Source organism: Polypterus senegalus, chromosome 1 (genome assembly GCF_016835505.1).
Source record: "Polypterus senegalus isolate Bchr_013 chromosome 1, ASM1683550v1, whole genome shotgun sequence".
Lineage (NCBI taxonomy): Eukaryota > Metazoa > Chordata > Cladistia > Polypteriformes > Polypteridae > Polypterus > Polypterus senegalus.
Genome location: NC_053154.1, coordinates 265869369 through 265941457, shown reverse-complemented (window position 1 = coordinate 265941457; position 72089 = coordinate 265869369). Strand labels below are relative to the sequence as shown.

General features: G+C 40.0%; 2 protein-coding genes across 2 annotated transcripts; one reads left to right on the top strand and one right to left on the bottom strand.

The window, feature by feature from the left end:
* Nucleotides 1-17955: 17955 nt before the first annotated feature.
* On the top strand, nt 17956-33253 carry vdac2 (voltage-dependent anion channel 2). Its single transcript, XM_039773323.1, has 9 exons — nt 17956-18085; nt 24876-24947; nt 25146-25195; nt 26602-26754; nt 26831-26883; nt 27172-27399; nt 27530-27680; nt 27857-27914; nt 32368-33253. The coding sequence occupies exons 2-9, from the start codon at nt 24881-24883 to the stop codon at nt 32457-32459; spliced, it is 852 nt and encodes a 283-aa protein (XP_039629257.1). The 5' UTR covers nt 17956-18085; nt 24876-24880; the 3' UTR covers nt 32460-33253.
* Nucleotides 33254-54600: 21347 nt separating this feature from the next.
* LOC120514471 (neurofilament medium polypeptide-like) lies at nt 54601-66717 on the bottom strand. The gene is made up of 3 exons (XM_039734904.1): nt 65755-66717; nt 63460-63584; nt 54601-57440 (listed from the first exon to the last, which is right to left on the bottom strand). The coding sequence occupies exons 1-3, from the start codon at nt 66715-66717 to the stop codon at nt 54839-54841; spliced, it is 3690 nt and encodes a 1229-aa protein (XP_039590838.1). The 3' UTR covers nt 54601-54838.
* Between the last annotated feature and the right edge of the window lie 5372 nt (nt 66718-72089).

The following is a 72089-nucleotide window of genomic DNA, read 5'->3' as shown; positions in this document are numbered from 1 at the left end:
TATTTTATTATAATTTGGGACAGCAAACAATGTTAAAGTGTTGGTATATGTGACCTCAGAAAAAGGAGTTTATACAGTACATAGCACATTTCATATGTACATGCTGATTGCTAATTCACTGAACAAAACAGGACCTGATCTTTCATCCATCCATTAATTATCCAACCCGCTATATCCTAACTACAGGGTCACAGGGGTCTGCAGGAGCCAATCTCAGCCAACACAGGGCGCAAGGCAGGAAACAAACCCCAGGCAGGGCGCCAGCCCACCGCAGGGCCTGATCTTTCATTTACATGTAAAATAGGGGTATAAAATCTGTGGGCTATCATTATTCATTTTACATTGATATTATGTTCAAAAAATAACTCATTGGATCTACCAAATAAAATGACAACTATTTCCATTAGTGCTAATATATAAAAAATGGGGACATCTAAAATTCTCATCTTTTGTTATTACAGCAAGTTTATTAAAAAACAAGGCATTGAATCTACTTAATAAAGGTGTTACTATTTCCATTTAATCAAAATAATTTGCCCTAACATAAACCAAATTTGTAGATCTAATTTCCAACTTTTTTTGTGCATTAGACAATCATAAAGTAAAAACTCACCCAGTCGCATCATTATTAGGTTATTTTATTTTTTTGTGGTCCAGTCTTTATCCAAAGAGCGATACTGCCGAATCTGTAATACCGTAGTTAACCTGAACAGGCCAAATTATCAAAGACACACAAGCCTAAAGCCACTTTCAGAACTCTACAAATATGTAAAAAGTCTTGATCTTTGACTGACAGTGCACTCATGAGTTGAGATCCCCAAAACTTTTTGCAATATCTTTACAAGAAAGGTGGTCCCTTATGCACATGGAGTTATACAAATTAGTCATTTATGTTAAGAAAAATAAATGAACATTCTGAAAAATATCCTCCCAAAAATTGCACTCTGTCCAATCCTCTTTTACCACTTGGAAAGTGTTTATATAAAAAAAAAAGTTACCTGATTGGGGGAACATGTTCCTTCAATGACATTACTGTGTGACATTGGAATGCAAATGATGATTACATGGCTATGAAATTTGTATGAACATACATACAGTGGTGTGAAAAACTATTTGCCCCCTTCCTGATTTCTTATTCTTTTGCATGTTTGTCACACAAAATGTTTCTGATCATCAAACACATTTAACCATTAGTCAAATATAACACAAGTAAACACAAAATGCAGTTTTTAAATGATGGTTTTTATTATTTAGGGAGAAACAAAATCCAAACCTACATGGCCCTGTGTGACAAAGTAATTGCCCCCTTGTTAAAAAATCACCTAACTGTGGTGTATCACACCTGAGTTCAATTTCCGTAGCCACCCCCAGGCCTGATTACTGCCACACCTGTTTTAATCAAGAAATCACTTAAATAGGAGCTGCCTGACACAGAGAAGTAGACCAAAAGCACCTCAAAAAGATGATTTGAGTTTAAACGGAAAGCCATTGTAAATGAGGAGTAGTGAGCTCAAAACAGATTAATCTGGTCAAAAGTAGTCCAACCACTGAGGGATAAAAGCAAGGCAAAATACTTAAGTGTCTGATCTAGATAGTTTCAAACTCTGGAAATCTATTGAGGGAAATACGGTAAAGTTTTGACTGTTACTAAAATGTAGGATTGAAAAGTCAACTTATGTGCCAAGTAAAACTTCAAGGCAGGCCAGAGTGGAAGATTTTTTTTTTTTTTTATATAATAATCTTAAGTTTATTTCTCATAAAACCACTTCCCAACCGTTAAGAGTGAGTACCTAATTACCAGCCAGCTTTTCAAGTTCAGAGTTATGGGAAGCTGGTGCCAGTCACAGGCTGAGGAGGAATGGGAATAAGGCAGGAAAGGATAGGAGCTCTCAGGGCCCACAGATGTGCACATCTGCATGCAGTCATATTGGACCAAATTAGTGCTGCCAGCTAATGTAACGAGCAGATGTTTGGGATTTGGGAGAAAAGATTCAGGCTGGGATTCCAACCAAGGGGTCTGGAGCTGTGCTAAAGCAGCACTAACTGCTGCACCACCGTGCCGCCTTCAGGTATGCACATACCTTCTGAGTTAGTGCGCAGAGGTTTTAGTCATCTGTAATAAGTAATGGTGTTATTTCAGAGCTTGATTAGTGTCTGTATTTTGGACTGCACTTGAGTGTTGTTAGACTGGCTTGCCATACAGTCAGCTTCCACTGTGATGTGCTGCTGGAAAGGGCTCAGTATAAGCAGTGATCAGGACCAGAAAAGTTACAGCACTGTTTGTTTATCCTATGATTTCTAAAAAAAGTGACCTCAAGTCTCATTTTCATGTGGCACTGACATGGAGGAAGAAATAAACCAGAGCTGGGTGAGTCTAACATGTTCCTTCTAGTTTAACTGTGAAACAAAGCTGGTTACAAAAGTGGTTAAAGCAAATGGGGAGCACTCATTTAATTTAATTTATTTCAATGCACAGCAGTGAAGGTAGGACTGGATTTCAGTGGATAGCCCAGCCTGCCATAGCCCATACTGCTGCCGGCCTGTCTGGGTTTTTACGTCTTGATAATCATGACTTTGGACAAGTGCACACAGATCAGAATTTACTTTTTCATTTTAGTATACCTGGTGTTAGATACATTTGTTTAAAGCACACTACCACTATTGCATTCTGTTGCTTCACATTTTGAAATGAATGTAATTGACTACCCAGTAAGCAAGGACTCGACAAACTGACACTAGAAACGCCCAGCAAAATATCCTTAATCCACAAGCAAAAGACTCCCAAAAGAAAGGCAGTGCCTGATCTAAAATCTAAAGAAAGGGAGTTTAACGTGAAGAGTCCCCAAAATTAGATTGGACTCTGGAGCAATGGAAGAAGGTCATGTGGTCTGATGAGTCCAGATTTAGAAGAGAGCCAGATGAAGTGATGCACCCATCATGCCTAGTGCCTACTGTACAAGCCTGTGGGGGCACTGCTATGATCTGGGGTTGCTGCAGTTGGTCAGGTCTAGGTTCAGCAACAGTATGTGCTCCAAGAATGAGGTCAGCTGACTACCTGAATATACTGAATGACCAGGTTATTCCATCAATGGATTTTTTCTCCCCTGACGGCACGGCATATTCCAAGATGACAATGCCAGGATTCATCGGGTTCAAATTGTGAAAGAGTGGTCCAGGGAGCATGAGACATCATTTTCACACATGGATTGGCCACCACAGAGTCCAGACCTTAACCCCATTGAGAATCTTTGGGATGTGCTGGAGAAGGCTTTGCGCAACTGTCAGACTCTACCATCATCAATGCAAGATCTTGGTGAAAAATTAATGCAACACTGGATGGAACTAAATCTTGTGACATTGCAGAAGCTTATCAAAACAATGCCACAGCAAATGCGTGCCATAATCAAAGCTAAAGGCGGTCCAACAAAATATTAGAGTGTGTGACCTTTTTTTTTTGGCCAGGCAGTGTATATGAATCATTAGAGGCCTTCAAGGTGGAAGGAGTTGGGAGTTCTGGTGCAACGAATTCAATTTGAATTGTAGTCCTCCTCCAATCATCACATTTATTGTTAAATTATATTAACTTTGTTAAACTGCATGGGTGAATTGCTCTTCTAATTGTTGAACCATCTCAGACCTACACAAGCACGAGGCATATTATCTTCCTGATGGTGTTTTCACTCACTTTCCTTTATCTTTTAATTTTTACTTTTAAGGTCTCTCATACATTGTGTTGATGTCATGTAAAGTGCAGTGCTAAGTCAGTGAATTAGCTGTTACTGGGCTGGGCACCTGACCAGTGAATGAGGTGTTCTTCATTTCCATTTCTGTTCATGAGACGTTTTTACTGGAAGTGGTTTACATATTTACTGTAACAATAGTTTAGTAAAAAATACTTGTGTTTGGGGTATTATTATTACACGACTGGATTACTTGACATGTGCAGTAACATGAGATTTTTGATATTGTTTGCTGTGGTGTAGCATCAGTCACCATGGATGCTGTAGCCACCAGGAGGTGCACCAGCTCCCTAAACACCTGACACAATAGACACCAGGCACAAGTCTTTACGACACACACACACACATTTCGTTTAGCTTTCCTGTTGTTTCCCACCTCCACAGCCCGGTCCCAGTACCAAGGACAGTCAATAATAGAAGCACTCAGCAGTGCCTTCTCTTTTCTCTTGTCCTGCGTCCACTCCTCCTCTGGCAAGTTCATATTTTCATGATATAGTTGAAAATTCTTTCAAGCTACACACTCGGGGTCACCACAGCCCCTAAGACATGTGAATGTGTGCTGCTGATTATAAAAGAAAACAAAAGTAAAGGCTGGATGGATATGCCAGAAACAATGTCCACGTAAGGAATTAAATTTGGGGGAAAAAAAATAAAATCCTGAGACTGTGGAAAATGAGAAATATAATTATGGTAAAATTGTGTTCATTGTGTGAAAATATTAAGTAAGTGATATGTGGAAATTAAAGCGTGTGTGGGACTTGAAAGAAATACAGTGATGAGAGATGAAACCTGGTGGTCGTAGCATTCCAGGCTGTTGATGGATTTTAGAATCATGGTGGTCAATGCAGCTTTAAACAGAGAAGGAAAGATGGTAGACCTGGTGGGGTGTTAATTGGCTAAGCTACATGACCCACCCAAACATGAGACAATTGCTTTAACAGCAGAAAACTACGATAGTATGGTTAAAATGTTTATTTGGGAAAAGACAAACGGAAATACAAGCTAATGAAAGAGCAGATCTGCACATCCTGCTATTCAAGTAAATGTTCAGATAAAAAGGCGGCAGAAGTCACTGGGGATAAAACGAGATGAAGAATGATGAAAAAGAACAGAGATGGGATGGCGGTGTCCACACAATACACATGAAGCCACAATGTATCTCGAGAAAAAGAGTGCACGAGAAGAATCCGTGGGGCATTTGTTTTGAGATTGTGAGGTAACCAAAGAAACGCTGAGGAACATAGAAGAGAATTGGGGACTTGTGAGTAAAAGGAGAAAAAGAGATGTTGTATGGAGTTGACAGAACAGACAAAGAAAGAGGAGAAAAGAAAAGAAAAAGAATGGAAAATTATTCATGAGGCGAAAGTCCTCAGGGCCCAAAAACAAGTAAATTTATTTTAGGAAAGAAAATGTATGTGTGGTAGTTGAGATTATATAATTAAAGTAAGATAAAGAGTGGAAGTAGGAAAATGGACCCAAACTGATAAACTGGAGGAAGAGGAGGAGGAGGAGTAGTGCAAAAAGTAAAGAAATAAGCCAAAGCTATGACAAGGGAAGGGATAAGACAAATGGCTGGAAAGGTATGCAGAAACGAGACTGGAGTATGTGCAAAGTCTGTTCAACAAACTAACAGGAGTAAAATGAAAAGAAATAAAAGGAGAGGAAGTCCTGGCTTTTGGACAAAAAAAAAAAAAGCTTGATATATCTGTTAAGACATTGTGACTTCTACCATCACTGCAACCCAAGTCAAGCTGGATGTCTTCATTAGTCTTATTATCCTGAGTTAGCAGTCGCCTGCTCAGTTTACTTACCGTAATGGTGGAGGTTTGTTGAGTTGACATCTATCCACCGTGTAAATTTACATGTCAAGTATCTGTCCATGGCTAGCAGAGAGGAAGACTCCGATTCAAATCGGAGCTCCTGGAGAGCACTTCCTGTTGGGTTTCTGGTCTTTGTAACATCTCCCTTTCTTTTCTTCTGGTCCTTCTTTACCCCCTTTGAAGTTGCATGACAAGAACAGGCAGCTTTTATTCCTGTTTTCTAAATGTCCCCGGCTGGCTTGACTCCCAGAAATGTTGTTTCCCTTCTGGCACTCAAGATCTCTGGTGTCTTTTTCAAAGAGAGCACGACGGGCTGTGAGGGATCTGGCATTATCAGCCTCTTTGTGGAATTCTTTGTTTTGCTAAAGGAAGTGGAGGGAACTGTCATAGGTGAGATCACCAAAGCAAGTCCACTAGAGCTAAACCAAAGGGGTCACAGGTGAGTGTTTTGGAAGAGTCCAGAGAGATCACATGTCTGTCTACTTCTTTAATAGTCTTGATGAAGATGTGTGACCCCCAAATGATTCTGCTTGCCCCTTCACCTTCTGTTGCTGCCACCAGTGGCCTCTAAAAAGGATCTCTGCAACTTTTAGAACTCCGCAGTGATGTGTTTACATGTTACTGTGTAAAAGGCAATGCTACCAGTGTCTATACGCACCTAACTGAACATCTATCACAGCGTTTCCCACTGTACAGTAGTCCGAGTTTTTCTCTTACCTGTGCTTGTTTATCATGACGCTGGAGAGAGATGACATGCTGGCCAGACATGCAGGTAAGAATTTCAATATACTTTGTAATACTAGGGTGTTGTACCATGTTAGCCATTATGAATGTAGAGAATTCAATATACTCTGTACAAATGGCCACATTTCTAAATTATATACAGTATGCAGAGTGAGTATGTGTGTATTTACTGTATAAAGTATACTGTGTGTGTATACATACTGTATATACAATAGATGCCTCTATTGGTATACATACAATGTGATAACATACGTAAATGAAATGTTTTTGTTTTACTTTTCAACATATGTAGACATATTAGATTTCATCTTTATTTCAGCCTTGTCTTTGAGTAAAGGTAATGTAATAGAAAAAAAAAACAAATAAAACTTGACCCTGTCATAATCTATTCAATGGAGAATGAACAGATAATCCATTTCTGCAAGTGGAAAAAGTCCACCCTTGGCTCCAATAGCTGGTGCTGCCCCCTCAAGCTGGGGTCTCCTATAACTGTCTAGTAGTCTCTGACGTCAACTGAGAGGAAGTTTTCCCCACTTGTCCATGCAGAATTCTCTCAGTTTGTGGGATATTTGAAGGGGGTCTTGTGCTCACAGCCCATTCTAAATTCCCCCCACAGCAACTCAATGGCATTCAGATTTGGGCTTTGATTTGGCCATTCTAGAACCTTCCATTGCTTTCCTTTCAGCTATACCTTAATGGATTTACTGCTATGTTTAGGGCCATTGCCATGTTGCAAGGTCCACTTTTGACTGAGCTTCAAAATTCTGACAGATGTTATCACATTTACCTCAAGCCCTCTGTGATAAAATGAAGAATACAGAGTGGATTCTATGATGGTGAGCTGCCCAGGCTCTGACCATAACATTTCCACCACTATACATTACACTTGGTATCATGTCTGCTGGTTGAATGCCATCTTTGGTTTTCACCAAACATGTCTTCTGTTACTGTGGCCAGATAATTCTGTCTTTACTTTATCTGTCCAGAGCACATTGTCTCAGATGTCCTGGCTTTGCCTAGGTGTCCATGTGCAAACTTTAGTCTTGCCCTGCTGTTCTTTCTGGACAGAAAAGGTTTCCTCCTGATGCACCTCCTATGTAGATCTAAGTAGTGTGGCCTCTTTCTGATGGTACAGTCATAGACTTTGACATCAACAATGACAAGAGTTACCCGTAGGTCGTGTAATGAAATCCTGGGGTTCTTCGAGACTTCTTTCAGCAGCTTGAATTCTGGTCTTGCTGGGGTGTCAGGTTTTTGAAATGTTCTCTACTTGTAGATGATCTTCAGGACACTAGAACGGTTGATTTCCATTTGTCTGAAGATCTTCTTAAATTCCTTCCCACATTGTATGCATCTGAGAGCTCTTTCAGTCTAGGCAGGTTGATAACAAACATTTGAACAACAAGAGCTAACCAAACTAAAAGAGGTTTATCACTGTAAGAAAGGTACACTGTATTGTATATGGAATGCGGTAAGTCTCTTGCGTGCCCCATTATTGGGATGTGTTGGAGGCAAATGTGTGCAATGGACTGGTTATTCATGCAGTTTACATCTTCCTCTCTAAAAATCTGCTGCCATCTACCAGGATTATGGCCCCAACGGTGCTCACTGGAACCTTCAGAAGTTTAGAAATACGTCTGTAATCAATGTCATCAGTATGTTTTGCAACAATAAGGTTACGAAGGTCTTGAGAGAACTCTTTGCTTTTACCCATCATGAGACGCTTCTTTTGTGATACCTTGGTAATGAGAAACCTTTTTATAGGCCATCAAATAGGACTAAACCAGCTGATATTAATTTGCACTGATAAGGGGCAGGATTGCTTTCTAAATACTGACAGATCTCAGCTGGTTTCTTGGCTTTCTGTGCCTTTTTGCACCTCCTTTTCATCATACGAGTTCTTTTATTTTTTCCCTGTGTCATTCCACTTTATCCTCTTTAATAAAACCCCTGTGTGCGTCCAGGTGTCTGTGTGTGTGTCTTGTGGTGAGGTGCGCATGCACGGGGCCGCACGTGTGCAGTCTCTCCCTGTGCATTCCCTGTGCAGAGAGAGAGAGAGATAGAGAGAGAGACACACAGGCGCACAAGATAGAGAGAGAGAGAGAGACACACACACAGGCGCGGCGTGCATTGTTGCAATGTTACTTTTCTTGGTTGTTTATTAAATTACGGATTTGTCAAATGTTCATTTTTTTCCCTGTGCTTAAAACTCATTAAAAAAGTGTTTTTAGTGAGCGGTTTGTAGCGCTATAGCGCAAACTCTTGCAGTGTTAGTTTTCTCTGTTGTTCAATGTTTTCTCAGTGTTATTCAATGTTTTTACATTTAGTTTACTATTACGCTGTGCATTCTATGGTGTAATTAACTATATTTGTGCTTAAAAACTTAAAAAAAATATATATTTACATACAGTTCATATGGTCTGGAACGGATTAATTGTATTTACATACAATCCTGTGGGGGAAATTACCTTGGTTCACGACCAAATCGGGTTTCGACCAGAGTTTTGGAAAGAATTATGGTCGTGAACTGAGGTTCCACTGTATTACTGCGAGAGAAAATTAAAGGCACACAATACAGTGACGCATATTACAGCCACATACAAGGTCCCTTGCCATTTAATATAGACTGTTCCTACTAATGTTTATGCACTACTGTTCTAGCGCCCGTTATTGTAACGGGCTTAATGTCTAGTTATACATAACTTAATTAATGGAGTTAGTTGTTTTGGTTTCTTTGTATGTGTGGATTACTTGAGTTGTCACCAACATCTGGTGAAAATTTCATGTCAATACCCCCATTAGAAATATATTTACTGAGAAAAACATTGACGCGTTCAATACTAATTTTCTCCGCTCTATATTGCCTAATTTTAATGAAAAAATATACAGGTGACTTATGAGTAATACATAACATACATAACATCAAAAACAGAGCAAAAGAAGGATTTATTTTTTGCATTAAAATGTGGCTACACGTTAGGATTGTTGGTTTTGACTAAAGGAGTGATTTAAGGATTCTTGGGAGATACCAGCTGTTTGTGGTCAGAAATCGTCCTGCAAGAAACTGTTAGTAGGTAGGTTTACCTCTTAAGGTCTTATGAAGGGTGAAAGGATCACCTCAGTGTTTTGTTGTATGCTTAAACTGCTGCCTTGCCCTCCTGAAAGTATGAGGTTCAGTGAAGTTGTCCAGACTGCATGATGTTTTTTGCACCCCCTCAATGTACAATTCCATAAGTAATCAACCCTAATGGAGAAGCAGTACTGATTTCTGGAAATTAGATGATAGCATAGCATTTGAGGTTGTTCTAACCCAAAACCAGTGCAGAGGCACCTGGAGATGGTGAATGAACAAAGTTTGAAATAGGAAAGGACTCCGTAAATGGCTTCCCAACCCTGTAGCCAGTTGACCTTTTAGTTTGATCTGTTGCTGAACTATGAAAGGGGAGACATCTCTAAGATCATTGAAAGTATTTATGTAGGTGCCGCGGTACACTTCTGCAGTATCTGCCAGTCATAAAGTGGTGGTGCCTTCCAGGTTGACATGTGTGACAGCTTTCTTGTAAAGATCATCATCAGTATTGTCTGGCTGCCACGCTGGTACGGCCAACATGCACCACAATACAAAAAAAGGCCACCTCGATTCTCAAAGGTCAATGGCTCCACTCTGGTAAGTCTATTCAATTTTTTGTGCAGCTGATGAATGAGTCATCAAGGAATTACATTTACTTTGTTACTGTACTGGAAAAGCATGCTATTGCCACATTTCTGGTTATATCTTTAAAATCTTTTGCCACTTGAATCGCCAGCTCTCTTGTTGGGGTGAAAACCAACACCTTAGGATGTTTCCTTCTTTTTCTTTCAGAGGCATCAGACTGGAGTTTTTCAATCAGAGGAACGGGAAAGAAAAAGGTTTTCCCAGTTCCTGTGTGAGCTCAAGCAATCAGACCATTCCCATCATGCACACAGTTAAAGGTTTTGGACTGAATATCAAACAAATATGTAAAGCCTCTGGCTTTCAAAAGACTTACAGTTTCTTGAGAAATCCTAAAATTAGAAAAAGCACATTCATTTAGTTCTGGGGTTTCTTCTGTGAGGCGGCACGGTGGCACAGTGGTAGCGCTGCTGCCTCGCAGTTAGGAGACCCGGGTTCGCTTCCCGGTCCTCCCTGCGTGGAGTTTGCATGTTCTCCCCGTGTCTGTGTGGGTTTCCTCCGGGCACTCCGGTTTCCTCCCACAATCCAAAGACATGGATTGGCGATTCTAAATTGGCCCTAGTGTGTGCTGGGTGTGTTTGTGTGTGTCCTGCGGTGGGTTGGCCAGGATTGGTTCCTGCCTTGTGCCCTGTGTTGGCTGGGATTGGCTCCAGCAGACCCCCGTGACCCTGTATTCGGATTCAGCGGGTTAGAAAATGGTTGGTTACTTCTGTGTCACTGCTGCCGTTGAGGCTTGATTCTTCACTGAAATGAGAGATTAACATAGGTTTGGATGTTCTGTTACTAATAAGGTCACAAACCACATTACTATTTGTTGGTTCTTGGAGTTTTTGACTGAACCCGTTCTCTCCATTGATAGCTTTGGGGTCTCGCTTTTTCTTTTTGGGTTTTGGTGGCTCACACTCTTCTTCGTGAACTTGTTTTTCCAATTTCTTTTCATCTTTAGACATTTTCTCCATTTTTTGGTTTCTTCTGTTGGTGCTACTCTAAATTGTTAACTTCCAAAGTTTTTTTTATCAATAATATATTTAAAAGCTTGTCGGCGTAGAGGTTCTGATCCACCTCTCGAACCCTCAGGTACCACTCCAAACACCAGGTAAAAGTCCACAATTATTATTTATTATACTAATAATGTGCACCAAGCACCGCTACTCCTCTCTTCTCAATAAACACACAATCCTCCAACACCCAGACACTTAGCCAGCCTTCCTCCCAGCTCAGCTCAGTCTCAGGGCTTTCCCACAGTCCTTTTATACACCCTGACCTGGAGGTGTTCCTTCCCAATCAGTTCACAGTTCCTTATTCTTTCTGGGTCAGGGTAAACAGTCCTTTTCTTCAACCTGGGAGCACGTCATTCCTTCCTGTCACGTGACCGTGATGTACTCCCGGGTTATAGGGCACACGAGCCCCCCTACAGCAACTCACGGTGGTCCCCAAGGTATCCAGCAGGGCTGTGTATAAACACTACATAGTCCATGAGGCCCTGCTGGAACTCGGGGCATGATCCTGCTGTCGGGAGAGCTCCTCCTGGCAGCCTGGGGGTGAGGGCCGGAGTAAGAAGCTGGCAATCCTCCACAAGCTATAATAAAAGATAATAAAAGGTTAAGGGATCTCCACTAAAAACTGGCACTTCTCTTTGCGGAAGCTGAGCCATGTTTTGTTACATTACAAGCAAATCTGTTATCTCAATTTGATGTTTCATAACTTGAAACAGATCTCTGTCACTGTCAGCAGGCTCATAAAATTCAACAAGTGGAGAGGCTGGCCTAAAGGTTCTCTCCAATAGTGGTCCACAACTGAGTATACGGGTTATAACAGTCTCTATAATTATACCAAGGTCCAAAGGTCTCAGAAATCCCATTTGTTTCTAGAACAGTGCCTGCATAAGATGTCATCTTGTATCTGGAATAGCTGCTTATATCATCGGCATATACTTTCAACTTTCCACTTGCAACATTTTCCATTCCAACTGTAGCCTTTTGATGCTTAGTCTCGCTTCCTCTAATTCAATTTCATGTTTTTTCCCCTAAAACTGCTGCAAGTGCTTTGAGGAATGCGTGTTCAGCTTTAATTCTCATCTGTGCAGAACATGTGACTGACACTCTTGACATATGATCTACAACAGAACCTTGGCCGTTCTTCTTCAGAGAGCTAGCACTTGGCTTGATAAAGTCATCTTCAATCAATTCATCACGAGCTTTCGAGATCCACTGTTCGGTATTATACATAAATTTCTTAAAATGATTATATTTAAATCTGTACCTGCTGATCAGGTCCTCCTCGTTATTTTCCTCTGGCAACATATTTACAACTTCACAATTAATCGGTTCATACTCTTCTAAACGATTGCTGAACACATTTAACATTTCTGCTTTCACACTGTCCAACTTCTTCTCATCTTCTTTAAGATGTTCAGTTTCATTCATTTTGCCAGTAAGCTGAGCCGACTTTCCCTTTCTTTTGACTTTTTAATTCTGTTAATTCCGTAAAGTGTGCTTTGTTGCCCTCTTGTGGTAATCCGGAGAAACATTTACTTCTGACCACTGTCTTCTCGGCGCGTGCAACATCTAAGTACTGGTCACACAAAAGGTGTTGACATGTTACTGACGACACGTTTCTCCGGTATTTGTCTAGGCGCACATTTCAACTGAACTTCAACTGGCAAAATGTAAGTAGTTCTTGCTTATCACCCGACAACTCAGGCAACGCCTGCCTGTATGTTTCTTTTTTCTTTTTCGAAACTTGTATTTAAAGGTTTGTATTTAAAGGTCTGTACTTCAACCGCAAAAACGCCATTGTAGCTTATTAATTGACCTTCTGATTTGCTATTTACAGATAACATATAACCGTGGTTAAGGTTTGTGCTTTTTATTGCGCTGATTCCATGCAGATGTTTCTAGTCTTTCGCTTCCCGGGTCCTCCCTGCGTGGAGTTTGTATGTTCTCCCCGTGGGTGCTCCGGTTTACTCCCACAGTCCAAAGACATGCTGGTTAGGTGCATTGTCCCTAATGTGTGCTTGGTGTGTGGGTGTGTGCGCACCCTGCCTGGGGTTTGTTTCCTACCTTGTGCACCGTGTTGGCTGGGATTGGCTCCAGCAGACCCTCATGACCTTGTAGTTAGGATATAGCGGGTTGGATAATGGATGGATAGATGGATGGATGGATGGATGTTACTAGTCTACTGACTGACAACACAATTCAAAAAATCCTTTTGTATGCTTAATGCACTTGTTTTGGAAAACTGATTTTCTTTACTGGAATCGTTGCTGTCTCAACACTTTATTATCATACCTACATTTTGCGTCGTCAGTTAATATTTAGAAATGATGTTGATTATGAGCTTACCCTGTCAATTTTTTTGTGTGCATATTTTAGTTGTCACGCTTCAGTGATGTGCTCTGTTAGTGTGTGTGGTCAATAACGTTTAAATAACAGTATAAATAGTATAGCAGCCTTATTGATTTAACATTGTAATGGGTATAGTGCACATAAATATTGACTTGTTTTCAGAAGTTTAAATCTCATTCCATGGGGGAGAGTATGAGGCACTTTGCAGTTGATGAAGGACTCGGTGTATTAGACGTGGACTATATAATAAATAACAGTTTGAAACCACTGTGGCAGTTTATTTGGATTTTGCTTTCAAAATCAAAATGTTTTCATGTGTTGAAATGCAGATGACACTGGATCTTTCTGTCTTATGTGTTCTGTGTTTGCAATTCAATCATTTAATCAATAGAGTTTTGACATTTAATACAAAAATTGAGGAAGATGCACACAGGTAGATTATATCCCATGCAGAAGAGTCAATCTGAAGGAGATTAAAGACTGCAAAGTAGTAGCAGGGGAAAGTGTATTTAGACAGCATAGGATGGTGGTCTGTAGGATGACGTTGGAGATGAAGAAGAGGAAGAGAGTGAGGGCAGAGCCAAGGATGAAATGGTGGAAGTTGAAAAAGAAAGACTGCAAGATTGAGTTTAGGGAGAAGGTGAGACAGGCACTGGGTGGTAGTGAAGAGTTACCAGACAGCTGGGCAACTGCAGCAGAAGGGTGACAGCAAGAAGGGTGCTTGGTGTGACATCTGGACAGAGGAAGGAGGAAAAGGAAACCTGGTGGTGGAAAAGTGAAGTACAGGAGAGTATACAGAGGAACAGGATGGTGACGAAGAAGTGGGATAGGCAGAGAGATGCAGAAAGTAGACAAGAGTACAAGGAGATAAAGTGTAAGGTGAAGATGTGGCAAAGGCTAAAGAAAAGGTGTGTGATGAGTTGTATGAGAAGTTGGAGACTAAGGAGAGAGAAAAGGACCGGTGGGCTAGACAGAGGGACCAAGCTGGAAAAGATGTGCAACAGGTTAGGGTAATAAAGGATAAAGATGGAAATGTACTCACAAGCAAGGAGGGTGTGTTGAGAAGATGGAAAGAGTACTTTGAGAGGCTGATGAATGAAGAGAACCAGAGAGAAAAGAGGTTGAATGATGTGGAGATAGTGAATCAGGAAGTGCAACAGATTAGCATGGATGAAGTAAGGACAGCTATGAAGAGAATGAAGAATGGAAAGGCCATTCATCTAGATGACATACCTGTTGAAGCATGGAGGTGTTTAGGAGAGATGGCAGTGGAGTTTTTAACCAGATTGTTTAATGGAATCTTGGAAAGTGAGAGTATGCCTGAGGAGTGGAGAAGAAGTGTACTGTAAGTAGTAACTACAGGGGGATAAAACTGATGAGCCATAGCCAAGTTATGGGAAAGACCAGTGGAAGCTAAGAAGTGAGGTAATAATCAGTGAGCAGCAGTATGGTTTCATGCCAAGAAAGAGCACCACAGATGCAATGTTTGCTCTGGGGATGTTGACGGAGAAGTATAGAGAAGGCCAGGAGGAGTTGCATTGCATCTTTGTGGACCTTGAGAAAGCATATGACAGGGTGCCTTGAGAGGAGCTGTGGTATTGTATGAGGAAGTCGGGAGTGGCAGTGAAGTATGTAAGAATTGTACAGGAGGTGAGGTCTGCCGTAGGAGTGATGGATGCATTCAACATGGGGGTGGGATTACATCAGGGATCGACTCTGAGTCCTTTCTTATTTGCAATGGTGATGGACAGGTTGACAGAAGAGATTAGGCAAGAGTCCCCGTGGACTATGATGTTTGCTGATGACATTGTGATCTGTAGCAAGAGTAAGGAGCAGGTTGAGGAGACCCTGGAGAGGTGGAGATAAGCTCTAGAGAGGAGAGGAATGAAGGTCAGTAGGAACAAGGCAGAATACATGTGTGAATGAGAGGGAGATCAGAGGAATGGTGAGGATGCAGGGAGTAGAGTTGGAGAAGGTGGATAATTTTGAATATTTTGAATAGAGTAATGGGGATTGTGGAAGACAGGCAGCAGGAGACAGAGCTGGAGGTGGCAGAGTTAAAGATGTTAAGATTTGCATTGGGTGTGACGAGGATGGATAGGATTAGAAACAGGTACATTAGAGGGTCAGCTCAAGTTGGAAGGTTGGGAGACAAAATCAGAGAGGCGAGATGCAGAGGAGAGATGCTGCGTATATTGGGAAAATGATGTTAAAGATAGAGCTGCTGGAAAACAGGAAAGTCTAAGAGAAGGTTTATGGACGTGGTAAGAGAAAACGTGCAGGTGATGGGTGTGACAGAGCAAGATGAAGAGGACAGGAAGATATGGAAACATATGATCCGCTGTGGCGACCCCTAACGGGAGCAGCCGATAGAAGAAAAATACAAAAATTGACAGTTCTAGTTTTGCATGTAAGGTTTTCTACCAGGTTCATCTACAGTACATGAAAACATTTTTTAAACAAGATCTAAATAAAAAACATAGCTAGTTTCTGTATTACATCTTGCCTGAAGAAGGGGCCTGAGTTGCCTCTAAAGCTTGCATATTGTAATCTTTTTAGTTAGGTAATATAAGGTGTCATTTTGCTTGACTTCTCATTTAATCCCCTGGGGAAATTCATATGCATACAGCAGTAGAAAAAACAAGGATACAGACTCACAGGACAAATAATACAGCCAATCAATCAATCGGTTGGTTTACTTTTACTGAACTAAATTATTGTCTACATAGTAATCAGAGGCGTAGCTAGAGGTTTTCAGTGCCCGGGGACAACTGAAGATTTCGCGACTCCTCCTGTTTGCCAAAATGCAATGGGGAAGGGAAAGAAATTTTTAAAAAATGTATTTAAAATAATAGTATTTTGAGAAAAAAAATGTCATGTAAGTCTTCGAAAACCTCGTGTTCTTTAAAATCTAAATCCGTCATTAGTTTTTGCAAAAAAAAAAAAAGTGTTTTCCGCATTTAAAAATGATTTTAAAGGAAGTATATAGCAAATTATAATGCAAAATAATTATATATTTATAAAAACTGCATTATTTACAATTTATTCGTACGAAAATATGATGGGGAAACGTCTAGACTTTTGCAGCCATCTACTAGAATACTTTACCACAGCCCAATCAATTTTCTGTCAAACACATAAACACAAATCACTTGGCACACAGAAATGGCGTTTGCAACAACTTACAATGATACACTAATGCCTCATGTCAGTCGCGCGACCTGTTAAATAACGTCAAAAATGTTTCTGGGTGGGAGTCAAGCATGTTAGAGTAGTGGAGAAGATAAATTATTGTCTGTTGGGTATAGAGAACTAATACGTGCTTCGAAATCAGAAAGAGACAAAAAACATAGGACAAAGATATCCTCATACTGATGGAGTGATGGGCTGAGTAGGCGAATGTTTTTTATTTACTTTTTAGTGCATTTAAGAATGGAGAACATTACATTCTAAAATTTCGTAACATCAATTTGGCGCCCCCTGGATGCTGCGCCCGGGGACAGATGTCCCCCACCCCCCGAGCTACGCCACTGATAGTAATAATTCTACGTGAGCAGATGTTTTAGTACTTTTTTCACCTCTGGTATACTGTGGTAGCAGTAGAATCCAGTAAAAGCCTCTGTTATGACAGGCCTAGCATGTGTGACCTAATGGTGGCAATCAAGCCACATCATTTGCATACCTGTTCCAGCTGACATATCGTGTAGTTTTTTTTTTCAATTAGATAATTGTCTTGCTTTTGTTTTCATCCAGAAGTGTTCTTACCTAACTTGCTGTGACTCCAAAGCTGAACGGATAGGTTCGTTAAATGGATGGATACATAAATGATAATACGCCTGGGGGAGAAACTGCAAGTTTTAAAGATTATCAGAGTGACATTTCCCGCTTAATTAAACACTATACCAACTCCACCCTCGTATATTCGTTCAAGTATCCCTTTCTCAAACTTCTTACTGCATTGAATGTAACTGCGACGTCTCCTTCAAGGGTGCAGCCCCACCGTATGCTTGTTTTAGCATAAGCTACGCCTTAGGATGACACGAACCGTGCATGGTGATAAACATGAGACCTAATGTTTCAAATATCTACGACCATTGATGTTTCTCTTAAGTTATTTAATTTTACATTCCATTAGTTTTAAATGAACAAAAAACTCGTCGCCACCCATTCATGGAAACTGCCCACTCACGTCACACCCTCGAGCGTTTCCGTATTAAACCTGAACTTAAGTCTGCACACCCTTAAAGTGTGATTGGATGGATCTTTTTTGGCCGACCAATGATTTTCAAGAGCTGCGCATCTTAACGAAGAGTTGGCAACTGCGGCGTGCCGTATTCTCCCAAAAAGGCGTGAGCTAATCATAACCGAGGTAAGAAGGATCCCTTTTAGAATCCCTTCTATGAGGGAGATATATTTACAAAATTTTCTTCCCTGGAGCCTGAACGTAAATAATTTAACACGTCAGTGACATATGAAAGATGGTGTAGAAATTTTTAAATCGTTTTCTCTGTGACTCTATTATGTGATGCTGTTAGATACGAAGACAGGCGCGGCGAGGAGCTCCTGCTCGGGTCCTCCGCGCCCGGGTTATGACGGGGTGATCGCAACTGTCGTGTCTCCTTCACTTCGCCCTCCAGCCCGGGAGACGCATTGAGGTGGTGACCATCCAAGGGAAAGCCGAGAAAGTGTCGGTTTGAGCACCCTGTGACATCGAATACATAGGTAGGAAGGCAATTAAAGCTTGTTTGGAGTGAAGTTGTGTCGCAGAAATAGTGTCGCCCAAGTACAACGTAATGCAGAGGGAATAAGAAGTGTTAGACGGTTTTGTAGCGGAGGCCATGTCTACAGGCAGGGGAAACGTGCGACCGGCTTGCCTTTCCATAGATGGGCCTTTAGCTGTTAGAAGAATCCGCGGACATGACGACAAAGTTTAATATGCAATGTTAGACACAGAAGAACAAAACAGGAGAAAAAAAGTAACCGCTTTTGGTATTTCTTGGCCGAGCCCTACAAGGTGATGTTGAGAACTGTCCTTGGTAAAAGAGTGATGGATTAGCCTAACCTCGTAGTTTACTTTCACTTTGTATGTTACCGTTTGTGACGATGACATTAATGGGTTTTAAATGAGCGTTTCTTTTTCACATCCTGCCTGCTTTATTTAGATATATTTAAATACGCAGACATACGGCGCTACACTTGCATAGTAATTTGTCAGAAGTTACTAAATTCCGGTAGTATGGACAATTCCGTCCATGTGTATTTTAGTTTCTAGTTGCACGCCTTTGATCAGGTGAATATTTGTAACGGACTTTCACTCCATCGGAGTCCAAGATGGCCGTCTCCGGGATGCCAAGGTTAGCAATTCCTATTTTTCCACAGTTAATGTAAATTGTTACAAGTAATAATGCGTTATATAGCGCCTTTCCAGTTCTCCAATCGCTTCGCAGAAATTAAAAATGAATAGGATATATACGACGTTGAAAATAAGTAATATCCACATAAAACGCCAAATAAAGATACAGGATACACATAGCTTTGAATTACAATAAGAGACAATCACACTGGAATAAAAATACAAAATTCTGAACAAACAACATAACTTGTGATGTAAATTCATCTGGTCAAAAGAATTGACCTGAAAGAAGGGTTAGAATGTCCGGATAATTTCAGTTCCTTCCTGATTGAATGAGTTGTTTTTGGTTTTTTTTCCTTTAAAAGAATTAAGTGAGTAGGCTGGTCTCATTAATTTATTTGGGTTGTTCCAAAGGCTGGACTAGACGCCATTGAGCTCGCGTTACTTTTGGGCACAACTAGATTGCCAGAATTGGTGGTAGTTGAGTTTTACTGGAGTTACTACTTTGCAAATATTTGATACCTATGGTGACCTTGAATCCTACAATTTATATATAATGTGGTTTTTTTTTTTTGTCTTTGTTTTTTTCTGTACTGAAGTCTGTTGTTAAAAATTTCATTTGACAGTTTTTTGTGGAAATGGGAATCTCTGAATATGTCTAGATATCATTTTGTTAAATTTTATAAATTCAATAAGTGTACTCATGACCCGCGTCAAAAACAAAATGGAAGTTAATGGAGGCATTTCCTTTTTTATGGGAAAGAGTGTTGGTCATTAACATATACTGATACCTGTCCATGCACTCATTCACATTCAGGCGAATTTAGTGCTACCCATGAGTAAGCTTAAAGTGCTGTACAGATTGTTAAAAAAATAATTTGCAAACCAGTTGGCAGATTGATTTAAACTCGATTCCAGATGAAAGGCGGTAAACACTGTAGGCTATCCAGGCAGCATACCGAGGCAGGATGTAAAATAAAAAATGCAAAGCCGGATGCTTATGACACTTCTTTATTGGAATACCCTTAAATTTGGACTTGCAGTTCTGCATTGGTTTGTGGTTCTAGAAGTAAGCTGTTAACAATAAGTGGTTTCGGGAGATATCCCTGCAAACACAGGGTGCCAATACAGACAAATACACTAGGCCAATTTATTAATGCCCATTCAGTTCACCTGTATGTCTTTGAACCTGGACCACCCAGAGGAAGCCCACATGCACATGGGAGAAACGGGGAAACTCCACAGAGGCAGCACCTGGGGGTTGAACCAAAAACAATTGTCATTCAAAACTGGAATAGACTCCTGAGGTATATCGCCATCAGTGGAAATGCTTCTTGTAAAATTTAGTAAAACTGAGAAAATTTCTTGGGGCATTGCATGAGGATATGAGGATTTTTGAAATGATATTATAAAAGGTCATTTTAAGTCACTTATGGCACCAATTAAAGAATGAAATATACGATATTTAAAATTCTAAGCTTAAAAGTGCAACAATTTTATGCGATGTTTGTCATGCCTTTAATTGGGCTTATTTTAAACCATACATGTTTGGTATCATTCTTTTCAGAATTTATCACACTTTAATGTGATGTTGTTAGATTTTTTTCAGATTCTTATTCCATTTTTTAAATTAAACTGAAAAAATAAATAAAATGGCAAGCAAGGGGGAAACACCCTGGTTAACAATATATATTTTTTTAAAGAAGGTCTCAAATAGTTTAACATACCCCAGATTCCATTTAAGAATTCATTTAACAGAGTTAAGAAAAAACTACATTTTTCCTAAAGAATGCATGTGTGCATAACTTGTGTTTTGTGTGGTTGATGAGATACATCTTTCTGAATAATTCTGCATATAGTCCAATTTGAAATGTTCAACTGAACTGACAGACTGTGCTGAATGTTTACTGCTTGTCTCAGCTATTTCATATTTTCTGGTGTTCTTAAAGTTCTGGCAAACACGTCTTTTACAGTACAGTTGATAGACATTTATTGAACCACTTTTAAAATAGTGTGACAAGAAGGAATTGCTTCCTTGTTGAGGCTCATTCAACTAAATGCAAAATCTTTGCACTTCTGTAACCGACTGATTCACTGTATGCCATAATAACAAATAATGCAGTGAGGCACCAAGCATTTATTGCCACTGAAATTACATTTAGCATATAGCGCTGCCACATCACTATATGAAAATCGTTACATCCTTGTCCCACTACTGTTGGTTGTTTGTTTTTCCACATTTAAATCTTGTCTAATGGTCTGTTCACCTCACAAGCTTATATGTCTTTTCCTCCTTTATCATGTTTGTCTTTCCTGTCAGTCTTCTCACTTTGATTGTTTAAAGGGTTGTGAGAAAGGAGGTTGTGAATAACTACATTTTCATTCCATAGAAATGAAGGCTGCCTATGAGGCATCAGTGGTGGTGTTCAACATACTGCCTTCATAAATAGTACGTTAAATAGTGGGTGGCATATCGTTCGACACAGGTTTCACACCTGGATAAACTTTACAACACAATCATGTGGTCAAACTTTGGGCCATCACAGATGTGTCCCTTTACGCTTAGTTTAAGAAACTTCTGTAACTGCTGGAGAGTTGTATACAAACACATAAGTGAAAAATCTACATTATACATGCACACAGTACATTCAGAAAGTATTTAGACCCCTACACTTTCTGCACACTTTATTGTATTGTAGATTTAATTTTAAATGGATACCTTTGTAATTTTTGCCCATCAGTCTACAGTTCGTAGCAAAATGACAAACTAAAAACATGTTTTCTTAAAGGTTTGCAGATTTATTAAAAATCAAAAACTGAACTGCCTCATTTGTTAGTTTGCAAACCATTTTGTGTGGCACTCGGTTGTGGTCAGGTGCATAGTGTTTGCTTTAGTTCTCACCAAGTCTAGAATTTGATTAGAGTCCTCCTGCGGCAAACTGAATTCATTGGGCGTAGTTTAGAAAGGTACATACCTGTGTATATAAGATTCCACAATTAGCACTACTAGTTGGAGCCATTACCAAGCCATGAAGTTCAAGGAACTCTCTGTAGACCTTTGTAATCAAATTTTGGGCATTAAATAATTTCTCAAGTTTAGAGTATTCCCTGGAGCACCCTGACCTCAACAGTTGTGAAATGGATGAAATTTAGAACCAGCTGGATGACTCCATTAATGAGGCATTCATGGTGAAATGGCTAGGCTTAAGCCACCCTTGAAAGTTTGCCAGACAGCATTTCAAGGACTCTGAGGAAATGAGAGACCAGACACTGGTCATCTGCCTAATACCATCCCTATGGTGAAGCATGGTAGTGCACCATCATGCCGTAGGAGTGCTGTTCAGTGGCCAGGGGTAGGGAGACTGGTCAGACTTGAGGGAAGGATGAGTGTAACCAAATACAGAGATGCCCTTGAAGAAAACCTGCTCCAGGGTGCATGCACCCCCAAATTGGGGCAGTAGTTCATCTTCCTGCAAGACACACATACAGGAAAAAAACACTGGAGTGGTTTTGGGACTATGCGTTAACTGTAATTGAGTGGCCCAGCCAAAGCCTAGACTTGTACTCCATTAAACATCTGGGGAAAGACCTGGAGATGTCAGTTTACAGACACTTCCATTCCAATCTAAAAGAGCTTGAAAGGATCTGCCAGAAAGATTGGGATAAGCTGCCCAAATCCATGTGTGTGCGAGCAAAGCTTATAGAGACTTGCTAAGAAGACTTAAAGATGTAATTTCTGCCAAACAGGCTTCTATGAAGGTTCTTAATATTTATACGAATGGGAGGTTTCAGTTTTTAATAGATTTGAAAACCTTTCTGAAAACATGTTTTCACTTTGTCATTCTGGGTTATTCAGAATACATCAATGGGCAAAAATGGCAAATTTATCCACTTAAAATTAAACCTGTAGTACACAGTGTAGGAAGCAAATCCACTGTATAAGTAGAATGACTACAAACAATTATGATGACAGAAATGAAACCACTTTATATACGTTGTTTAAAACTTACAAGAACCAATAACCACAGTAGTACTGCAATTCTGAATTACTGTTGAGCACATACCATTGTGACAGGAATGTACTGAAAATGTTAGATTTAGCTGCACCACACACAGCATTGGGTACAGAATGAATCTTGGCACAAGTTCAAACTGCCTGTTGGAGAGTAGAATCCCATTGATAGTCTACAAGATGCAGTTCCACTGTCTGAGCTCTCCTTGTTAGTGGGAGATGTGAATCATATAAAGAAGAAAAACTTGTTGGCCGAGATTCTGTATGGCCTCTGAGATGGGCAGGGCAGTGACCAATATGCTCAACTGACACATTTGGCATTCCTGAGGTAGAAAGTTTAAATTCCAGTGTCAACCTTCTAAATAAACTGATTTACAATTTGGACCTTATAGTTAACATGTAAGCTCACACCTGGTTTTGTAGTCCCGTCTTTAGCTTGTGTTTTTTTTTACTTTAACATACTGGGTGCCAACTCATCATAAGGCCATTTACGGATATTGTATATTTAAATACAGAGCAGAGACAGCATCTAGTATATACAAAGCTGTATGCAGAAAGACTTTTTAGAAAGTAAACTGTTTTCTTCTGTACCCAAATATTAATCAAAAAGTATTTATAATTTTAGTGAAAACCTACTGCCAGCAGAAAAGGGAAAAGGAAAAAAAAAATCCAGTACCCAGGATCCATCAGCCCTATGCCAGATGGTCATCTTGCTCATCCATGGGCAACCCAGTAATTTTATGGTTGTGGAAGAATATGACACCGTGCAAAACAGCTGAAAGAATTTTCATAAAATGTATTATCTTTCTGTTCAGTGAGTTAGCAACTCTACGTTGGTTAGGTTTTCACGTGTACTGTGGTGAAGTGTCATTCCAGCCAGGGTTAGTTCCTGGTTTTTGGCTGATGCTATTGGGGTAAGCACGTGCTCTCCATGACTGTGAACTGGATATGAATATGAAATGGATGGATGGATGGATAGGTATTTTCGGTATCTTTTCTTGGACCATCATAGAAGCAATGGTACTACTACAAATGCTGTTTTATTCTTTGTTTAACATTTATTAGAACATTATAATAAAACACCTTGCTTGGATAGATGAGTAAGCAATTCCAAAAACCTACATTCACCCCTCACCTGGCAAAGAGATCAATGAAAAGGGCCATTTAAAATGGACTGTTGTACAGTGCAAGACAGCTAGTAAAAAGCTAAGCAAACACAGGTTTTGTTTTACTTCTACTGCTTTGGTTGGTCAGATGAAGGTAAACTATTTTTGTTGTTTGTATTAAGGTATTTTGGAACATATTAATGTAGTTTTTAAAAGCATGGTCCATTCTTATCCCCCAACAGCTGGCTGGAAAATGAAAATGTGGCATTTTAATGCATGTGCTTTTATTGTTAATAATTTGTATGAGAGTTTATTTTGTTTACTTCGAGTAAGTTACTCAGTGCTAAATCAGAGAAATGTGTTCAGTGTAAATCTTTATTTTAACCTATAAATTGTGCTCTGAAGAAGGTATTTATCATTCTTTTCTTGATATATATTTGGCCAACATTTTTACCTTTCTAAGTACAAGTTAATTGCCCAAAATGTGACACCCTGAAGATGGTCTGAAAATCGTTAAAAGATGAACTAGTATAGTACAGTAGCTTTTAATAATGTTACAATTTGGCTATTGAGGCGCCTAAGTTGAGCAGTGACCTTGGTGCAATTCCAGTACAGTCTTAATGAGTCCCAGAAGTAGGTGGCTGTTGTCTGTTTAGTGTGCAAGTATGCTCCCACACAGGAAGTCTCTCCCATTTGAACCTCTCATTATTGTCTCTCTAAGTATCATACATGAACACATTACTCATGGATATTTTTATATCACGTCATATAATTGTTCTCATGCTCTTCTCCCATTTCAAAATTAAAACTTGTACTGTTTTCAGTTTGACATAAACGTCATGTATCCAGTCTAATGTTAATATAAGGTTGACTGAATAAAATGAAATTTCAGTAATTCCCGTCTTTTTGACACTTAACAAAATTAGTGGTATATCATTTTAAAAAAAACATTTAAGTTTTAAGTTACATTTAAGTATTGAAAGGCAAGCATGTTATTTTACATCATTAATGTGGCAAGCTTTATTTATTTATTTATTACAGGCAAAATGGCTGTACCTCCATCATATAGTGACCTGGGCAAATCTGCCAGAGATATCTTCAACAAAGGATATGGTAACCTAAATTTTTTTTTTTTTTTTACGTGACAGTTATATGATTACCATGCTAATTTTGAAAGAACTAAAAATTGTTTTATTAATCTTTTATATTGCTCCTTTCACGCAACATACCCTCAAGAAACTTTACAAAATATACAGGAACAGAATTCACAGGACTGTATTGTAACTTATTTTTTTTTTATTTTGTTTTAAGGTTTTGGGCTGGTAAAGCTTGAAGTAAAGACAAAGTCAGCAAGTGGAGTTGTAAGTTATTTTGGATAATAGATTTTTTCCCCTCCACCAGTTTCTTCTAAAGCATGTTTAAATAAAATTAATACATGTTGTCAAGCATTGGTAATCCTTTAAACTTGAATACTTTTCATTTGGTTTCCTTATTCTTAGCCATATGTACGATGCTTAATGTTCTGAGTATTAGCTATTAGTTTTTTCTGTGGTGTATCATATTAGCAGAACTTTTGCATCGCTTGGGAAATATAAGTATAGTTACCTTGGGATGCTACTTGTTGGGGTCGGGTCATAACTTGGTTTGATAAACATTGCTGGATGTAGCAGTGATTAATGATACAGTACATTGTATATAATGTGTGTAAATTTAAAAAATAAATGAAATTTGAAAATCCAGTATTTCTCCCCTAGGATGTAGTTTCCCACTACATTTTATCAGTGTCAAGCTGCATTAATATTCAAAAATATAAGTGTAAGTTGGTAAGTTTCAGCTTGCCTAATACAATTGCTTTCATTGTAGTTCTGCTATATTTAGACAAGGAAACACCCATGGAATTAAATCATTCATTACTTAAACTTTATTACATTGCTTTTTCACAGTGGAGGTCATCTGGGGGAGAAAAAAAAAGAATTTGTATGATTCAGGGCCACTTTTGCACATTTTTAAAATATCATTTATGTTAATGTGCCGTTTAATGGATAAAGTAATCCGAGCACTAAAGTTCACATTTTAAAACTTGAATAAACTCAGTTTTTTCCCCTTAAATCTTGATTTTTGTGCAAATCTTAAGTATGCAGAGAGTAAACTTTAATATGGTTGGATGTCTTTAACTTGGATTTCTCATTAGCACTGTTTATTGTAAAGAACACATTCTAAAACGGTCTCCTCTTAGAAGGAGATATGTGGGTAATATTAACCTTTCGGAAAGACCTCTGATCTGAATTCCTTGGGGTTTGCTCTGCTAAACCAGTTTGCAAGGATTCTATCAAGTATAATCAACTGTCTTAAATTATGTAATCGAACTACATTTAAAGCATTCTTAGTAAAGGTTGGAACAGTATGAAGACTTGCATGAAATCAGTGAATAGAGTGCATTCCGAAAAAAACTGAGCAGAATTTCGAAATGCACCCATTCTGCGAATCCATACTTTCTGTGCTTTCTCTGGATAATTTGATCAATTTTAGATACTGAAGAAATCTACTGTATCATACTTTCCTCAAATTTATACGTTTACACCCTGTTTGTTGTCACTGTTGGAGATGTTTACAATAAACAGCATTTATTTGTATAGCACTTTTTTTTTTTTTTTTCTCCCTAAGTGTTTGTTTCACTGGGCAGTTAATGTTCAATTTGGTCTTTTAATATTAAACTTTTTAAATTTTTTTTAATTAGTTATGTATTTACCTTTTTTTTTTTTAACAGGAATTTACTACATCAGGCTCATCCAACACTGACACTAACAAAGTTATTGGAAGTTTGGAAACAAAGTATAAATGGGCTGAATATGGTTTGACCTTCACAGAGAAGTGGAACACAGATAACACACTTGGAACAGAAATCACAATAGAAGATCAGGTATTTATTTACATAGGCAGACTTTCAAACCAATTTCAGTTTTCTTCCCTATTTTAACTTGTATTTTACTTTACAGATTGCAAAAGGCTTGAAGCTGACCTTTGACACTACTTTCTCACCAAATACTGGGTAAGTGCCTTGACCTGCTGTAACCTACCCCCAAACTCCCATAGAACAGAATGTGTTTTTGATCATTTTAGAATAAGGATTAGTGGTCGGACCCTGGTCACAGGTACATCTAGTGTAGCACCTTGCTTAGCACCAGCTTTAAAAATAACATCTTGGCAGAAAGGTTAATTGGAGCTGAAATAGCTGTATCTTGTTAGCACAGAGATAAGATAGGATGTTGTAAAATAATGTTAACTTAATCAGTGGATTGAATTTTTATTAATTATAAACTAATTTTTTCCCATACAGCAAGAAGAGTGGAAAAGTTAAAACTGCATACAAACGGGAATATGTCAACCTGGGCTGTGATGTTGACTTTGATTTTGCTGGCCCTGCAATTCATGGTGCTGCTGTTGTTGGCTATGAAGGTTGGCTTGCAGGATACCAAATGACATTTGACACTGCTAAATCCAAAATGACCCAAAACAATTTTGCGGTTGGCTACAAAACTGGAGATTTTCAATTACATACTAATGTGTAAGTTTTTTTTATAGTATTTGCAGCCTGTTATGCAAGTTGATGTATGTTTTTTAAAATCCTTTGTGCAATCATTTGTGAAATTTTGGTTTCAGGTAAAATATGTAATTTATACTTCTAACTTTTTCAGTAATGATGGCTCTGAATTTGGAGGCTCTATCTACCAAAAAGTCAGCGATAAACTTGAAACTGCTGTTAATTTGGCCTGGACTGCAGGAAGTAACAGCACACGTTTTGGCATAGCAGCCAAGTATAAGTTGGATTCAACTGCTTCAATATCTGTAAGTAGATGGCATTTATATGGGTTACGTAGAGTTAAAAGCTAATTAGTAATAGTGCCTTTTCTGTATTAATTTTGTTGTTTGGTTGGATGGGTTTGTGATTTTAATACATTTGGATTAATTTGACTTGACATTTTTTAAGATTTTCTTTTTATTTATTTTTTTCTCCCTCTTAGGCTAAAGTAAACAATTCCAGTCTGATTGGAGTAGGGTATACTCAGACATTGAGGCCAGGTATGTTTAAGTTTGTAATTCTGATTATTTTAATATTTTTGCCATACAATGTATAGCATTGTTATTGAAATAAGTGTATTGTCAGTAAGGCACTGGTCTTTGAACCACAAGGATGCTGATACAACTCCAGCTTCTGTTTCTCTGGGTGAACCAGAAAAATTCACTTCGCCTATCTGTACTCCAGTAGTGAAGAATATTTGTAAAAAGACTAATGTGTGATCTTTCTGAGAGGTCAGATGTCTATTGTTATGGAAGTAGTTACAGATTCAACCTATAAACCATCTTTCAAGTGCTCAGGCAAGTCTACTGGACCACAGACCCAGTATCTCTCTATTTGTTTAAGTGTACTGTACATGGCTTAGTTTTCTGAGAACATGCCAGATTTCAGAAGTGACTATTTTTTAGATCCAAAAAAATATTCACTACCCTTTATGCCATTTTAATAAATCGTCAGCATCCATGTTAATAGGCATCAGTATGGATTTTTGTTTTGGATGCACTTAATCGATCAGGCAGTAGTACTCTCCATTACCAGTGAACAGAGTGGACCAGTTGTGTTAAGCAGTTACCAGTTAGCTTTTTTTTTTTTCTTTCTTTTTTGTAGTTAAAATGACGCAGATTGAATGTACTAGAAAGCTATTTGTGTTTTCCAATTGATGCAGCAACAAGTTTAATGTTAACAGCAGACCATGTATGCAACCAAAAAATGCATATCGCCACATGTATTTTGGGGTTATACCCACCACTCGGATTAGCTTAGACACTTACTGACTTTGTTTTTGACTTTTTTTTTTTTTTTTCTCCCCTGTGTAAACAAAAACCTACTCATCTTTAGTAGAAAATACCTCTAGAAAAGAGTAATAAAAAATATAGAAACATTAGGCAGTGGCCTTCACTTTCTTAAGGGTCCAAATTTTTCTTAGTTTGCAGTTATTTTATGTAATTGATTTGATTGTTCTTGATATTACAGCAGTGTGTTTTAGTGTTTAATGTGTGATTATTGTCCTATCACTTGTCTATTTTAGTAGCCAGTTATTTCAATAATTAAATACTCATTTTGTCCTAGCAAAAGGAGGCATTAGAAATACTCTCATTGGCTGTAGTAATTGAAATACATTGAACACTTGAAATATGTTCATTGTCTACATTATTTGGTTATTTATTATACTGTAGACATTTGGGCAGTGTCATTTTCCTGTTTCAGTTTTTGCAGATTTACATAAACTCCTTGTCTAATTTTCAAGCTTGAATTTTTTGTGCTTTAAAATGCACTGAGCACAGATTTTTTTTTCTTCTGCTGTAGTAAGACTGAATATGACAGGTGGCTCTTCAACTATTTTTAAATGCTGTTCGGCCTGTTTACTCCTTTCATTCTTTTGCCTCCTTGCCCCACCACTCTTATTTTTATTTATTTATTTTTTCTACTTGCTAAGTTAGGAACTTATCAATGTGTTCTGTATTTTTGTCTGTCTACAATTACAGACTAGACTTTTTTAATAGGTGCCTATTTCATTGAACCCTGGCGATAGTCTGGTGTTTTGTCCAAGATTGGGTCTTGCCTTCTATCCAAAATCTACCGGTATAGGCTCAGGCCTCCTCAGTTGTAGATGAGCATGATGATGATAACAGACATTTCAATTAACTGTTTGTATTAACATGTTAGGCAATAAGGGGAAGAGGAGTAGTGAACTGTTTTTGTCTTGCTTTCCTTAGTTTAAGGGTAAATGAACAGTATATGATACCAGTTCAGTTTCAGTAGACTTTAGAAAGGAGGACATGTTCTTGTAAACAATCGCCATTTTAAAATGTTAAAAATGTTCTGTAAAGAAGTAGTTGTCATATTTGTATATTATAGAGTTAAGTAGAGCATGTTTTTTTTTTTGAAAATGCTGTATAGTCCTGTGTTTAATTTGAGTTTTTGTAAAATAATGTTCCCTGTAAGGACTGGGTTAGCATGAGCTACAACTTTGAGTTAACTGACCTTGTGAACATCGCTTACTATTGTACAACATATTTATCAGTTCATATATAATCTGTTTTATGCACTGCAGAGCACACTTAAAATACATTTATTAAAATGGCATGTTTATTTAAACTGCTTAGGCACAAACAATTGGTTCTTTCGTTCTAGCTGAACAAACAACTTACAGTAAAGAGAATTGCACAGGCAGTTTAGCTATGTACCTTTTTAAATTGCTTACTGCATACAGCAGACTTATTAAAAATCATACTAGCTTGATTTTAAATGGCTTCAAACTAAAACACTATTTACATTGGAGCCTAAATGTAGAGACACATTCTGGACTTGCTAAAATGACTGCAGGTCAGAAATGTGTGTATTTTTCATGATTTTAAATTCTGCCTATGTTGTTTAACAATCTATTTTTCATCTTACAGTTCATAGCAAAAACAATTTTAACTGGCCTTGTTATTCCAATACTTTCAGAGGGGACTGTATGTAGGAAAAAAAAGCCCCCAAAAAATTAAGTACATAAAAATGAGAATTTTATTTTTAGATTCTGGCACTACTACAACAGAAATAGTATCAAGAAAAGCAACTTGTTTTTTGGCCTTGAACCACATTAGTTAAGTTCTGTTAGCATGAAATTAGTTATTAGACCATCTATCATTTATACAACCTACCTGTATAAGATCTATTATGCGTATGAAAGCTGATTATTTTGAAAATGGTTTTCCTAATTTTCCCAATTTTCATTGATGCAAACTCTTATTAAATCCTCATAATCCAAATTTAGTACAAGCTCTGTATTGAAAAGGAACATGGCCAGTCCGTTTTTAATCTCTCTTCAGACACAACTGTACTAAAGCAAAAAGAATTAAACAGAGGAAACTTTTATTTTTTTATATAAAGACTTTCAAAAATAAGTGTACCAATATAATTTTAACTATAGTGCCTTGTTTAAATATAGTTCATCCCATTCAGTTCAAGTGTTCCCACATTAGATTGTGAGATTTTGTCATTCAAGTTATCAATGTATAATTTTTAAAATATTGGATTTTCATGTTACAAGCAACTGTGTGTATGTAGCTAACTGAAGCCTTATCAGAAATCGGTCTGAAACAATAAGCCATTTGACAAAGATGGAGGGAACAGTGAAAACCGCAGTTAACAGCACTCCTCCTAAAAACTGACCCCCGGTCATCCATGTTTTTAAATGATCACATTGTATGTATCCTAGCAACATAAATTCATTTAGCTTTAGGCCTGGGAACTGTATTAGAGCACTCGTAGCATAAACCTAGGGAACAGACAGCAAATGTACCTGATGGTTTAAAGTCATCTTTTACCTGGAGTAGTGGAAGGAGAAGGGGGAACTACAATATATACTTATGAAATATTAAAGACGTAAATTTTGAAATTGAATTTTAATAATTGTAAAATGGGGACAACTTCAACTCATGTCTCCTCCCTCCACACATGACCAAGTTGATGTCCATATTACAATCTAAGTAGCTCCCAATTCATGTTATATAACACTCATAACATTCCAGTATGTAGAGAGAGCAGCTTTTTCTGCAGTCCTATCTTCAAACTAGTAACACTTAATGCATTACTGTAAATAGCATGAGTTTTCAGAAATATTGTAATTATTAACCAATTCTTTTAACTTTATTGGGGACCTGATTTGGGGCTCTTCTCTGGTTCAGCAACTTAAGATCATATTGGGTGTTAAGGCTTTCTTAAAATCCGCATTTGTTGATTATAATTGGTCGTTGAGCTTTTCTTTGCAGTGTTTCACAAACCAAAGTTATCTTAAAAGCGAATAACTGCTACCTGTGCATGAATGTTTTTTCCTGTGTCATTTTGATTTGTTTTCCACTTTAAAAGTTAAATATTGTGCTGACCCTTTTTCAAAAGTTGTGGGGGACTGTTTCTTGGTGCTCTGCTGGAAAATGTGTGGTGACATTTAAAAAGTTGTGCATGGCAGCACAAATGTATACCACTGTGGGATCAATGCTGTTGTCAGTGGGTGCCATTTCCCTCTCGCTTCATAAAAAAGAAGGCTGCAACAGAATATAGAAGAAGCACTTGCTGACACATAAAGGCTGTTTATTTTTTGTCATGCTTTGTTGTTTTACTGTTATCTTGTTCTTTACCTTTTTAGCTAATTAGCAAAGATCATGGTTCTGTGCAGATTTTTTTTTTTCATTAAAACACTACCACAGACTAATGAATATAGTATTTTTAGATATCCAAAAATCTTGATTTTGCAATTTTTCTTTTATTGTAACAGTTTCATTTTTGGTTTAAATGTTTGATCTTTCTTAAGGTGCTTTTTAATTTGTTAAACATTTGTCCTTAAAGAGGTTACTTGGAGCCAGCATACCTAAACCAATAACTTAAACTGCAGGGTATGTTTTCTATTACAGTTGCTGCAAACCATAGACATTTGCTTTGTCGGTACTCATGTGACGTGTCTTTATTTAACAGGTGTAAAACTTACTCTGTCAGCCCTGGTAGATGGCAAGAGCATCAATGCTGGTGGGCACAAACTCGGCTTGGGTCTTGAGCTGGAAGCTTAAGAGGCCTCACTAACTGTTCAGAACAATGGAGTATCAGAAGAACTTGGCCTTAATTGTTTTACCAACATGACCAGCAGGGGGATTTTGGAAAGGGATTATGGATTGCAACAGGAAAATCTGCTCCTTTTTAACACTTTAGACTTTGCCTGGTAGCTGGTTCTGGTATAATGGTTTCTAGTTTTGATGCCTGTAGTAGCTCCGCTATTTATCCATTTTTGTGTATTTTACAGCTGTCATTGTATTGAAATACACCTTTATCTCATGGTAACTTTGAGTGCATGTTTTGTTTTTATTGACTAGTATGTCCAGTGAGTGCATGTGTTGAGGGGGTTATTTCAGTTTTCTGCAGCATAGAAAAAGTGGGCTCAGAAGGTGAATGGATGGATGAATATTTATTTTTTTAGTATTCATAAGCATTGAACCAAGTGGAAAACAAAACCTTTTTTAACTTAGTAGATTGCTATATGTAATTTTGTTTTAGCTGTTGTTAAATTTGAATTCTCCTGTGCCAGCTATCAGGGCTTCATGAAAATAGAATTACAAAATTAGACTGCACAGTTACAAAAAATTAATCTGTGAAGTTGCAGTCTGTCTGAAACCGAGCTTTACTGTTGTAGAATCGGAATTGCTTTGTTCAAGATGGAAAGCCCAATTCTGTTATGCCAAAATTGCCATGGATTCCATGCTGAGTTTGAGTGACATTTTTTTCTGAAACTTAGTCATTGCTCAAAATGTTAAGCTGATACTCCTGGATAATTCCAAAGTAACCGAAAATAAAGTTTTTGAAAGTGAAACGTTATGCTTTATTAAATTGCACTTGCAATTTTGCCTTTTAAAGCAATGTAGCCATGTCATTCCATGGGAAGTCTGGGTTTATGCACTTCTTACTCAAGTTTTTCATAGCATTATAATGAAAGGGGTCTTCAATTTCCTTACTTTGGAGTTCCAGTCCCGTGTAAAAGTTTGGACACCCCCAGTCAAAGTACCTCTATTGACATCTGAAGACAAATAATTGCAGCTTTGACAACAAACTAAAATAGTGGCATTTTTGTGAAAATGTTAATATACAGTTATAATTTATTAGAAGTGAAAATACTTTTTATAAAACTTTGGCATTTGCAAATGTCTGGGCACCCTTCTAAGTCAGTTACCATAATGTCCTCGGACCATTTGGGAAGCCCACGCCATGTACTGTGACGTCATAGTCCTGTGACTTGTGTAGAAAGTAAAATTGGCTTTGGGAAATATTTTTAGTAATGAGTTTTAGCTTGTTGAGATCTTTTTTTCCTGTTTTAATTTCAGTAGCCAATGTTCTTTTCATAACTATTGCCATTTGTTGATTTGTAGCAAGGTATTGTGAAAGAGCATTCTTGGAAAGAAAACCATAAGCATGTGAAAGCTAAATGTTTCGTATCATTCCGCATCTGTCAAAATTTAGGTAAGCAGCTGTTGTTACAGATTAAATTTGAATTTATCACTAAAGGATTGCAGTACCATTACAGGAATGTGGCTGGGTAGCTGTGTACTTTTTTTTTTTTTATTTTTCCCCCCACATCTATAAACTACCCAAACTTTTGGAGTATGAAAGTTTTCACAACCTTACACGTTTTTTCACTTCCAGTTATTCACTCTGCACATAACTCCAAAGAACATTCCATACGACTGTTTAGTAAATTAGATCAAGGCAAGACAGTAGCTTAAATTTAAAGTGGTAATCTGAAAGAGTTTACATTAAATTAATAATCACAAAAATAAGCTCGGCCGTACTCTAAAGAAGCCTCATTCCCATAGATGGAGTAGTTTTGGTCTGCCTAGGACAGGGCAGTCTAGGAATATTAACAAAATGGACAGTGGCTGGGACAGAGGGAGACTATTTTGTTTTGTCAAAAATGGCCATTGGGTTCTGATCCCCAGCTGTTGGGACACTGACAGTCCTGTTCAGGTGCAATGATAGTGTGTGTTCATAAATATATTCTTAATAGAAATTCTTTAAAAATATGAGCATTGCTGCAATTCAAAAGTTACACACTGCACAGCCATAGCATTAAAACTACTGACAGGTGAAGTGAGTAACGTTGATTCTGTCATTACAATGGCACCAGTTAAGGGGTGGGATATATTAGCCATATTGTGAGCTCTCGAATTCTTGAATGTGATGTGTTGGAAACGGGACAAGTGGCTAGGAATAAGCATCTGAGTGACTTTGGTAGGGCCAGACAGTGATGGCTAGATGGCCGGGTTAGAGCATCTACAGAACAGCAGGTCTTGTGGACTGTTCTCCGCATGCAGTGGTTAGTACCTACCAAAAGTATTCTAAGAAAGGAAACTGGGGAATCGGTGACCGGGTCTGGTGCACACAAGTCTCTATTCTTTTTTTGGAGCAAAAGCTGGTCCAATCCCACAGAAGAGGTACTCTACACAGACTGCTGAAAAACTTCATGTTGTGCTGCATAGATGCAGACCTCTCTGCCCACCATCAAAAGCACATACCTGTACAATGGGCATGAGTGGCAAAACTGGCCTGTGTAGCAATGAAAGAAGGGTGGTCTTCTGATTAATCACATTTTCTTTCAGATACTGTAATATGAATGACTGAATGTGAATGTGTTATTTACCTGGAGAAGAGCAGCATGATGCATTATGGGAACAAGGTAAGCTGGTGGGGACTGTGATGCTCTGGGCAATGTTCTGCTGGGAAAACGTGTCCTGGCAATTCATGTGGATGTTACTTTGACACATCCCACCTACCTAAAGATTGTTGCAGACCACGTCATACACCCCTTCATTGCAACAGTGTTTGCTGATGGCAGTGGCCCCTTTCAGCAGTATAGTACAACCTGCCACACTGCAAATTGTTCAGGAATGGTTTGAGGAGCACAACAAAGAGTTTAAGGTGTTGTTTTGGCCTCTAAATTCTCCAGATCTCAATCTGATTGAGCATCAGTGGGATTTGCTGGAAAAACAAGTGCAATCCATGGAGGCCTGACCTCTCAACTTACAGGACTTGAAGGATCTGCTGCTAATGTCTTGGTGCCACATACAGCAGATTAAGATAATCATTTTATTTTATATAATGCCTTTCTCATACTCTAACAACAGGGCATATACCACATTGGCTACAAAGGATATCTGTGTATAACTAAAGAAGTATGGAATACATAAAGCTTTCCCACCTGTGCACCCAGAAGGCAACACACCGTGTCTCTGGAGCCAACCCGCTCTTCAACCCACCAGTGACTGAGTTCCCAACTATCACTATTTCTCTGTCTTTCTGGGGTCTGGTTTTGAGGTGGCCTGTTGTGAATTTTTAGCTACCACCTCAGACTTGTCAGAGACCCCGCTCAGCACTGCAAGGACCTGAAAATGGTTGACACTTAGAATTCTTGGGTTGATACACCAGGACGGTGTGCATGCTGTGCCTTGTGCCAGTCTGGTCTGGAGTCTCCTCCTGTGCCACTTTAAGAGTAAACACGATCTCTGTAAAGGACACATGGGCCAGGTCAGCCAATTCTTTACTACAACGCAAGCCAGCCAACTCCTCTAGTTCAGAAGCCCTGAGCTTGAGGCGCTGGATCAGCTGGCATCTTTAAGCAGGACTGACTCCTTCAACCTAAAAAGTCCAACATCCAACAGGATTTGGATTGCCCTGACTTCATTTTTAAAATTTGGTTTGGATTACTAAACTTCTGAATTGTTTTCATTAAATTTAAGTGATTTAAATAAAGTAATAAAAGATTAAAAAAACTACTGCAGCTATCGAACACTTTCTGGCCCTTTTAAGCTCTCCTGTACACGTTCGTGTGTTTGATGTTTATAGTGCTCTATCCCAGTGTTACCAGTCCTGTTTTCTTTAGTGACATGCTTTTCGTAACCAAAAATATCCCATGGAACCCAATTATTCTAACTACCTCCAAACACATTACATGTCATACATGTGCTTAAATGTCCGAAGGGGCGAGACTACCAGAGAAGCTGGTAAAAAAGCAGCTCTGCGATCAGCGTCTGCAGACACGGCACTTAGTGAGCACTTTGGTGGTCTCTCCCAGCTGCCTCGTCCCTTTGTGGACCCCTGTCTGACCCGCCCTGTGAGACTAGCTGGCGGGTGCTGCGTTTGCTAAATGGCGATTGCAGTGCTGTTTTTACGCTAGCTTCTCGAGGTAGTTCTGTCCTCTGATAGTGCTTGACCACCTGCAGAGTTTGTCCCTCTCAGGTTCAGACCCAGGTGCCACTGTCATTTCCACGGCACACCTGTGTAGCTCTCATGGCACACTGGTTGAGAAACACTGCCAATTATTCTTTGTATGCCTTAACTATTCAACACTACGATTCTGGCTATTTACTTACAGACTTGCTGGCCTCTGTTACTTCCTTCCTGCCCCACCGTGCTAATGCCAGTTTTGAATAAAAGTGTAAGTAACTTTTCCAAACACTCATGTGAGAGGGAAAAAAGTAATAAAACCCTTCAAAATGAAAAAAAGCTTCAGAATTCACCCATGGGCTCCTCAGCGGCAACCAGATAACGAAGTTTTTACGAGCAAAATTTGTATTTGTATTTTTTAACACCCTCCTTACTTATACATGAGGCCCCTGGCCTTTGGAGAACACCGTACGTAGAACTCGCACTATAACATGGCATAAGCAGAAAAGCGGGAATGTGCGTACGCACAGAAAAATCCAGATGCAGGAATCTATGTACGCAAACTTCCACGTTCTTCTGCTGCATAAATCCCGATCAGCATGAAAAGTAATGCAAGTGCACTCCAAACTCCTCCCAGAATTACGCCTCTTTGAATAAGTAAATCAATGTAAATAGCTTTTAGCTTCTGTAGCCGAGGATTGGACCACCAAGGTCCCCGCCTTCGGCCACCACCCAACTCACACTGCACCCGACCTCCTTGGCCTCTCCCATAGCTGGTGAGCCCATGGGAAGGGGGTTCCACGTTGTGTCTTTGGGCTGTGCCCAGCCGAGCCCCATGGGTGCAGGCCCGGCCACCAGGCACTCGCCATCAAACCCCACCTCCAGGCCTGGCTTCAGAGGGGGGCCCCGGTGACCAGCGTCTGGGCGAGGGAAAACGCCGTCCAAAATTTTTATTCTTCATAGGAGGTTTGATGAACCACTCTTTGTCTCTTCCCTCACCTAGGACCAGGGTGACCCTACCAGGGTCATGAAGCCCCGGACAACAGAGCTCCTAGGATCATTGGGACACGCAAACCCCTCCACCACGATAAGGTGGCGATTCGAGGAGGGGAGTGAAAAAGAATGGAGGGCCCTTTCAGGATTGGGAGCGAGATCCTGCTTTAAGTGGAGGAGTTTAAGTTTCTCAGGGTCTTGTTAATGACTGAGGGAACAATAGACCGTGAGATCGACAGGCAGATCGGTGCGGCATCTGCAGTGATGTGGGCTCTGCATCGGTCTGTCGTGGTGTGAAGGGAGCTGAGCTGTAAGGCAAAGCTCTCAATTTACCAGTCGATCTACGTTCCTACCCTCACCTATGGTCATGAGCTATGGGGTAGTGACCGAAAGAACGGGATCGCGAATACAAGTGGCTGAAATGAGTTTTCTTCGCAGGGTGTCTGGGCTTTCCCTTAAAGATAGGGTGAGAAGCTCAGTCATCCGGGAGAGGCTCAGAGTAGAGCCACTGCTCCTCCACATCAAGAGGAGTCAGATGAGGTGGCTCAGGCATCTGATCAGGATGCCTCCTGGACGCCTCCCTGGTGAGGTGTTCCGGGCACGTCCAACTGGGAGGAGGCCCCGGGGAAGACCCAGGACACGCTGGAGGGACTATGTCTCCCGGCTGGCCTGGGAACACTTCGGGATTCCCCTGGAAGAGCTAGAAGAAGTGGCTGAGGAGAGGGAAGTCTGGGCAACTCTGCTCAAGCTGCTGCCCCCGTGACCCGATCTTGGATAAGCGGAAGAGGATTGATGGATGGATGTAAATAGCCCTTCAGCTCAGTGTTCTGTGAAAAGACAATGGCAAAACCATGAGGAAAAATTAAACAATTTCAGCGCATACCAAGTGGAGGCAAGGAAAAATGTACTTGTTGGTTTAAACAGTGGTATAAACAAGAAAAGGAAGCTGATTGAGTGACATCGCATGTCAGAGAAACTTGAAAGCTCAAGTTCACAAATTCGCACAGTGCCAAAATAAAAAAAAAGAGTGCATATCAAAGTCGCTGTGAAAAGGTGAGTCATAGCCCACCGTCTGAGTTTCATATGAAAGCTTATTAGGGTACAGAGAAAAAAAAATAGGCACATAATGGGGAAAAAAACACAAAATGTCAACTTTAATCATGTAGTTTATTTTGTCATTAAAGTAGAACATTATAAACTTAATCTTAAAATCGTTTAATTTGCTAGTTTCTCAAATCCCATCGTAATTAAAGTAGCACGTTAAATGCTTTGTTTTGTATTTGATCTATGTGCTCTCTGTGTCTGAATCACTACGTGCTTCTTAAAATGGCTTTCTCTTCCTCTGACAGGACACAGAATCCATTACATTCATGATATTACAGCTTTGTGAATAATTAAAATACTGAGATGTATATGTGATATCATTTTCATGATGATAGGAGTTAAAGCATGTTATTAAACATGGGAACACGGTGGCTTAGTGATTGTGTGCGACCTTCGATGAAATTATTGTAGCAGTACTGTCTCTCTTTCAAACGTACTAACCTCCAATTCCTGTCCTTCCTTTTCTTTCTTCAAATACCCAATCGCCACACAATTAGCTCTGTAATAGACGTTATGCCATCTGTAAGCTTAGAACGCCGATTCTTCAAAACCTTTAAGGAACATTGAAATATCTTCGTAGTACATGTTTAATTATTCAATCCTTCCAGTGTCACGCCAGTCCCAGTGAAGCATACAGTGCAAGGCAGGAACAATCTGTGAACGGAGCACCAGATACTTGCTAGCGCAGCGACACCGTGTCCTCACATGTATAATTATTAACAATATAGATTATTTAAATGAAGTTAAAGTTTTATCTGTATAATATAATAAACATATTTTGCTGGATTTCATCTTAAAAATGATATCATTGTCATATGTAAATAAGTGGCTCAGGTTGTGCAATATTATAACTGTAGTGCAAGTTTACAGTGAGGTGATTGTATTTATAAGTACAAACAGTTCTACAAGGAGCACTTGATTGAGTGCGTTTATAGTTCTTGGGATAAAACTTTCTGAACCACGAGGTCTGTACAGTAAAGGTTTTGAAACGTTTGCTGTGTGAGAAGCAGTTCAAATAGGCAGCATGGCTGAGGCAGCGTGTGCTTGATGTTGTATACCGATAATTCTCTTTCCGATCAGCTGCTCCGAGTGGTGCAGTGAGAGTAATATGGAAAAAGATGATCCGCTGTGGCAACGCCTAACGGGAGCAGCTGAAAGAAGAAGAAGGTGCACCACACAGGAACAGTAGCACTGCTTTGACGCTGGGTGCCGCCAGTCTGCAAAACCGAGCGGAGAACTTGCGTACGACAGGGTATGAGGTACCATGAAAATGTGCGTGGCTATACGCCAAGTTTAGGTTTTATACATCGCTATTTGAATGCGGAAATGTTCATACGCAACATTTCTGTGCGTACGTACTGTTTATACATGAGGCCCCAGGTCTTTGGAAGTAGATATTGAAACATGCAAGACAAAGTAGAAGCAAATTCGGGACAGATAAGTTCGTGCAAGGCGGAAAATGGCTGTGAAAAGAAGTGGCGATTCGGCCGATTCTGTGTTTTGTCCTGAGATCGTCGGACGTCTTACATGGCTACATAACTTCATGACCCATCGTACAAGCGACACAAATTAAGATACTGTGGTAAGTTTTAAAACTTTGTATTTAACATATAGTTTTAATATAGTATAATATACTGTATAATGTAGTATATTTTACATTAATGTGATGCTTAACTATCATCACCTAATCACGGAGCAATTTTCTGTTAACTCCTGTTTTCTTTGTGTATACTATAATGTGTATACATTTACTTTTTAGCAACGTGATATATTTACACATAAGTTGTGTATACAGGCAGTGTGGTGCTGTGGGTTTGAACTTCAATCCATGATGTTGTGGGTTCAAATCCCACCACTGATACTGTCTGAACCAAATCCGGTCACTTCAGCCCCCTGTGCTCCGACTGGAAAAGCAAAAGAAATGTGACCAACTGTATTGTAAAGGTGCCGGACAAAAAATAAATGTAAAGTTATATTGCCTCCAACTATTTTTTTGCTCCCATGTTGCAGTCAGTACAGTTTGTTGACAGAAATAAATTGTATTTTTCATTGTGGTTACAGACAAGCAACCAGGAAATTCCAGGATCAAGTACAACACAAGTGCCTCCACCGACCACTGAGCTACATTCACCAGGCCCTTCTGAGTCGAGTCCAGTCAGTCGTCAACAACTTCAAAACCATCAGGGAAGAGAAAGCGAGACAAAGTCGACCCTGTTGATGCTGCTGTTCCTCAGACTTTGTCTCAACTGCAAAATCAAAGTCCAACATCCCCAAACATGTACAGTTCCTTTTGCAGCTTGCAGAACCAGATGCCAAGAAACTAGTAAAAGAGATAAAGCAACAGATGCTTTCGTATGAGCAGCTTTACAAACCCACTGAAGTTTTGCACCTACAGCCTTAATTGAAAGGTGCAAACTGTATATATACTGTACATTTCTATTTTTTGCTCATTGAGTTTTATATATTGATGTCTGAAATAGTTTTCATTGTAATATTTGGAAACTGAGTATATATTTGTGTTCAGTTACTGGACTTTTACTTTTATTGTTTTATGTTTAAATAAATGTCACACTATAAAATATTTATTTAAAGATTTACACATATAATACAACAAATCTTTGTTAAAGATCTTACAGAACTGTTTAGCATTTCTGCCACAAAAGTAAAATATTTCTTCCAAAAATGTGACATAAGTAACAAAAAAAAAAGACAATCTCCTAAAATCTTGCTGAATATTTACATTTTACACCTTTGAGGGCCAAATAATGACAAAGAGCACAAACATAACCTTAAATGACTGAGCCTCGGTGGAGCACAGCATCCTGGAAAGTCACTTTCCCTGCAACAGTCTGAAAAAATTCTTTCAGTCAGTCACGGGCAAGAGTGCCAGTCCTTGTAGCCCGGCTGGCAGTGAGGCATCCTGGATTTGTTAAGTTGGAATCTCCATTCTCCTGGGATGTCGCCCTCATTCACCAGGTTTCTGGACACGTATCGTGCCCCATCAGGCTCCATACTGTCACCAGAGCAGAGGTAATTGTGTAGACAAATGCATGCTTTGGTGATGCCAACTGAACACTCCATGGTCTTTCCAAAAATTCTCCAAATGCATTCTCTACAACCCGTTTTGCTCTGGACTGCCGATAATTGTAGATGCACTGCTCAGGAGTGAGATTGGTTCCTGTAAATAAAATATTAAACAAAATCATGATTACATTTCTACATAAGTATCTCTGTTAACAAGACAAACAAACACCAAAAAAGGACACTGTGTCACTGTGTGTGTGTGTGTGTGAGAGAGATGCAAAAAACACATTCCCAATCCTAATATTAATTTTCATTTAGGCAGCTGAGCAAAATATTCAATGTCTCAATCCACTCTCTCTGTTTTTTTAAATGTACTATCTGAAAATTGCGATAGCTGTATTTTTTAATTTGACTCTCTTATCAATCTGAGATGCTAGATAAACCTTGCTTTTAATTACATTTTTATCTCTTCTATGTATATTGCACTGCAGTCTGCACATTGAATTGCATTAATACAATTTTGAGTTTACATTTGGATTTTCTTTTTTATTATAAATAATCTTGTTGATAACAAAAAGATTTCCTAAAATAGTACATACAACATGCACCACAATATCTTTTACATTTTTGTTTTTCCTGTAGGCAGTGATTGATTTGAAATTCTGTAATGGTGAATAGGTCTGTGGGAAAAGTGTAACTCTCACCACTGGAATATTTGTAAGCTGGACATTTATAGGAGAATCTGTATAACAATCAGGCTGTGGAACGAGAACCTCCAGAGGCCTAATTCTTTCTCTTTGCTTCCTTTTCAAATCCATATCAATCATACTTGCTACCATTATTACATCCAATCTATCGTCTATCTGATTAGGATTAAGTATGGATATCATATCATCTACAATTGTTCATTCTGACCTGAATAGGGTCACATCAGGTTGTCCTTCAAGGGGAATGCTCCATCTGTGATGAACACATGGGGGCTCAGGACTTCACTGTCAGGCAGAGTAGATGGAGGCAACAGGCACAGGTTCACTTGAATAAGTTGTGAGCCAAACTGGCTTCTCACAAATACTCCTGCGTCACTGCCACGGCCGTATGCTCCCATATCCATAACAGTGAATCTGTATCTGGCATCACACACAGCCATTAGGATGAAGCTAACGTATCCTTTGTAATTTAATATAGTGCACGTACTCTCACATGTGTACCGTCCTTTGCGCCAAGGCAGTTTGGGAAGTTCCACAAATTCCAGAAATCCTGTTTCATGTTCTTCCACTGCTCTGTATCAGGGAAAGCCACAAACTCATCCTTTAGAACAGCCCATATGGCTTGGCAGACCTTGGCCACGATGTTAGAAACTGTTCCTGGGCCAAGCTTGTAGCTGGCTGCTAATGCTCATGGACTGATTCCTGTTGCAAAGTAACGCAGCGTAACGGCAAGCTGGACTGCAGCTCCAACAGGATCAATGTGCGTACTTCGATGTTTGATGTATGGCTTGATTCAGTGAAGCAAATCATCAAACTTAACTGCTGACATTCAAAAGTATTCATGGTGTTTTTCCACATCCATTTGTTGCATGGGCAATACAAGTGTTGCATATTCCCCGTCATAATGACGCAATACATTTAAAGGCCTCACATTCCATCTCGTGTGTCTTTGTTGCCGTCGTTTTTTCACCCTTCGCAAAACAGAATCAGAATGCAAAGAAGTTTCTCTGTGGACATCTTTTTTTCTCTCAACTCACAACACAATGAAACCGGATGTTGTTTACTTGCCGTGATATGATGATTTCTCACACTGCCACCTGGTGGATTCTTCCAGATTTACGCAAAGTGCGCGCGCAGGTTTAAATAGTAAAATGCTTGCGTAGCAGGAGCGTCTGCTGCAGCGTGCGTTGCATTGCGTGAAGTATAAACCCAGCTTAAGTCAACTGTTAAAGATGACGTCAGCACGTCTCGGTCTCCAAACTGAGAAAGGTATTGTTGCAGCCCGGAGTAAAATGGGTGTATCATGTGAGCGTGGTCATCTGGCAAACATATCGGACTTCAGCCAGTCAAATATTAGGTTTTTTTAATCAACCACTTCATCATCCAATCATGTTTTAGCTGTTTTGTGTCAATTGGCTTTTAATTCGGCAAATTATCAACAGGGGTAATTAATGTTTGATTGATGTGTGCTTGCAACAATGCGATTTGGTGAAGTGGATTTGATTGACATTTATTCCGCCCTCCCAGGTCCACCCATTTTACTCTGGGTTGCAGCAATAACCCTTCTTTTTCTTCAGAAACAATGTATGAAAGCTCTGAACTGCACAATGAAAAAATTGTGGGAGAGTCCTTATCTCGTGTGTATGTGAAAATATCTTTGTACTGGACATGTACTGTATGTACGAGATGAAGTTAGATTAAAAAATGACAAAAGTGCGCTATGGTATTACTGCATTTGCCATGCGAAACTGCATTCTAAAGGTAGGTGTTAGGCTTTGATGGAGTGCAGAGTGAAGATTTTTAGCTTTGAATGACTTACATTTATAACTTTACTGAAGATCACTATTGAAGATGTCCTGTAATGCGGGGTCCTGCTGCAGTTTATTCCATCCATCCATCCATCCTCTTCTGCTTATCCAAGGTCAGGTCGCGGGGGCAGCAGCTTGAGCAGAGATGCCCCGACTTCCCTCTCCTCGGCCACTTCTTCCAGCTCTTCCGGGGGAATCCTGAGGCATTCCCAAGCCAGCCAGGAGACATAGTCCCTCCAGCGTGTCCTGGGTCTTCCCCAGGGCCTCCTCCCGGTTGGACGTGCCCGGAACACCTCGCCAGGGAGGTGTCCAGGAGGCATCCTGATCAGATGCCCGAGCCACCTCATCTGACTCCTCTCGATGCGAAGGAGCAGCGGCTCTACTCTGAGCCCCTCCTGGATGACTGAGCTTCTCACCCTATCTTTAAGGGAAAGCCCAGACACCCTCCAGAGGAAACTCATTCCAGTATTCAGGATCTCGTTCTTTTGGTCACTACCCATAGCTCATGACCATAGGTGAGGGTAGGAACGTAGATTGATAAAATTAAAAGATCTTTGCCTTACTTGAATTGTATTCCACAACCATACTACACAAACCCCTGTGCCTTTGACACCCCCACAGTAGATGCCCTCAAACTGCTGATGCTTTCTGTGGTCCGTGGTCCATAAAACTAAATAAGGATCACAAACACAATCTGAGTTGCTTTTCTGAATTGCTAACAAACTAAACTGGATTCTCAAAAAAGTCCAAAAGTCAGCAAATCCTTAAAGGATAGGTTTGGTATTTTTCAAGTATGGTATACACATTTGTCATCTGAAATTGGGTTCTAAAGTTAAATGTTCTGTATAAATTAAAAAAAACTAATTAACTTGCTCACATTGGTGCTTTACAATGCTAGCAATGAGTATGGAGCAGCTCCCCTTCTAGGCTTTGGCCTTTTTCAGGCCTTACTGTGTATTTAGGGCATTTTGAAGTGTTTTGGCCCAATGCCTTTCATAAATATTTAGGCCTTACTTCTGTGTAATGCTGTTGGAAAACGGAGCTTTTACAGTGTGCTAAATATGACTTGTAATATTTAACTTGTTTTATTTCTGCCTCTTTTTATTTTAGAATCATTTAGATAATGGGTTCAGAGCTCATGTGAGAAATGTTCTGTACCTGAAAGGGCAGGCAGGTACAAATGACCTCATTAGCTCATTAATATTCATGAGGTCATTTCTCAAGACTGTCAAATTGTGGAAGTAGATAACATTCTGGGGTGTAGGCAAAATAGACATAGACAAGAATTGTGGGAAAATAAGTATAAATTGTTAAAGAGTGTCATTATTTATTAGAACATATATGTTAAGCTTAGATAAAGTGACCAGTGTGTGTATGCTTGGAAGAAAATATAAAATGGAGGCTTGGGAATTTAAGATGAACATGTGTTGTTGTCAAGACAAAAGTAACATAATCGACAATCAACCAGACCCTGGGAACTCATTGGTTGTCCCAAACTTTGACTGACATAAGGCAGGGTTTTATTGTGAAAAGGGGCAGTCAGCAAGACCCTATAAATTCAAAGGTTTTAAAAAGGCACTGCCAGAGAGACAGCATTAACTGTGAAGACCAGGGGAGAGACAGAAACAACTGCCAGAGGGAAGACCACTCAGTCTGATTTTGGCACCTACAGGCTGCCTGTTTGCTCCCAAGCATCATGCTGGGTTTAAGAAGTCAAAGTCTGCAACAACCAAAGTCTTGGCCACCTGAAACGAAGCTTGCTGTGTGACCCTGATTTGAATCGTTCAGGTTGTATGTTTTCCTATCTAACATTTACACCTGGTTTCTCATTCATAGAAACAAAATGAATGATTGAAATAGTTTTGAATATTGTTTTGCTGAAGATGTCCTGTTGTTTACTGACGTTTAACAATGGTCGATGATTGTTAATAAATCAAACTGTGTCCATTTAGGTATTGCACTGTCAGGGGTCATGATTAGCCCTTGGCTTCTGTTAGACCGTGTAGCCCATTCCAAGGGAGCCGTCGGGATACAAAGCCTGACAGGAGTAGCTGTTCCTGGTTTTGCTGGGGTATTCTGAAGTGTAGCCCGTTCAGGGGACGCAATCTGAAGATGGATCGATATGTAAGTGAATCCCAGCAGGGACGCCTCCTGGTAAGGTACTTAAGTTGAGGTAGCTGGCCTTGGCCAATGTTGAGATGCTCTTGCTTTGTATTTGAGCTCTTCCGTGATGAGTGAATGTTGAACAGACAGTTTTGCAGGACATACGTGTGAATCAAGGCTAACGGCTTAGGCATTTCCAGTATTAATTTGTCCACCAGTATAAAAAGAACCTTAGTGGTTGAAGTGCCTTTCCTAGACACCTTTAAACCACAAAACAGCCTGTTTGAATGATCGCAACACTAGTAAGGTTTTAATGCCACCTCATAGCGAGTAAATACTGTAAGCCAGCAGGGGAGTTGGTGCCACGTCATGGCTGCCAGGTGGAAGAGGCCAAGGTGGAGAGAGAACAGGGAGCTGAGGATGGAGGTACTTGGCAGCACTTCTGAGTTGAGTAAGCAGGTGACCATCCCACTGTGAAGACGGGGGTCCAAGACTCCCGTAGAGGGGTATGTAGGCCCATCATGGCAGCTGAGATTTGCTTTGTGTACCATTCTATTTTCTATTTTAAATACCCACCTTTTTTTATAGTTTTGGCCATATATTAAGAGAGGATTTTCAAGCACTGAGCACCCATTCCTGTTACAAAGGAAATCGGAGTCGTTGCAGAAAACAAAATGGGAGTGTGCGTCCCGCGACTTTCTTATATACTGAGATAGAGGAAAAGGTCATCAGAACCACTTCATATCTCCTCAAGTCATATCTCCTTGTTTCTCATCATAACTAATCAATGATATCGATACACAATCATGTATCTCTATTTATGATCAAACTTTAGATTAAAATGAGATTTTCACACTTAGAGAGGTTGAAAATGACGGAATTTTTTCATGATTGCATATGCATGCATTACCTAGATTACGTGCAAAGTAAAAACAGATATATTCACCTAAAAACATAGAAAAAGTGTTAGTATTATAAAAAATGCATTTAGCCACATTTAATTATGATAATGATGGCAGAAATAAAAAAAATATAGTAAAATTAAATGTATTACTAGGAACACGACAGGGACATGGCAGCTTATTGTTCCCATTATATCTTTATATTTACATGGCATGTTCAATGTTTACACTGTGGCAGGCTGCTGGCGTCCATGCCCAGTCAGGACTCCCCTGCACACTATATGCATGGAGAGGAGCCCTGGACAGTGCAATAGCTCCCCCTGGACGCTAGATGGCCGCCCCCTGGGCTGGAGTAGTGCCTTGGTTTCCCACAGGGCTCCCTGGGAATTGGAGTTGGGGGCAGCCCTGTTGGGTCCCACAGGTACTGTCAGCGGATGCTGTGTTTGGGACTCCTGAGCCCGTGTGGGCAACAGATTCATCACACTTGGAAGTGCCGCCAGAACTCGGTGATCAAACACCTGGAGCACTTTTAGGTGACCTATAAAAGGAGCCAGCGACCACCACTCATCGGCCAGAGTCGGGTGGAGGAGGACAAGGTTGCTAGGGAGGAGTGGTGGTGCCAAGGAAGAGAAAAGTGCTTGTGCTATATTGGTGCTTGGGACTGTGTTGTGGCTGGGGGGATTACAGGGGAAGACGTGCCCTCCAGCTGAAGAGAAATAAAAGACTTTATTTTACACGTGTCCATCCATCCATCCATCCATGTTCTAACCCGCTGAATCCAAATAGGGTCACGGGGGTCTGCTGGAGCCAATCCCAGCCAACACAGGGCACAAGGCAGGAACCAATCCTGGGCAGGGTGCCAACCCACTGCAGGACACACACAAACACATCCACACACCAAGCACACACTAGGGCCAATTTAGAATCGCCAATCCACCTAACCTGCATGTCTTTGGATTGTGGGAGGAAACCGGGCGCCAGAGGAAACCCACGAGACACGGGAGAACATGCAAACTCCACGCAGGGAGGACCCAGGAAGCGAACCCGGGTCTCCTAACTGCGAGGCAGCAGCGCTACCACTCCTGTGTCCAATCTGTGTCAGGTCAGGCGCTATATAGTGCTCATCTTACAACACATTATTGTTAAACTGATGATGTATTCATTAACATAAAATGAATAGTAGTTATTGAAAGAATATACATTATATTGAATACAGTTTTTAATAAATTAAATTTAATAATGTACATGTTTACATTTCAATGATACAAAAAATTTGGACGGTTGTTTAAATAAAAATACCACTTCCGGTTGAGTAATTTTTCTCAAATTTCATATCTGTTTGCTTTTTATCATTATAAATGTCTATACAAAATTTTAATCATCTGTAATTATAACCATAGTTACCTTGTACCATGTTAGCCATTATAGATCTGGTGAGAAGTTAAGCAAAATGACATCCTTTATTGGCCAACTAGAAAGATTACAATTTGCAAGCTTTCAAGGCAACTCAGGACCATAGTTTACTTGAAAATTTGCGAAAGTATTCAGTTAAAGTACCATTATCCTGTTGCCGGAAGTGGCTCCAAAATGGATAAGATTCCTTATCTTCTATACTAATAAAAGGCAAAGCCCTCACTCACTCACTCACTCACTCACTCATCACTAATTCTCCAACTTCCCGTGTAGGTTGAAGGCTGACATTTGGCAGGCTCATTCCTTATAGCTCACTTACAAAAGTTAAGCAGGTTTCATTTCGAAATTCTATGCGTAACGGTCATAACGGTCGACAACTTCTGCCATGTTAAACTTTCTTATTTATGGCCCCATCTTCACGAAATTTGGTAGGCAGCTTCCCTGCACTAACCGAAACCGATGTATGTACTTATGACACCACTGTCAGCCGCCATATTGAACTTTCCAACGGTCTTTGTTACCTATAGGCCCATCTTCAAGAAATTTGGTACGCGGGTTCCCAACGCTAACTGAATCCTACTTACGTACATATATACGTCCATAGCCTGCAGCTCGGTCACCGTGTGAGGCGGCGTTGGGTCCCCCATCCCCAAGCCTCCCACGTTGTTGCCTACCTGCCTATATAAGGCCGTCCGTCGCTCCAGTCTCTTCATTCACTTCCTTGGTTCGCCACGGGATTCATGTCTCCCTGCTGATAACTGCAGCCTTTTTATTTAATCCACGGCTTCTCCGCTGTTTTATTGTTCGTTTATTACGATTATAGTTATTGTGTAGGTATTTTAGACTTAGTTTACATTGTTCAGGTACCCATTTCTTTTACCTTTCCAACCGTCCCCCATTAACGTGTCTATCGAGGTGATCACCATCGATCAAAGAACTGTCACTTACCGGGTGGTTTCCATGTCTGGAGATGCCGCCTGCCTTTTCCATTCCCTATGTTGCATATCAGGCTCACTCTTGATATCTGGAGGAACATTATGTCTTATGTATTGAATGACTGGGAAAGGTTCAAGGTGTGGACTGATGATGGTACAGGAGATAATTATACTACACAGGAGCACTAGAAGAGTGAAATGCTTAAGCCCTTCACCTATGGTTCTGCATGTGAGTTGATGGCTGCCGCTGAATTGTTCGGTTGTTGCTTTCAAGTGTACCAAAATGGCCAAATATTTTACACCTTTGGAGAACCCTCCAATGCCTCTTAAACATCTTAGATTCACAGATGATGATTTGAGTAATGGACACTTTGATGTTTATGCATGTTTCAGCTCTCAAAAGCTGGATGCGAAGTTATCGATGAAACCGGCTGTATGCTTACAACGCTTGACAGATGCTGAATGTCACTTCAACACAAGTCCTGCAAATACTAACGTAATTGAAACAAACCATGAAACTCAACCTGATTATGACAGCAGCAATCCAAGCTGTGAGAAAACAGGAAAAATGAGGCGTGTCAGACATCGTGGTACATTTTCTGATGCAGCTAGACAGAAACAACTTTGTGACGCTGCCGCCAAATACTCGCAGAAAAATCCACAAGTTCATAGAGACACTGTCGCTAAATACTCTCTCAATAATGAGAAGCGACTCATACGAAAACAACAGGTTTGGCTCAAAAAAGCCGATTGTGGATTTGCGTACAACCCAAACATACATTATGAATCTGACAAAACAGTACACAATGGATCCATGGATGTTGACTGTGAGTATTGTCAAACTCATAGGTAGAAATGCGAATCTCCTGGTTTGTGCTGTAACTATTGGTAAAGTCTCTCTCACTCCTTTACGTAAGCTTCCTAACCTTCTTGAGGGCCTGTTAAATGGCGAACATCCTCAAAGTGAGCATTTCTTGAACAACCTTCGAAAGTACAACAGAGCATTTCAAATGACGTCATTTGGTGCTAACCAAATCGTTGTGGGAAATTGTATGCCTTCATTTAAAGTCCAGTGACAAGTGTATCACTTGACTGGCAGTCTTTTACCTATGCCAACTGAGGAACACAAATTTTTGCAAATTTATTTCGTTAGGAACGATGAAAAGGAAGTACAAATGCGGTGCGCTAATGTTTCTGGAGTTAACACACCCCTGATGCAGCAATTGCAAAAAATGCTGCATGATTGTAACACTTACATCCAAGACTTCCACTCCGCAATCGACAGTATTTCAGATGAAGACAAAGACTTCAAAGTTGTCATTCACGCCGACAAAAAACCACTAAATGCACACAAAGGCAGGTTTAATAAACCTGCAGTACGTCAAGTTGGTGTTGTTATCGTTGGTCTATTAGGATATTGTCTTGAAAAGCAGGGACAATAAACTGCAATGCATTAAGGAAACCCACAGATCCTATGATGCACTTCAATATCCCCTCATGTTCTGCTATGGTGAAGACGGCTATTCTGTGTGTATACCTCAAGTTCATGCTGCCAGTAAGTTACCTATGAAGAAAACCGTCTCTGCAGCAAACTTCTATTCATACCGCCTTATGATCAGACAACATCATGATAATAATATCCTTTTCTTCCGAACTTTATTAAATCAGTTCTTAGTTGATATGTACGCAAAAATTGAATCCGAAAGACTAAGTTATATCAGACTAAATCAGAAGAAACTACGAGCTGAAAATTACATCCACTTGAAAGATGCTATAGACAAAAACGACACTAATTTAAGGGAACTTGGTCAAGCTGTGATATTACCATCGTCGTTCACTGGAGGACCTCGCCATATGCTATTATCTTCAAAATTTTACCCCAATCTACGAAATCTCCACGAAAACGACGTGTCATGGTTGAGAGAGCGAGCTATCCTGACCCCAAGAAATTACATGACTATGACTATAAACCACATTTTACTTCAAGAACTACCTTTACAACCGAAAACATATCAGTCTGTGGATTCAGTTGTAGAAGTGGAAGACGCGGTGCACTATCCGGTACAGTTTCTCCACACTCTGAATCCTCCAGGCACTCCTGAGCATAATCTAATTTTGAAGGTTGGGGCACCAATAATGTTACTGAGAAATTTACAACCACCTAAACTTTGTGACGGCACGAGACTTCAGGTCAAGTCTCTGCAAAAGAACTTAATTGAGGCAACTATTTTTACTGGCAGTGGCTCAGGGGAGAGAGTTTTTATTCCTCGCATCCCCGTTATACCCTCTGATCTCCCATTTCAATTCAAACGCCTCCAATTTCCAGTAAGGCTCTGCTTCGCAATGACAATTAAGTCGTCTCAGGGACAGACCCTACAAAAGGTTGGCATTGATTTGAGGCAAGATTACTGTTCACATGGCCAACTCTATATTGCATGCTCAAGAGTAAGCTCAGCGCGCAGCTTGGTCATATTACAACCAGATGGCCGAACTGACAACGTGGTATAGAAAGAGATCCTTAACACATACAGTAGTTATTGGTATATTTTCCCTAAGTTTAAAAAGGTTTACTTTTCTTCTTAATAAAAATTTTAAGGCAGTACTTCACCGCTGTGAAGCGTGGATATTTTGCTAGTTTTTGATATAAAGCAGATGTACAATATCTCATTGACCTATAGGTCAAAGCGCTTTCGAGTTATCGTGTTTACACACAGACAGACATTTCCAAAATGGCCAGACATAGTTTCCAAAATGGCCAGACATAGTTTCAAAAATGGCATTTTCAGACTCAGGATCAAGATTTATCAAAATCTCGAGGTTGAATTTTTTCACGATTCCTACACATTTCTCTATATGTATACGAGAAAGTAATGGGGACGGTCACAAAGTCCCATTCTGGTAAAGGAGAAGGAGACTACCCTGTCTTTTGCCACAAAAGTTCTTTCCTCATACCAGGACCTGAAGCTGGAAACTTCTCAAGTTTTGCAGATTTGTACCTGTAGTGTTCCCGCCACTTTGATCCAATGTCAGAATATCGTGTTGCTCAAAGCTCCAAAGGGACATCTTTCCCCTCCTGCCGATCTTTGATCGAATGTTAGGGGATCGCGGTCCTCGAAGCAAAATGTTGCCCTCTCATCCCCAGCACCTCAGACACTCGCTCCGACAGATACCCACGAATGTGTTTGGGATGTTTAACACAGGACCGTGCTCTTCTAAGTCTATGCACACCTTTCTTTCATTGATATTTACATGTTTAATCTTAAATAAGAATTACCAGTCAGTTCCCAACTGTACTGTACAAGTTGTTATTCTTGCCTTGCAATCACGGATATGCTATCTCTTCTTTGATCGGGCAAATCTTTTATAGATATGAATATACAAAAGCATCTTTAGCATATAGCTGATAACATGCACATTACAGGAATTTACTTAAAAAGGTAAGGTAGGATGATATAAACATGAATAATGACATATATTACATAGACTCGAGATCAGAGGCTGCTTCCTAGACAATAATTTTATTCTTTAAAGATGGTAGGCATCTTTGTTGTACTAATAGGAATTTTAGGGTGTCCTTTCAAGGTGAACACAGCTGCATCTCTCAGAACAATACGTGCTTATTTAACAAAGTTAGACAAATCTTGTGAGTCTAATATTAAGGATACTAAAGCACTTTAAAAAGATTTTCTTCAACAGCAAGCCAGAGTTCTCCCCCTAGTTTACGCCTAAATTGCCTTTTATATTTGTTATGTCCATTTTTGATATTTTGATTATTGTAATTTATGTCAGTAGCTATTTTTGTGGTCTAATTATGCTTTTTATGCCAGTGTTGTTTATTGTTTAGTTTCTGAGTGCCTAGGTTTGTTCTCTGATGTTCCTTGCATTTTGTGCATGATTCCCCAAGAGGCGGGGCCACACGTCCATCACCATTTAGGGACCGCCCCATTCCTTTTAAGGCTGAAGGAAAATGCAGTCCCTAGCCGTTCACCGAATGTGTTTTGTGAGTTCTCGATTTGTTTATTTCTTCTTTGTATTTACTGTTTTTTATGAATTCTGCTGCTGTTTTAAGGATTCTGATTTCTGTTTTTTGTGCTTAGACTTGTTTGCTTTTTGACTCCTTATTGCCCCTTTTTTGCCATTTAAGCATTTTCTTATATCTTCTGTTTTATTAATAAGTCTTCAATTTTATACAAAACCAAAGTTTTTATAGTTCCCCCAGAGAAGCAATATATTTTTGATAACTCTGCTATTCCTTTTGTATTTAAAAGCCTGACCTCAATTCTGAGGTCTTGTAAGGCCTTTGGCCTTTCATTTTCCTGGGGCCAGACTTGCCTTGGGTAAGACCTATTTTGTGGGCTCTTTTTTGAAGGCCTCACCCTATTCTATTTTGTGGAGCCACAATAATCTTAACAGTATTGAGGAGTAAGATGGTGTGTGGGTGTCAGTGCTTAAATAGGCAGAGTGGTGGCTCTGAGGCTGAGGATCTGCGCTGGCAATCAGAAGGTTGCCAGTTTGAATCCCGTAAATGGCTGAAATGATTCTACTCTGTTGTGCCCTTGAGCAAGAACCTTAACTGCAATTTCTCTGTCCTGGGTATGACGTTAACCTGCATCCAGCCCTGCAAGCAGCTCCTCCAACTTTACACGGCACTCAAGCCCCTATACAAAAACCTCACTCTGTTCCATTCAATTCAATTCGGTGCTTAGGTGTCACCCGGTGCACGGCTGCACTCTGGTACTAATTTGGGATCTTGTGGTGGTTTTGTCGTGCGGTGTGTGCAGCAACATGCTGTATCAGTGCATGCTCCTAACCTCCCTCTCTCTCTCTCTTAAGTAGATGGCATCTGTGTGTCTGTGTTAAACATACAGTGTGAGAAAAGACCAGTCTGATAAGTTCCACTCCCCCCACCATGATAATGCAGCCGTTGTCCAACTCTTACTACTTCTTTGTGGTTCAGTTGTCAAAGGGACTAAAAAACCAGCAAAACTGCTTTTTTGTGTTTTTTTGTCATCAGTGAAGCTTTATTGAGGAAATCAATCAATGAACATATGCAGACCACAGAACATGTACAGTAGCTGAAGTGAGGGGCACCATGCAGTTTTTACAGTGAAGGTGTCTCATAGAATATCAAAGGTCTGTGCGCTCATTGTGTGCCATGCTCCTTTTGATTGAGTTTTCCCAGTCTTTGCTTAAGTATGCCAAGATGTCACAAGCATGCTTTACTCTGAAAGCTGTTTAATGTCTTGACAAGGCTACATTGTCTTGTAATAGTCAGCAGGGTGCACTGACTCTTGGCCGTCATCTTCACCTCCTCCTTCTTGCTCGGGGGCTCCTTGTGTGATGGAGGCTGACTCTTCTTGTTCTTGGATGTCCTTAGTGGTTGAACATTTGTCCTCTTGGCTTTCCTTGGGAAGTTCCATGCCTTCATTCTGCCCCAAGATCTCCTGTGTTGTTGGACTGGTAGTCTTTCCAAGATCTGCTTCCTCCTTGCTCCCTATTTCCATATGATGCAATTTTCCTGTGGATGACTTGCATACCTCTTCTCTGTGGTCACATAACATGGCATTGATTTCTTCAGTTCCTAAACCTGTGTGGATGTCTTCTTTACAGCTGGTATATTCTTTAAATTCCTGCTGTGTAATGGTGTCATGGTCTCTGGGTGTGAAGTCAGTGTGTGGTGACTGTGCAGATTCTGCTGTGTCAGCCATTTCTTGTTCGGGGTGAACAACTGCACCTTCCTGCTGCAAGTCTTGTGCAGATTCTGCTGTGTCAGCCATTTCTTGATCAGGGTAAACAACATCATCTTCCTGCTGCAAGTCTTTTGGTTCATCTTTGCTGGTAGTTGCCGGTCCTTCTTTAATCTGACCCATTTCATCTGTTTGTATGGGAGAAACCTGGTCACCAATTGTCCTTCTCTCAGATTCTAAAGTCTTGTCTTTTGCTGTCAACTGTTCTTCATTAGTTTCCACCATGTTACTGCATTTCTTTTCTTCTTGATTTACTTGCTTCAGTTCCTTTTCTTCTGGGTGACATCTACTTTCTGCTTTGGACTCTTTCTTATCTGAACTATCCTCTGTTTTGGTTAGAGGACTGCTTTCCTCTGTTTGTTCCTGTACACTCAATGCTGTCCCTTGTCCATATTCTGATGGGGTGTCCCTAAGTGCTTGGCCGATGTTTTCTCCATTCTCCGAGAACACTTGGCTACTCCCTTCCAGTTCTTCCAGTTCCTCCATTCCTGTCAATTGTCCACCTGACAGTGTTTGGATTATCAAGGTGTTTGTTTCTTCTTCTTCAGCCTTCCCATCCCGGTCATATTTTGGTTCTGTGACCTCTTCATCATCACCAGTTGTCCAACAAGTTGAGACCAGGACTTCCCTTGCTTTGCTAGTGTCTTCATGTGTGACCTCCATATTTTCCTTGGTCACAGGTACACCGAGTAAAACTTCTTGCTCATCTTCTGCTTGATCTCTGGTGTCAGGTCTTTTCTCTTGTTCAGTGTTGTCTTCTTTCCTGTGTATATCTACCACGCCAGCTGTGATCTCCTGTTCTCTTTGTGGCTCTCTCAGTTCTGCCCCAACTTCCTCAGTTTTGAACTCTTCCGAAATTACATCGGCCTTCCCCTTGTCATGATATTCTCCTTCTTTATCGGGAGACTTGCAGATTTCTGGTTTCTGAATCTCTTTTCCTTTGGTTGCCTGCTCCAGTTCTTTTTTTGCTTCATTGTCTTCCTTTAATTCTTTTTGCCTATAATTCTCCTTGGATATTTCTTCATACTCCACATTTTCAGTTTTCAATGTTTCAGAGCTAACTTCTTTTCTTCTGGAAGTAATTTCTTCTACATCTTCTCCTGGCCCATCATTTCCATCTTGTTCTTCCCTTGTCAGAATGCTAAATGTTTCTTGGTTTGCAATTTTGCTGTCTTCCAATAGGCACAACTGGCTTGATTTTGTTGTTTCATCTTCTGTGGAAGCGTCATGCAGTGCTTCTCCATCAACATTCACCTTGGAAATGGCCTTATGGTGACTTTCTCCCATCATCTCATTGGTTGCTGTTTCTTCCTCCTTCAGATCTTCATGGGCTTTCTGCTTTTCAGTATTCTGTACATCAGAATCTGCACTCTCTTTTGATATTTCTCCCTCGATGTGTGGCTCTTCATGTGTGTATTCCTCTCCAGATGGTGGGCATTCACTCTGAAGCATGGCATCTTGTAATTGTCTGTTCTGCTCAGGTTCAACATGTAACGCATGCTCTTCATATTGCTCATCTCCCATGTTTGTCACATCACTATCCTTTGAACTCTCTTCTTCTTCTTTATGGGTTTCATTTTCTGCACTTTTGGCGAGATTCTCGGGTGCTGTTTGTTCTCTCAAACTGCTGGTCTTGCTGATAGTCACAATCTCTGTTGTTATAATTTCATCTTCCTTCTCTTCACTTTGTTCTATAGCCATGTCTTCAGTCTGTTTGTCTTGTTTAAACATGCTGTCATTTACCTTATCGTCTTTGCCTGCATAATCCATTAACTTGATTTTATCTTCATCATCTTTACCAACATTGAGGTCCACATCTTTATCTCTAAAATCTTCAATTTCTAGACTTTTCTCCTCCAATTTTTCTTCTTCACTCACAATTTCCTCTGCATCTGTATCTTCAATTTCTGTTAAGTTGTCTTCCTTGGTGGCTTCAGTAATGGTGTCTCCGATTGACTTGGATTGCAGTTCTTGAATGGGAGAAACAGGCTTTTGTTTCTTCAGACTTGGCACAGAATACAAGACAGGCTGTCTGCACAGAGCACGTGGAGCAAGAAGATCTTCAGTGCCAGTGCAAAATTTGAATTCCTCGTCTTCTAAAAGTTTCCTAACAGAGGTAAGCAAATGATAGAGGTCAATTTTTTAAAATCAATAATGTTCAGTTACATCTATCCATCCTAAAATCTTTAAAACTAATTTTATGCTTATAGGGTGACATAGCCTTTCTCTGAAGCACAAGGCCATCCCTGGGCAGACTCCCTCATACATCCACATTCACTCACGTTGGGCCAATTTAAATTCACTAGTCCATCTAATACCTGTGACTTTAAGAAAAGCAAGGTTCAATTAAGTTATACCCAAAACGCAAGATTTGTACAGTCTGTACTGTCACAAGTACAGAGTACAACAAATTCTTACTTGCATGTGCTAATGAACATGCAACACGTGGCCACTCTCCAATGCCATGATTAATGAGTAGAAACTAGCTGACCTCGAAATGATTTGTACACTATAGAGCTTTCTTTATTGCTAATTATAATTTCATATCTCAGAATGTGCTGTAAACCTATCGTTGTCACTTAAACATGCAGTCCATCCATCTGCTCACTTTGAAAGCCACTTAATCCATTTCAAGGCCAACGAGTCAGAAGTTTAGGGCAAGAATTAACCCTGGATTGGGCACTGGCCTTTGTACGCTCATCCACATCAGGCCACATTATAGTCCCTAGCTGACCTAAGACTCTTGTTCGAATTACTTTGTAATCTTTACTTGTATCTTATTTTTCTATGTCTTGATCTTTTTCTTCTTTGTTAAGGAGCTTGTTAAAATGCTTGTTGTGAAATGTACTATATAAAAGTAAGTGATAATTCTCTACTCGTGTATGAATTTCTTGGTCACAGGAAAGCAGCCAAGACTGGCAGCTTGTAAATTTGCAGTCCTCTTGAGAAGATTCCAAAAACAATTAATGCTAAGAAAACACAAACTTTCTTAATGGAAACTTTCTTCATTAAGTCTATGTCACATTAGATGACATTTCCAGCGATTTTCAGTCGTAGCCTTCATTTACGTAATTTTAGCGAGTTGGAGGCAGTCGGCAAAGTGCTCCTGTTAGGCTGGTTTGCATGATGTGACATACTCAGTATCTCAGTTCAAGTAGTCCACCACTCAAACAGGGCCAATTTTGTCTTGTAAGAGATTAGACAGACCACGATAAAGGGCTGGGTCAACACCTGGTGACCCCGTAAAATTGAAAAGCAGAAAAACAAGCAATAATTGCAAAGAATGTCTTTTCAGTCCGGATTTCCACAGTGAACTGAACTTAAAATGCTTATATGTCCTTCCAGCAGGAAGAGGCAGGTCCAAGCGGACCAACACCGGAAGTGACGTCAGAGATGTTGCAGCTGTCAGTCATCCAGTCTGCAGAAGGAGAGTGAGACCACCAGAGCCCTTAAGCTGTGCTTTGTGCGCATGCATGTGACAGTCTGTAGTCGTAAGGGTGGGCTCTGTGTGCACGAGAGCTTCAATAAATGCAGCGATTATGAGAAAGAAACTCCGGTGTTTTGGACCTCACAAACAAGAGAAGCTCACCTGTCTATTGTTGCATATTTTACATACCACAAACTGAATGGAAAAAAATAAAACAAGGACAAAAATTGTGGTAGAGCTCACTGTAGCTGTTAACCCTTCATATACAGTAGCTCCGGCTCTGTCAGATATTGTTTGTCACAAAAGGGAGGCGAACAAGACTGTGTTGCAAGGCTAGCACTCAGTCGGTAAATGTGACATGCCAAACAATTTTACTTCTTTAAACCAACATGGTCTGGCGCTGAGATGAGCAACTCTGATTAGCAAGTCTGACATACCTCACAACTAGAAGTTGCATAACAAAAACAATGGAGAGCTGCTTTGTAACAAGAATGCATGATGTTAGATGAGCGAGTGCGTTTAAATTATGGTCTGGTAATAAATGCTGCATTTTCATTAAACTTGAGAAAGGCTGGGAACCACGATGAGGCTGGCGGTCAGCCGGGGTCCTGGTGTTCTTCCTTTACAAGCAGCATCCCGCTAGGAGTTCTCAGCTGTAAGCTTGAGAATATTGCTACATTACTTAAAATTCTACTTTCTACTTTTACGTCACTAAATTTTCAAATGCAAATGGTGACTTTGACTCTGAAAGATTTTGCCAGATACATTTCGTATTGCAGTATTGAACCAGGAAACAAAAGAGCTACCCAAATACATACAATGTTTTACTCGGTTAATTATCTGAAATATGAGTTTCCACCATTTTACCAAAATTCACGTATATGAAGAATCTGAGATGATTTTCAAATGCACGCCACTTGCGCTAACAGCTGATCTACTAAGCAGTCATCTTGAGAACACCACACTATGGCCCCAAACAGAAACATGTAAATTTCAAAATGTCAACATAATGCAATAAAAAGGTATGTCTGGTGTCCACTGCTGTACTGATGCAGATTTAGTCCACATCCTTCATTTGACATGTTTTGAAACAGTCACCAATGCACAGCCTGATGTTGCAATCGGGACGCTAGAAGTGGATTTCTTTGCGCCCATTTTTTTATATTTTTTCTGTTGCTTGTACACGAGAGGGTAGACTGTCAGTGCCTGACCTGCACGGTCAACTCAACCCTTGTGTTATTGCAGGCTACCACAACACAAGGCTTAGTGACGTCCACAGTTCCCCTGACACAAACATCAACAGCTGCTGCATTGTGAACAGAGCTTAGGGGGCTAACATCTAGCTTATTCTTGCACTTGATCACAATTATTTTGCCTTTTTGTCATGCAGCTACTGTCACACAAGGATGAAGAGTCATGTGACTGATTCACCGGGCATATCATAGAGGTTCAGTTGTACAGGGCCATGTCATGCATTGGTTCCACTTTTTGTGCCAGTGTCTGATGACCAATTCACACCGCCATCGAGCAATGGTTCCGTTTCTAACCTGTCTCTAAACTTTTTGTTTACCATTGTGTTTTTTTTTTCTTGTAGGCTCCGCCCTACTCATAAATATTGAAAAGTTACCATAGAGTCCCCATAAGGTGGCAGTTTGTTTTTGTTTTTTGCAGCATGATGCTATTTCATCTACAAGATGGCAGTATGATACTGTCCTGAGAGTTATTCAGGCTTAACACAATAAAGCAGATCATTACATGTCACCCCAAGCCTGACTCTGGTTTAACCGTACATGCATGGAATTCCAAGATTGAATGCCAAAGGAGTTAATACAGTTTCATTCAGAGGCTGTGCACAGCGTATTGGAGCGTAAAATGCACCGGAGATTCTCACCTTAAATGAAGGCTTTAGGAGTTGAAGGATAGGCAAACAGAGTAATTAGTTTTATTGCAATAACAATAAGGTGGACTCAACCCGATCAAGCCAAGTTACATGACATATAGCCATTTCTTATGACCCTGACCTCGCTAGCACCAGCTCATTCGCTGCTTACCCTGACCCCTATTCTAGCTGGCCTCTTTCAGGCCAACCTTGTAGCCACCAATATTTCTCGTATCTTGTCATTCAGTATCATTCCTTGCCGCCCTTATTTCCTGGCTGGCTCCCAACAGGTATGTGTTCCCCCTTTTCTGACCTCGGGCTCACCCCATTCATCTTTCTCTCCCTTCTCCATTCTTTGGGCTATGAGATATTGGTGGCACATCTCTGATCTCATTAAAATAAAGAAATATGGCCTATACCCTAATTGTTTAGCATACCTGCTTCGTATAAAGTTCATGCTTTAAAGTTTCATTCTCGTAAAAGTTCATATTAAGTTTACATCTACCTGTGCTAATGTATGACTTTTTATTTTCCATAACGGCAGCCTGCTGAACAGCAGGAGACCCTTGACTTGTGCGTTCACGTACTGTCGATTACTCGTATTATCCTGGACAACATAGCTCCACAAATAGCTGGAAAGGCCTAAAGAAGAAGTAAAACTGCAAGGCCATTCCTAGAAGTGATGAAGTGTAAGTTAAACAGCATTATTAAACTGTTTCAAACTACTGCTTAGAAAATAAAACTCTAGGCTTGTAAGGCACTGAAGGTCAGGAGTGCAGCACAAAAAGGCAAGAATCTGAGCAAGTGGGAGAAGTGAAGCTGCAAAAGGCTCTGTGGGGCGTGTAGCCAGACTGTAGAGGGCCGAAAAGCCGAGATGGTGATATCTTATTTGGGTTTATTTTTAATGACTAACATTATAACAGATTGGTGTTATATGAACAAAAAATGGGGGGCAATTTGTAGGCTAGGGAATGTTTAAAATGTTTTCCATTTAAATTATTTGTAATTAGTTTACAGATCTTCCCTCTATGAAGGGGTTTGCAGAATGGAGTGGGGGAGCCTGTATGCCCTTCTCTGTGTATTAACATACAGTCTTTAAGATGTCTGCTCACACTGCATGGCACTGCTTCAAACTACAGTAACCTGGGTTATGTTTTAGAGATTATAATGTGACTCAAATGCAAGAAATAGTCTGAATTTTTTTTAAGTTTGTAACAACTTTGTTGACTGTATTTACAACAGGAAGAGATCCCACATTTCCTCATCCTTAAGTACAATTGATGATCTTCTTCTTTTGGCTGCTCCCGTTAGGGGTCGCCACAGCAGATCATCTTTTTCCATATGTACTTAACTACAATTGATATGCATTATTTAAAAACTCATGGACAGATTTTACCTTTTCAGACAGGTATGTCTGCTTTTGTCAAAAATGACTGTTGGGTACTGCTGCTCAAAATTAATTTTACAGTCAAAGAATAGGCATAAGCAGTTCTTACATGCCATTGAAATGTATGTAATTTAGATTAGTCCTTCACACAGTCCTCCTCCTCCTCATCTGCTCGCGACACACCGCACAGATTCATTCCTCTTGCCTTGCTGGCATTATTGTCTTTTCATTTTCCCTAGTAGAGGACCTCCATGGGTGTGATTATTGATATATCGCAATTGTAACCAGCTTTCAAGTTCTTTAGCCCCTGTAAGACGCTGTTTGTGCCCAGGCAGGTATCCCCATGTGCACACTGAAGTCATATGTCAATGTCAGCCATATGGATTTCCTCCTTCATAGCACACTGAGTCACTGCATGTTGTTGAAATGACGTTCCTTCATCATACGTTTTCTTGTACTGAACTATGAACACATAACTGGGGTAGGTGACGTCGTTTGTCATTCTGGTGTGAGATACAAGACGTGACAATACCATGCATTTCAATGGTGTCAGGCATTTCTGGGTGTTTCCTACATATTAGATACTTTAGTTATGACCTGTGTGCTGCAATATTCTCTTGCCCTCTCTTTTCTAAACTCCTGTGACGTCTGTCTTACACAAAGAAATGAGTGCTGCTAAAAAAGAAAATGCTTTGACTGAAGCCAAGTCATCCATGTGTGTTGACGTAAGTGGAAACAAACTGAGACGGCGATGTCACCAGGACATCAGCAAAGGTGGGCTGCTCCACACATGTGGGCTGTGAACTTTCTCAATTTGGACCTCTTTGAGAAAGGAAGTGACAATAGACCATTAAGAAGGCTAATTGTTAGCCTGTCTCCTTTTTTGTGTTAGTCGAAAATGCAACTTCAGAGTCTTAAACTCACAGGGAGAATGGAAAAAAATGCAGAAATGTAAAAACAAGATGGAGTGGATAATAATGGAGATCAGTGACCAGACATCTTCGATTGGTCAGCACCAGGAGTGCTCAGTTAATGGTCTTTGTTGAATGTTTCCCCTGATGAGGGATTGCTTGCAGTTGAAAATGTTTTATACGAATCTGCTTGGTGAGCTCTTCTGTTGTCTGGTGCCCCCTCAAAGTTTGATCCCATCTTGTACACGATGGCCTATCCTGACCATGATCTGGATTTAATGGCTAGATGGCTGGATGAGCCTTAGTATATATACCACCTTCTACTGTGCTTTTATATTTAACGTTGAATGAAGGAGTTATTGTAGTAACTTCCAGCACATCTACAGACTCCTGGATGGCTTTGATGAAGTGAAACTCGAACCAACGAGCTGTAAAGGGGTTCAACATGGACACGTGAGTGAATGAAAGTGCAGCACACTCTAACAGGCCTAAAGAATACGACCCAAATACAAAACCCCGTACCTGTAGGAGGTGATTTCCACATCTAAGGCCATTTTAATATTTAGCAATTCTTGGTATTCCTTCAGATGGCCATAGATTACAGACTTAGTGACTTGAAGTTCATTCTCTAACAGTTGCACTGTTTCCTGGAAATTAAACAAAAAAAAAAAAAAAATTAATGTAAATCCAGTATTAGGATAAGTTTATCCTCCATGTTTCTTTATTTTTATTTAATCTTATTGAGATTATCTGAGGAAATAAAACATTCCATACAATCATGTCAAACTTTATCCTCCATGTTTCAATTTAGATCAAATGAAAGTGACGTCTTACAAAGCTGTGGCCAGCTGGTAACTTATGAATGAATGCACATCTAATTGTAATCTTAAGTCCACCCTAACCTGTAATATTTGCAGCCTTTGTCTTTCTTTCATTGCATAAATAGTGCGGTCCGTAGTAGTCAGTGTGGTGTTCTACACCGCAGTCTTCTGGGGAAGCAACTTGAGCTAAAAGAAGCACAACGCCTGAACTAACGTATCAGGAAATCACAGCTCCATCACCGGGTGAACCCTTCTGGACTCACTGGACGCTGTGGTGGAAATGGGGATGGCAGCAAAATTGGGAAAATCCGCCCATGCCCTCCAGGGGGCGCTGTCTTTGAGCACTTTTAGCCACAGGCTCATTCCACCACGGAGTGCTAAGAAGCGTCTCTGGGGGTCTGTTCTGCCCACTGCTGACAGGCGACTCGATGCTTCCACCCGATACACTCTTTAAGTTTATTTTTATTTATTTAGTAGAGGGCTCTGCCCCCTGCTGGCTTCGCTGGCCCACCCCTAGGTTTGGTTTACCGGATATGCAATTTTAAGAGATTGTTATTTTCATGGGAATTGTTACATATGTATTATTTTCACTTGTACTCTAAAACTTTAGTAAACTAAACAATATTTGGAATTAACTTTTCTTTGGGCGGCATGGTGGCACAGTGCTAGCGCTGCTGCCTCGCCGTAAGGAGAACTGGGTTCGCTTCCCGGGTCCTCCCTGCTTGGAGCTTGCATGTTCTCCCCGAGTCGGTGTGGGTTTCCTCCCACAGTCCAAAGACATTGTAGGGATTTACTTGGGTTTTTATTTGGACTGGCGATTGCCTTACAAGTCTACACCCAAACATTTATTCATACATTTACATCGTCACACACGTGCATTCAAGGCTGTTACGGCTACAAAAGGTACATCGGCTAAACACTGACTTGAAGGGGATGTATTATGTGACTAATTATAGTGTTTTATATTTGAATTACTTTACAGACATCTTTTTTTTCACTTGGACACTAAATAGTCTTTTTCAGTTTATCAATGTTAGAAAAGCCAAATTAAATCCCCTACAATGTAATGTTGCATAACAACAAAATGTAAACATTTCCAAGGGTAAAATACTTTTTTTTAGGAATGGTATTTCGTGTGGGCAAACTATATACTTCTATTCGCTCAAACTTCCATCTAAATTACTTGCAAATTCCTCTTTTTAATCCATTTCCCCCCCTGCGGAGACGGCACATTTTTAAATGTGAATTCAAATTTCTTGTTTCTGTTAAATCCTCTTTAAAGCAAACTGGATAACCAGCCCGTATACAGTGCTAACTGAGCTTCGGAAAGCCCTCTAATCCGATCTAAAGACGATACCCTGTAATGCAGACAGTTACACAAAACAAACGGATAACGACCTTTCGAATACAGATCGGATACGTTGTTCGGATTTAAACTTTAAGTTGGAGACTTGTAGATCGTCTAATTCGTGTTGCCAGCGAGAATGAAAAGATTCCAAAAACGTTGGCGCGGTATGAAGTCCCATGAGGCGGAGACTTTTAATATGCGATTCTTTCAAGTCACGCTCTACTCACAACTATTTTCAAATAAGACCACGGTCATCTAACATCAGGATGCTTTTGGCAGACACACTCAACTCTTATAAACGGACTGTCTGTCTGCGTGTTAGTCAGTGTCCGTCCGCTTGCTATGAGTTCGCCCAATGGCGCATCACAGCATTTAATAATAAAATGTACTGCATTCGTCGTCCCAATAGATGCCACATCACGGACATTAACACTGCTTTTACAAATCCCATACCAAATGGTATATAGCAGAGACAGGATACGCTAAAAACGTTGACCCTGACTATGATTACTTAGATTTAAACCGCTAATTATTATATAAAACTTGGTGTTTGAAAATATATTCATCTCCAAACTCAAAAGGCGGACTCCCTCTCTAAGAATTACCGAATTGACTTCAGTATTATTAAGCCGAGTCTGTTTTTCTTACCCGGTATTGAGCGACGTCCGCCTCATGTCTCCCTTCCAGATCCTGGATTTGCATCTCTAACTCGTCCTTGATCTTTCTGGCTCTTTCCAGCTCTCCACTTTTTATTTGCCACTGACGTTTTAGTTCCTGGATGTGATCTTTGCTAGCCTGAAGTGATTCGCTATTCACGTCTGCTATCTGGGCCATACTCGCCATCCTCGTCTTGAACCACTGCTCAATCTGCTGCGTTGTGGCGTTGCTTTGACCCGCCAGCTGTTCTCTGATGTCTTTTAAAGTTGCTGTTATATCCGGCTTTGCAAAATTCTCTTCTACCGTAAGCTGAGCTTCTTGGATTTGGGCCTGCAGTTCCGACACCTCCTGGTTGTGGTTTTCTTTCAGAAAAATGATTTCCTCCACAAGCGCTTGCAACTTCGTTTCCAGGTCGATTTTGGAAAGTCGGGTGCCCCCGAGATCCTTTTTCACAACGGCGATCTTTGCTTCGGTACTTGCTCGTTTTTGAGCTTCATTTTCATATCTTCCTCTCAGCAGACTGAAGTCTTCTTCCAGGTTCTGTTTTTCGATCTCGACCTTAGTTTTTTGCGAGCTGATTTCACAAACGATTTCTCGGAGCTCTTTTATTTCGGCTTCACACATCCCTTCGTAAAGTGTAGTCGAAGTGGCTTGTTTTTCTCGGAGTTGCTGTATTTCGTTTTCCAGTACTTTATTCTCACTTTCCAGCTGGCGAACCTTGTCGATGAAACCAGCAAAGCGTTCGTTTAGTCCACGCAGGGCCTCCCTTTCATCTGTCTTCGGCCACTGGCTGGCGATGTCCGTGCATTCGGCTCGATTCTGCTGTCCCGGGGGCATGCGGCTCTTAGAAAGGGGGTCCTCCCTGACATAGGACTGCATTGTTTTACCATCAAGACTTTTGGAGAGAAGTCGAGGGAAATGGCTTTGCCCTCTCCCGTGTAAAGAACTGTCCATCGTCAGATTACTGAAGGAGTGTTCGGGCCGACCCTCTTTATACTTCGCTGTCCCGCTTACAAGGCAAGATTGGCGCTGTTCAAGGTGCTGAAACACCCCCGCCGTGTGAATAAGCGAATGTCAGTCAGACGAGATGAACTTCGTCGTCGTGGCCACATTTATTTTTAGAGAAAGTCCAGGAAATGATAATAACAACGATCAGTCTTCTGCTTGTGAGGCGATTTGTGTTTGCTGACAGATCTAGATTGCTTAAATGTCCGCATTAAAAGCACTTGGTTTAAAAACGCTTTACTGACTTGAAATAAATTAGTAAGCAGAGTATCCTTAAACTCGGACTAAACTTATTACAGAAAGTAGGGAACAAATAAATTAAAGAAACAAGTATCTATCTATCTATCTATCTATCTATCTATCTATCTATCTATCTATCTATCTATCTATCTATCTATCTATCTATCTATCTATCTATCTATCTATCTATCTATCTATCTATCTATCTATCTATCTATCTATCTATCTATCTATCTATCTGCAGTATGCTTAAGGCCCTTGTAATCTTGAAAAGCAAACTTCATTTTCCCTCTCCGAATATTTGTGACATCAGTGATTCTTTACATGAAGCTCTTCATAGTAAGTGCAACTGCCACAAATTGTCCTGTAAGAGCAATTAGAAAGAGGAGATGTCCAAATAATTATTTATTACAATTCATATCCATGCCACTCATATCTTCAGAAGTTGTTCACACCAGGGTTAGAAAATGATAATTATATAAATGATATACTGTATACAGGTATATGTGAATATGTTTGTGTGTTTTCTTCTTATGGACGCACACTATATTTTTCGGAGAGGGTTTTGGAGTGGAGTAAATATGATATGATGAATCCTGCTGCAGATGAGAATTTGTTCGAGAAGCTTCTTGCAATGGTTGACTGGAGACAACAGGAGACGCTACGAGTCGGGTGTTCCTCTGGAGTTGGTTGATGAAATAATTCTTGGACAGATATCTACTCCAGGGCAGGGCAAAAGTTATTGAGCCAATCTTCTCAGGACTCTACATATTGACAGTTCATTCTAAAAAATTATTGGCTGCACAGTGAATAGCAACCTGTGGAGGACAATCAGGGTTGAAAACAAGAAATGACAGCAGCTGAACAGCAAATCTTTTGTACAAAAGACATTTGGATAGCTTGTCTGTTCACCCTGATAGGCCGACTAGTTTGCTTGTGTTTCTCAGTCTTGTGTTGTTGTGATTCATTTCTCTCTTTCTCGTTACACATTTTTTATATATCTGACTTACTGGCTGTTAATACAAACACAACCCATTTTTAGTCTCCATTTATTTGTTTACAGAACTGTAAGTTCATCCAAGTAGTATCGGCCATGAAAGACAAACCTGCTCTGTCTGGGATGCCAGTCCATCCACCTCCAAGTGAGGCTGGGATCAGCTCTGGCCAGAAGCAATCCTGAACTGGATAAAGTGGGCTTGAGTATATTATAACATGTTTTAATAATTGCATTAATGTAATGAAGATAGGGGGCACTGTTAAGGTGGTCCCAAACCCCAAAACTGATCCAGAGACACCAAATGTGGGAGGGCAACTAGAGCAAACTCACCAGACATGTGAAGAACATTCAGACTCCACACAGATGACTTTCAAGGTGCTGGATAGATAAGGTGGCTGGCAGTATTACCCTGTGCACCATCATGCCACCATGAAGAACACTAATAATAATAATTTGAAAAGCACCATGAAGACGATATGGACAAGCCCTAAATTGTACTATTATTTAAGAAATGAAATTACAAAATCATACAATATACACTCCTTGAACACATTTTTAGGAACACTATACTAATAATTGGGTAGGACCTCCTTTTGGTCTCAAAACAGCCTCGGCTCTTCATGGCTTGGATTCCACAAGGTGTTAGAAACATTCCTTTGAGATTCTGGTCCATGCTGACACGATTGCATCTCCCAGTTTCTGTGTCAAGTAGACATTCATGCTGCTAATTTTCCATACTACCACTTCTCAAAGGTGGTAGAGCAAGAGTTGCCAAATGTGTTGATATTTATGACCGTAGCATCTATGTGCCTCAGCAGAAATCAAGATTCATCAGACCAGGTTACATTTTTCCCATCTTTAACTGTCCAGTTTTGGTGAGTCTGTGCCCACTACAGCCTCAGCTTTCTGTTCTCAGCTGGAACCTGAAGTGGTCTCCTGCTGTTGTAGCCCATCTGCCTTAAGATTCGATATGTTGTGCATTCTACTTTTGTGCTCACCACAGTTAGACCGAGTGGTTACCGGTGTTATCATCAAACTTCTGACACCTTGAACCAGTCTGGCCATTCTCTTCTGGCCTCTCTCATCAACCAGGCTCTTCTGACTGAAGTTTTCACCCCACACACTGTTGTGTGTGAAAATCCCAGGAGATCAGCAGATGTCAAAAGTATTCAAACCAGCCTGCCTGGCACCAACAGTCATGCCACGGTTGAAATCAGACATCATATTTTTTTTACCCGTTCTGGTGTTGGATGTGAATATTAACTGAAGCTCCTTATCTGCAGGGTTGTATGCACTCTGCTGCTGCCACACGATTGGCTGATTAGATGAATAAGCAGGTGCACGAGTGCTTCTAATAATTTGCTACGCGAGTGTTTGCAGACTAATACACACACATAACCAAAATGGACTTCTGGAAGAGTTAAATGTGACTAGAAAATAAAGTCAACCTGCAATGTGGAAAAAAAATAAAGTAGAGCATAAAGTCGTATACTAAAAAACTGTAAAGCCCATTGTAGTCAGAGAGAAGAAAAGAAGCACATTGTGGGAGGTCACAAGAGGGGCAGCACACAAGATGAAGAAATCAAGTGTCTTTGTATTCTTATGGACTTTTGTTTTTTTCATATTTTATTGTGCCATAGCTGTTTCCTTTCAGTTTCTCGCTTTGCTTGTGAAACTGCACTCACATTATGAAAATATCTGATATCCAGAAAGATACATCCTCAAGGCGTGAATATCCTTTACATTGTTAGAATCCTCTCAGTTGTTGGATGCCATGTAATTTCTTCTAATTGTTGGAATTAATATTTGACTGATTTAATGAGAACATTTAGTTAATTTAAGTCAAATACAGGAAAATCAGATTATGCGATTAATGCAAAATATTCTTCCAGTCAGTTGGACTGACGCATTTCAGTGTGAGAACGCAAACTTTATGCTAGCAGAAGCAGCTCTTCCATTCCAAACTGCAGACCCTAAAGTCACTGGGGGTCTGACTGGCAGCCTGGATCAGGTGTGATTGATAAGAAGGTGACAGCACAATTACCTGGTCCAGATGATGCATTGATTTAGGGCGAAATCGGACTCATTCATCAAGAGCAGAAGAACGGTACGAGTTGGCAGCCAAATGGCCGAGAGAAGCAGAATGAAGGGAGCCTCTCTGTAAACTGTTGAAACAGCAGGACGCCTATCGATTTGTGGGGCAGGGTCTGCTCTCCTTTCTTGCTGATCAGATAGGTAGCACTTTCTGAACTGACTTTTAAGGTTAATATTTTGAAATTGAATTATTTGCCATTTATTCTTTAAACTTTGTGGTCCATATTTAAGTGTTCAGTCCTTACTCTGTGACTTAGCCCATCTGTGCTTCATGATTCATGTTTTGTATAAAATTAAAAACTGCTTGATAAATGATTCATTTTGTACATTGTACCACAGGCGTTGCACTGGGCCTCAACAGATGCACATTTCTGGGTTTAACTTACAGTACATTTACTTGTTAGCAGATGCTTTTATTCAAAGCAACTTACAAAGTCAACAAAATTGAGTAAACATCAGCCTGGAGCACTGCGTTAAAGGACAAGGATGTAGAGTTGATCATCACAAGTGAAAAGCTCAGAGTAAAATAAAGGTTACAAAATCTACCACTGCTACACACTTTGCCTGTTTCCTGCCAGCCATTTTTAAATGTTGTTTGGGTAGCTGGCCATACACCTGAGGCGGGACCACCTGTGCCAGTATACTGTATTTAATGCATTCAGTAAGCTAAGTGTTGTTGAGTGCAGCTTGAGTATATTGTCAAGTGTACAGAGTACAGTGAAGTTTTTACTTGCATTATTGTGGATCACATCACCACTTCTCAATGATCTTTAATTTGGATGGATGGATGGATAGATAGATACTTTATTAATCTCAAGGGGAAATTCACAAGTATTATTTAGATGAAATCCTACTTAGCCAAATCAGTCATTGACACCTCTGTTCAACTGGTCAGTGTATGAAATGGTAGGGGTAGGGCTGGAATAGAAGCTAAGGGAAAAAATCAAAATGCATTTAAAACACCACACAACAACATAACAAGACAGATTCAGCTCATGAAAAATGACAGTGAAATGATCAACCAACGTGGAGAAACTGCATAGTCCAGGGTTTAGTCTTCCTACTGCACAACTCCCCAGTCTCTGTCTGTGTGCCATTTGTCAGTTCTCTCTGTGCTTATATTGAGTCTTCACTAGGGATTTGGGTTTTTCCTGCCATAAATTGAAGATATGCATGCTAGGTTATTATTGACTTTAAATTGCTCCTGTATAGTTAAAACGTGATGGGTGCCAAGTGTTGGTGTCTCTATTAAGGGTCTTTCCAGCTTTGCATTCATGGCTGATGGGACATGCTCTGCCTACCTGTAAAACCAAACTAAAGAAATGGTGATGGAATTGAATGGCCTACACATTTCCAGAAGAATATCAAATGACTAACCACTGCGGCCAGAATTGTATGTTCACAGCCTGGTCACTCTTCTCTGGGCTCTGGCACTGCTATGTCCTTTTTTGTAACCTGGAGACCAAAACTGCATGCAGTAATCCAGATGAGGCCTCACCACATTATAAAACTTCAGCATAACCTCCTTGGACTTGTACTCCATACATCAGGGTGCTATATAACCTGACATTCTGTGAGCCTTCTTAGTGACGAGTCCACCATAAGAAACCTAAGAACTTAAATAATCTGACAAATGAGAGGAGACCATTCAGAATACCAAGCCAGTTTGTTTAGCTAATCGCTAAACTGTCCCAATATTCAGTATAATTCAAATTTTTCTTAAAGGTTGTAAAGATTTCTACTTTAACTACATATCTCGATACTTTGTCCCAGAGTCCCACAACCCATTGGGTATAAAGTGCTTCCTGGCACTATGACTCCTAAATCCTTCTCATACCAAGATCAAGTTTCAGACCTCCCATTGTGTATTCAATTTTTATTTCTTACATGTAAAATCCTATCCATTTACAGACATGAAATTTTATCTGCCTCTTTGCTATCCAAGTTCCTCTGCAATTATTCAGAGGCTTACCTCCAAATCCACCTAGCT

Bases quoted from the DNA above. Each gene is read 5' to 3' on its own strand.
- LOC120514471 (XM_039734904.1), bottom strand. From the start codon at position 66,717: ATGGACAGTTCTTTACACGGGAGAGGGCAAAGCCATTTCCCTCGACTT. The intron at 63,585-65,754 runs GTAAGAAAAACA...TTTAATTTCCAG, and splicing joins CGGACGTCGCTCAATACCGG to GAAACAGTGCAACTGTTAGA. The intron at 57,441-63,459 runs GTACGGGGTTTT...TACCTCTGTTAG, and splicing joins GTGGAAATCACCTCCTACAG to GAAACTTTTAGAAGACGAGG.
- vdac2 (XM_039773323.1), top strand. From the start codon at position 24,881: ATGGCTGTACCTCCATCATATAGTGACCTGGGCAAATCTGCCAGAGAT. The intron at 27,400-27,529 runs GTAAGTTTTTTT...TAACTTTTTCAG, and splicing joins TTTCAATTACATACTAATGT to TAATGATGGCTCTGAATTTG. The intron at 27,681-27,856 runs GTAAGTAGATGG...TCTCCCTCTTAG, and splicing joins ATTCAACTGCTTCAATATCT to GCTAAAGTAAACAATTCCAG.